This window comes from Falco peregrinus, chromosome Z (genome assembly GCF_023634155.1).
Source record: "Falco peregrinus isolate bFalPer1 chromosome Z, bFalPer1.pri, whole genome shotgun sequence".
Classification (NCBI taxonomy): Eukaryota; Metazoa; Chordata; class Aves; order Falconiformes; family Falconidae; genus Falco; species Falco peregrinus.
Genome location: NC_073739.1, coordinates 23,040,460 through 23,101,407, shown reverse-complemented (window position 1 = coordinate 23,101,407; position 60,948 = coordinate 23,040,460). Strand labels below are relative to the sequence as shown.

The following is a 60,948-nucleotide window of genomic DNA, read 5'->3' as shown; positions in this document are numbered from 1 at the left end:
GTACACAAGATTGAAAATTGAGATGATAATAGAGTCTGAGGAATGATTTTGTGGAATCACATGCTTTTTTGTAGGAAGGCAAGATGATGCTGTCACAGGAATTGGTAACATCTGGGTTCATTATTAAAGATTTCTGATCATTCTCAGATGAATTATGATCTCTCATTTGTTACTAAGGAAGATAAGATGAATTCTTATCTTGTTCAGTTAAAAGAGTTTAATTTTTCATCATAAATGTGATATGCTTTAACACAGCAGTGAATGTTATGGAAAAAGCATTAAGTACTTCAGTTGAAGATGTACAGGAAGGTACCTTGATTAAAACCTTGAGAAAATTTTAAAAGTAACCTTACAATAGTGAAAAACATCCCACAGAACAACGTTCTTCCATTTTATATTGCAATTTCATATCTAGCTGACATTGATTTTGAGCATACACCACTCCTCCGTTCATCATACTTCAGACACGAGCAGAGGGCGCTTTTGCCACCTCCCAGTCGAGCGAGGAAGGCCGGCTTCACCCTTCCCCTTCCACGTCCACTGAAGACTGTGACAACACGTCACACCTCCCACCCCACCGACTTGTGGCACGTGCCCCGAGGGCGTTCGTGACTGGGAACAGCCCTGCGGCGCCCCGGGCCGGGAGCTCGGCGCCTGCCCCACGGGGACCCGCACCTCTGAGTCCGAGGAGGGCCCACGCCGCAGCCCCCCCCGGGGCCTTGACAGCCACTGCTGCAGGCCGGCGCTGAGGAGCGGCAGCAGGCGGCAGGCGCCTACCAGCAGACGGCTAACGGCCGCGGGCGGCGCGGGGCGGCGCGGGGCGGGGCGGCGCGGGGCGGGGGCGCACTGCCCCCTCCCGCCGCCGAGCGGCCACTGGGGACGCGCCACCGCTGCCTCGCCCCGCCCCTGCCACCGCCACCGGTTCCCGCCGCGGCCCCAGCGCCCTGGGGGCGGAGCCTCCGCCGAGAGGGCGCCGGCGCAGCTCCTCTCGCCCCGCCCCGCCTACTGGCGTCACGACGCTGCGCTGGCCTGGCCCCGTAGTGCCGCTGTCCCGTCGAGCCAGCAGCGCTAGGTTTCCCCCCGGGTTCCCTCGCTACCGGCGCTCGCTGCGTCGCCGTTCCACCTGCAGTCCCTGGTCTGCCTCCGGGCGTCACCCTGGGCTGTCGGCTGAGGTCGTGGAGCCATGTCGCGGCCTAGTAGCGTCTCCCTGCGGCAGCCCGTAGGGCGCTCGGGGGGCTCTGGTACCCCCGCCGCGGCCGCCTTCGCCGGCCCTGTGGCGGGCCGCGGCCGCGGGAAGGGGCTAAAGGATATTTGCGTCGACGAGGAGGTGGAGATCGCAGTGAACCTTGCCCTGGACCGGTTCCGGTACGGGGAAGAGAAAGGTGTGTAGCGGCAGCCCGGCCGCGGGGGTGGCGGAGGGGCGCCCCGCCGGGCAGGTGCGCCTGGGCGGGCCGGCGGCGGGGCGGGCGCTGGGCCGCGGGGGGCCGGGGCGGCTGTGAGCGCCTGGCCTCGACAGGGGAGGGGAGGCGAGGAGTGGAGTGCGGGTGACAGACGTGTAGGCCCGGAGGCGCTTAATCGGTTCAGTGGTAGAAGCCATTCCTGAGCTCCTTTCGGCCTGAATGAGATGCTTGCTTGCCAGCTGCTGGAGAGGGCCCAGCGGAGGGCTACGAAGGTGATGAGGGGACTGGAGCATCTCCCTGATGAGGAGAGGCTGAGGGAGCTGGGGCTGTTTGGCCTGGAGCAGAGCAGACTGAGAGGGGATCTTACCAGTGCACACAAACACCTTAAGGGTGGGTGTCAGGAGGATGGGGCTGGGCTCTTCAGTAGTGCCAAGGAACAGAACAAGGGGCAACAGGCACAAACTGCAACACAAGAAGTTCCTTCTGAATGTGAAGAAAAACTTGTTTACTTTGAGGGTGACAGAGCCCTGGAACAGGCTGCCCAGAGAGGTTGTGAAATCCCCTTCCCTGGAGATTCTTGGAACCCACCTGGATGTGATTCTGTGCAACCTGCCTTAGGAGAACCTTCTTTAGCAGGGGGTTAGACTAGATGATCTCCAGAGGTCCCTTCCAACCCTGACCATTCTGTGATTCTGTGAACCCTGAATTGTTTACAGGTGTGAAAATACAGCACTGCCGTTAGTCCCCATTGTTCACAGGAAAGGGTATAAGTTTAAGGATTGAAAAACTTGTAACATTGAGATAATATGTCAAGAATACTGCGTGTTTTGCATTGTTATGTTTGGTTTTTTTCTATTATCTTTCTAGAAATGGAATTTCCTTCTTCTTTTACAAGTACTGAAAGAGCATTTGTTCACCGGCTCTGTCAGTCCCTCGGACTGATATCTAAAAGTAAAGGGTAAGACGGAGTCTGATTTTCATTTATTGTTTTCTAGTTTTGGTGCAAATGTATGAAACTTCATGACTAGCATTAAAACTATCTGTGTTTCTAGCATATCCTGCAGTGTTGCAGGGAATAGTACTAGAGAAAAAAATGTAAAAAGTAAGATTAAAAAGTATATTTGCGCTTTGCTTTATGTCTCCTTAAAAAAACTTGTGACATGCTTAGTGTGAGATAGCTTGCCCTTATACTGTTTTGTGGATTTCATGCGTGCATAAAAAAACCCTTTTCATCAAGATCTGTTCTGTTTTTCATACGCTGTTGTGTGCCCAAGGGTTTTGCACAGAAGCTTATACCTTGACAGATAAGGTATAACCTAGAGTAGCATGTCCAAAAGAGTGCTTCTGTTGAGAAGTGCAGAAGAGGGTTCATGTGCAGGTATGACGATGTTTTCTGTTACCCTGCTCTTATCTTTGGTAGAGAAAGTCTGTGTTCATTGACCTGCTGAGCTTTCATGAAAGCTGAGAATCTGGTTCCCTTGGGAATTGTCGTGGTTTAACCCGGGCTGGCAACCAGGCACCACACAGCCACTTGCCCACTGCCCCCACAGTGGGCTGGTGGAGGAGGTCATAAGAGTAGAAGTAAGAAAACTCGTGGGTTGATATGAAGACAGTTTATAGGTAAAGCAAAAGCTGTGCATGCAAGGAAAGCAGAGCAAGGAATTTATTCACCACTTCCCACGGGCAGGCAGGTGTCCAGCCATCCCCAGGAAAGCCGGGCTCCATCACGCGTAACGGTTACTTGGGAAGATAAACACCACAACACCGAACATCCCCCCCCTCTTCCATCTTCCCCCAATTTATATAGACTCACCATGGTGTCATATGTATGGAATATCCCTTTGGGTAGTTTGTGTCAGCTGTCCCGGCTCTGTACCCTCCCAGCTTATTGTGGGCCCCTCCCCCCCAACCCTCTCACTGGCAAGGCTTGAGAAACTGAAGAGTACTCAGCTTAGTATAAACATTACTTAGCAATAACCAAAACCATCAGTGTCTTATCAACATTGTTCTCACAGCAAATCCAAAACACAGCACTGCACCAGCTAGTAAGAAGAAAACTGACTCTATCCAGGCTGAAACTGGGACAGGGTGCAGGTGGCAAAGAAACAGGAGAGGGGAAATTCCAGGAAAAATCCAGAAAGATGGAGTGTAATGTATAACCTCTGTGTGGGTGGACAGTTGTAAAACCATAGCAGCATTTGCTGTACTTCATTTTTGGTGGGACTTCATGGTTCTTGCAAAACTATTGTAAAATGCTAGTTCCCTGATCTGTACTTAATTAGGCTGAAGAGATGACACAAAGCTGAACATGTCGCTTTGTGTTGTGGCTTAAACCCCCCTGAGAGGCAGCTGCTCACTCACGCCCTGCCTGCCCAGATGGATGGGGAGGCAAATCTGGAGGCAATGTAAAACTGAAGAGTTGAGATAAGAACAATTTAATAATTGAAATAAAATCAAACAAAACCAAAATAATAATAACAACAACAGTTATAACGAAAAGGAGGGAGAAGGGGAGATGAATGAAATCCTCTCACAGTGCGAGGAGAGGAAAGAAAAGAACGATGCACAGTACAATTGCTCCCCACCTGCTGACCGATGCTCAGACAGTCCCCAAGCAGCAGTTGGCAGGCCCCAGCCAACCTCTCCCAGTTTATATACCGGGCATGATGTTCCATGGTATGGAATACCTTTTTGGCTACTTCAGGTCAGCTGTCCTGGCTGTATTGCCTCCCAGTTTCTTGTGCCCCTCCAGCCTTCTTGCTGTTGAGGCCTGAGAAACTGAAAAGTCCATGACTTAGTATAAATATCACATAGGAACAACTGAAAACATCAGTGTGCTGTCAGCATTGCTCTCACACCAAATCCAAAGCATAGCACTGCAGCAGCTACTAAGAAGAAAATTAACTCTATCACAGATGAAACCAGGACAGTATTCACCCCTTACTTCATACTATTTACGTCATGATACATCTTCCAATATATCACCACCTTTCCTGTCTTTTAACAGAAATCTTTTAACACAGATTGAATTTCCTTTGTCTATGGACCATCTCTCTAAAGTCCATTGAATTAATTTAGTCCATGATGCTGGGCTCCATCTGTTGTAACAGTCTTTCAAGGCAGGGAAGATGGTATGAGGTGTTGGATTGTTTCAATTTGAAGCCAGTTCTGGTTCTATTATGGCTGCACTGATCTGGTTTCACCAAAGTCATTCTTTGTTGGTGTGGCTATTGAAAAGGAGTCAGGTTCAGCTCTTCAAATCCAAAGTGGTAAAGATGGGCACCACAAGGCAGCCAGTGTACTAGTCGGCATATAGAAGTGACAATATATAATATTAAGTAACAATTAACATCACACAATTCATTCATTGGCTGTTTTCACCTGAAATCAAGTCCCCTTGAGGCACATATTAAACTTCCTTAACCTTCCACATCACCCACCAGGTATTCCCAGGTCCTTGGGCAAAAGCAATCCCATAATGGGTTTGCCTTTGCCAGAGGCAGGAATGACCCAGACTGTTTTCCCAAGCATATTTTTTAAGGTGTACTACAGGCACTCTGTCCCCTTCTACAGTATGTACAGGCTCTGATTGAGCAGGGCCAGCTCCACTGGCAGATCATCTGGTGTTGACTAACCAGATGGCTTTTCTAAATGTGTTTTGCAGTGTCTGCTTCCAGTGTAGTCTTCAACAGTACGTTACATTGTTCAGTTTTCCCAGAGGCTGCTGTATGATAGGGAATGGGATACACCCACTCAGTGCCACGCTTTTGGGCCCAAGTGTCTATGGGATTGTTTTAGATATGAGTTCTGTTGTCTGTATCAATTCTTTCTGGGGTGCCATGTTGCCACAAGACTTCTCTTTCAAGGCCTAGGATAGTTTTTTGGACTGTGGCTTGAGGAACAGTTTCCAGCCATTCGGAGGTTGCTTCCACAATTGTAAGGACATGGTGCTTCCCTTGGCAGGTCTGAGGGAGCGTGATATAGCCAACCTGCCGGGGCTCCCCATAGTTACATTTTACACATCATCCTCCAAACCAAAGACGCTTTAACTGCTTCGCTTGCTTAATTGCAGCGCATGTTTCACATCCATGGATAACGTGTGCAATAATGTCCATGGTCAAGTCCACCCCTCAATCCCATGCCCATCTGTTGCATCTCTTCCTTGATGGCCTGAAGTGTCATGGGCCCACCGAGCTAGAAATAATTCACCTTTATGTTGCCAGTCCAAATCTACCTGAGCCACTTGAGTCGTGGATGCCTGATCTACCTGCTGGTCATTTAGATGTTCTTCAGTGGCCCAACTCTTTGGTATGTGAGCAGCTGCATGATTTACTTTTACAACCAAGTTCTCCACCCAGGCAGCGGTATCTTGCCACAATGTGGCAGCCCAGATGGGTTTACCTCTGCGCTGCCAACTGCTCTGCTTCCATTGCCGCCACCCCCCCCACAGGGCATTTGCCACCATCCATGAGTCAGTACAGAGGTAAAGCGTTGGCCACCTTTCTCATTCAGCGATGTCTAAAGCCAGCTGGATAGCTTTCACCTCTGCAAACTGATTTGACACACCTTCTCCTTCCGCAGGTTCTGTGACTTGTCATAGGGTCTCCATACGGCCACCTTCCACCTCTGATGATTTCCTACAATATGGCGGGTCCCATCAGCAGACAAGGCATACTGCTTCTCATGTTCCGGCAGTTTATTATACCGTGGGGCTTCTTCAGCACGTGTCGCCTCTTCTTCTGGTGACATCCTGAAATCTTTACCTTCTGGCAGGCATAATCACTTCCCAGATTCCTGGATGACTGGGATTTCCTGTTTGAGCTCGTTGTGTAATTGGCATGATCCACTTACTCCATGTAGCATCAGTTGTGTGATGTGTAGAGGAAACCCTCCCTTGAAACATCCAGCCCAGCACCAGCAAGCCGGGAGCCAGGAGGAGCTGTGCTTCAGTACCAGTCACTTCCAAAGCAGCTCAGAACCCCTTCATAAGCTTCCAGGAACTGTTTTTCAGTTGGAGCAGAGTGGGCCTCGGATCCCTGTATCCCTGACTCCGAAAGCCCCGGGGTCGACCTCGAGTCTGCCCTGGTGCTTTGTGCCAGAGGCTCCAGTAGGGCCGTTCTCCCGGGCTGCGGTGTAGAGCACATCCTTTACATCTTTCCCAATCCAAACTGGCCCAAGAGCTACTGCTTGAACTATCTCCCATTTAATTAGTTCAAAGGCTTGTTGTTGCTCAGGGCCCCATTTCAAATCATTCTTCTTCAGTGTCACATGATAAGGAGGGCTTACAATCAGACTGTGCGTTCTCCAAAAGTCCATAAACCTAAGAAAGTTTGTGTTTCTTTCTTGGTTGGTGGAGACACAGCTTCTATTTGTTTATCGCATCTACCGGGATCTGACACTATCCATCGTGTCTTTTTATTCCCAAAAACTGGATCTCCTGTGTGGGTGCCTTGACCTTGTTTTATGGCAAAACCAGCTTTCAGAAGGACTTGGATTATTTTCTCCCTTTTCTCAAAACTTCTGTTGCTGCATTGCCCCATACGATGATGTCATCAATGTACAGCAGGTGTTCTGGAGCCTCACCCTTCTTCAGTGCAGCCTGGATCAATCCATGGCGGATGATAGGGCTGTGTTTCCACCAGGAAACCAGAACACTCGATATCAGATCTTATTCGAGCGTAGTGCTATTTAAGTGCAGTTCTGCTTACAATGTGATGGCAGTCTCCAGAGTGGTATAGCTGATTTTTGCCATAGATGCCTGGGGCAATAAATTTGGCTGACCTTGAGTATTTTTGCATGCTATTTGGGGAACGTGAAGTGTTAGAAACCCATGCAGGAACATGCTTGGGTTGAATGGTACCCATGCTTAACAGTAACTGGTAAACCCTCCTTGAATCCTTGTTGATTCTTTGTAGAATTTTGTTAAGTGTCTCTGAGTGGCTTCCTAGTAAATTCTGTGGTATTTTTCTTGGTTGTTTTCATAGAATATCTCGAGTTGGAAGGGACCCATCAGGATCATCAAGTCTAACTCCCTGCTCCTTGCAGGATTGCAGGCAGGATTGCCTACAACTAAACCCTATGATTTAAAGCATCTTCCAGACACTCCTTGAACTCTGACTGGCTTGGTGCTGTGACCACTTCCCTCTCAGTGAAGAACCTTTTCCTAATGTCCAGTCTGAACTTCCGCTGACAGCTTCCTTCCACTTCCCCATGTCCCGTTGCTGGTCACCAGAGAGAGGAGATCAGCGCCTCCCCTCTGCTGTCCCCGTGAGGAGGATGGTAGGCTGCAATGAGGTTGCCCCTCAGCTTTCCCTTCTCCAAGCTGAACATCCAAGTGGCCTTTGTTGCTCCTTGTAAGTCGGGCCCTTGAGGCCTTTCACCACCTTGGTCGCCCTTCTCTGGACACAGTCCCATAGCTGATGTCCTTCTTATACTGAGGCACCCAGAACTGACACAGTACTTGAGGTGGGGCCCCACTAGTGCAGTGTAGAGCGGGACAACGGCTCCCTGTTTTTGTTTTGTGGGTTTGTTGTTTGTGGTTTTTTTTTTAATGTGTAGTATTCAGGGTGACTTGAAGGTTGAACAGTAGTTGAACTGAAATTTCAACAGCTGAGGAAAAGCAAATACTTACCTGGGAAGGCAGATACTGTATTTTTTTCTTTTGGACTATAGTAATACATTGCACACTTAGGAAACGTAGTTTTCCTTTTGAAAAAAACTTAAGTGTTCTACTCATGCTTAGTCTCCCCAGATTTCCTCAGTATTTATGCTTGCAATAACTTTTGAGTTGGTCAGACTCGAAAAGCTTGATCATGATTGGCTTTCATCGCTGAATTTCTACATAGAGTACAATTTGGTTGTTAATATTCATTACTGTATCTGTACTTGTTGCACAGAGGGGATAAAGAAGGGAAGCTGTTGCGTGGGAACCATAGGACAATATTTTGTTTCCTTATTTTTTTCCCTTGAGTTAAGCAAGCATATGTTAAATACTTACAGAAAACTGACTATAAACTCTTCATAGCTAGTATATTTTTCTGTAGACTGTTAGCAGTGTACTATGTTGCATCTGGCTGGGATGGAGTGTTCCCCATAGCAGCCTTTGTAGTGTGATGTTTTGTATTTGTAGTCAGAACAGTTTTGATGGCACACCAGTGTTTTTGACTACTGCTGAGCAGTGCTGGCAGAGCCTCAGGGCTCTCTCCAGCTACCCCCTATTCCTCCAGTGAGGAGGAGGGTTGCCAGCAGGTTGAGGGAGCTGATCCTTCCCTTACTCAGCACTGGTGAAGATACACCTGGAGTACTGTGTACAGTGCTGGGATCACCATTAGGAGAGAGATGCGGACATACTAGAGAGAGTTCAGTGGAGACCCAACAGGATCATGAAGGGACTGGAGCATCTGTACTAGGAGGAAAGGCTGAGAGAGCTGGGACTGTTCAGCCTGGAGAAGACTCAAGGGGATCTAATCAATGTACATACATATATATATATATATATATATATATATATATATATATATGAAAGGAGGGTGCAAGTTGATGTAGCCAGGCTCTTGTGAGTGGTGCCCAGTGACAGGACAAAAGGCAGTGGCACAAAATGAATCTGTTCTTTCTCAACATCAGGAAACACTTTTTCACTGTGAGGGTGACTGAGAACTGGCACAGGGAGATGGTAGAGTCTCCACCCTTAGAGATACTCAGAAGCCATCTAGACATGGTCTTGGGTACCTGGCTTTAGGTGGTCCTGCTTGAGGAGGGGGTTGGAGCGGATGACCTCCAGAGATCCCTGCCAACCGCAGTGATTCTGTGATTCTGTGCTTCTAAGATGCTGAGATACATACTGAAGACTGGGAGCATAGTCATGGGAAGCATTGCAGTTTGTTTTTCTAATTCTGCTAATCTTTCCCTGGACACGGACATTCAAGTACTGTTCCAGCTTCAGTATTTTTGCTACTCTGAAATGTCTTGCATTGACCAGGAGCTGAACCTGAACTGAGAACTCAGAAAGCAGTTGGCCAACTGCCAGATGCCCAGCCAGCTTGGTCTGTCAATCCCCCTCCTCAACAGGATGTGGGGAGAAAATAGCATGGTGTCTCTCCCACAGGCTGAAGTTCCTTCAGGATAAGCCTGCTCTACTGAGGCCTCTTCCATGGGCTTCAGGGGAATCTCTTCTCCAGCACCTGGAGCACCTCCCTGTCTCTGTCGTCATTGACCATAGTGTCTGCAGGGCAGTTTCTCCCAAATTTTGCTCACTGCTTTCTCTCACAGTTGCTGTGCAGCATTTTTTCCCTTTCTTAAATGTTACCACAGAGTTACCACCACTGTGCCTGAGGGGCTCAGCTGTGCCCTGTGGTGGGTCTGTTGGAGCCTCCTCACAGAGGCCACCCCTGCCAGGACCTGGGTACCTGCACCCCATACACACACATCACTAAACCATCCCAGCTAGGGATATGGAGCACCAGACTCTTGGTGTGACTTTCTGTTCTTCTCCTAGAAGCCATTTTCAGAGTGTTGGTAGATCATTGTAGCCCAGGCACCAGATAGTTCAGTTTCAAACATACCTACAACAGTTCGTTGCATTTCAGTGTCAGAGCAGTCTGAGAACAATTGCATTCTTATGATAAAGTGTTTTTTCGCTCTCATTCTACATTGTAAATATTTGGTAATGGACTTTGTGGGAATCTAATTTGTTTTACTGGATTTTGTTAAGGCTTAGAATATCACTAGAAGGCTGCTTGTTTGTCTGTCTATTTGTTGATTTTTAACCTCTAAATCTCTTAAATTGGTCTAGAAATGAGTTTTGTGTAATACCTCTCAGTATTAATAGAGGATTGATGGAGCTGTCTGTCTTTTGGGAAGCAAATGCAGTGATAGACGTTTAACAGAAAGGTAACAGAACAGTGTTATATTACAGAGCCCTAATTGTGAGGTTATGCTGGGCATAGTCATCTGCCAGTGCAAATGTCTGTGCTGCACTACCTTGTGTGAATTGAGGGTGGTTTTGATGGTGGATATTGTGAATGATTCTGTCATTTTGGTGTGCGTTATGCTACACAGGACATTATTTGGAAGTTTCTAGTTATTATATTTGAAAATAATCTTAACAGCCATCTTGAAAGAATTATGGCCAAAGATCATTATTTAAAGATAAGTAGATTACTTATTCCTAAAATAGTTTTTTTGTTCTCCCCTCCCAGAAAAGGAGCAAATCGATATCTGACTGTAAGGAAGAAGGATGGATCAGAACGAACACATGCAGTAATGACTTGTTTCTTGGCTCCCAAAACAAAACATAGCATTTGGAGTTTAATTCAGAGATTTCCAGTCACAAATAAAGAACGAACAGAACTTCTGCCAAAAACAGAGCGAGGAAATGCATTTGCTGTTGAATCTGGTATGTTCAGTGTGTCTTCTGATACGGACTTGTGAATCAACACTGTTTAAAAAAAAACAAAACTACCCACAACCCAATCACAAAAAAAACCCCTTTCTTTTCTGTCTCCTCTCCTGTCCCAAACTGACACCTCCCGCTCAAACCCATTAATTTTCTTGACTTTAAATTGTTAATATAGGTTCTTCTAAAACTGATGTCCTGAGGAACTTAGGCAGTCAGGTTACCCATGTTCCAGTGTCTCCCTTGTGCCAAATTACTTTTGAATCTTTGAGCCAAGTCCAAACAAATATATTTAGAAGTACGTTTCCGAAGTGTGAGTTCCTACAAGTTCCATGAGGTGAGGTTGAAGAGAGAAGTGTTACCGTGACTGCCATATAAGAACACCCTTATGAGAAAATGAGAGACTGGCTGTTCTCCTTATAGAATTCTTGATAAAATGAGAAGGGGTTTTTTTGTTTCATCATCTTCTAAAATAGATTTGGTTCATAAGAGACTGCTATCTAGACTTCTTGATTTCTGGAATATGAAAGAGTTCACTGGAAGACAAACTTCTGATATATTGTGAATTTTTGAAAGCAATGCTTTTAATAAGGTTATTGCTTTAACAGTTATGAGTGTAAGAGCTATGTTTCTGTGCACAAAGCTGGGTATAGTGCATAGAAAACATACCAGTATGCTGTGTTTCATTGGATATTTCTGATTTATGAGTTCATTCTTCAAGTGCTTCCTTTGCTAGTTTTCTTTTTCAGTTGTTTAATAGGATTGTTTAATGAACAGGGGGAAACTGTAATATAAATACTGAAAAGCAATTCCTTAGAAATCTAAAGCATAAACCAGGGGTCCTCACACTGTTTAAGCAGGGGCCGGCGCGGATGCAGTGGCAGGCAGTCATCTGCGGCTGCTTGGTTTCCCCCCCAACCCCCGGCGGGGGGGCGGGGGGGTCTGTAAATACCGGGGGCCAGATTGAGGACCCTGGGGGGCGTATCCAGCCTGCGGGCTCTAGTTTGAGGACCCCTGGCATAAACTAATGAATAGCGTAAAATTTGTCTTTACTTCCCCAGAATTGTTTTTGGCTTTATTAATCTGTTAGCCTGTGTCTGTCTTTGTAAGACAGTGCTTGTAATGTAATATATTAATCTGATAATCACATTAAACATGTATAATTAAGTTTACAACAAGCTTTTCATTCTTCTGGAAGATAATTATTAAGGAATTCTAGAACAGCAGTTACAATACTGAATTTGAAGTAGTTTCCTCTGAAGACATGCAGGTTCTTTGGCTGCTTGTGCATTACTTTCTAATACATCACACACTGCTGCCATGGGTCCAGGGGTCTAGATAGAGCATGGTTCAATTTGTATGATTTAAGACAAATCTTATGAACTGGAGCATTAGGTTATGTAAGACTGCTGAAAGGTGGTGGTAAAAGACCAGGGAGGATGTGAAAGAAGCCATTTGTATCACAGTAGTTAACTTTTTCTCAGAAGATAGGCTTGTCAGTCTGGAGTAACTTGAGGGTTTAACTGTATAGTGAGGCAAACCGTGGAGGTGTGAAAGTTTAAACATGATACTAAGGTCAAGAAAATACACGAGGCTGCTTTACTTGGTTTTAGTTTCTATTTCTCATCTTGCTCTTCATGACCTTTTTTTGACTTGAGCAATGCACTTAGGGTAGTCTGTTTTTGTTCAAAATACCTAAGAATGTAATAACGCCTTTGAACAAATACTTATTTCAAGCACTGTAACAGGATGGGGTAGGTACCATGAATATCTCTTTTAAATGTGTGATGGGTTTGTCACTTGATCTATAAGGATGCATATAAAGTCAGGAATGTTCACTTTTATGTACAATTTTTAGCAATGTTTTAGTGACCACCTTTTGTATCTGTCCAAGTAAATTGTTAACTTCTCTTCACAGAAAATAGAGAAGTGAGCAAGACAAGCGGGCGACTTAACAACGGTATCCCTCAGGTTCCAGTGAAAAGAGGGGAATCAGAGTTTGATTCCTTAAGGCAATCACTACCAGTTTTTGAAAAACAGGAAGAAATTGTCAAAATAATAAAGGAAAATAAAGTTGTTTTGGTTGTAGGAGAGACTGGATCAGGAAAAACTACTCAAGTATGTTTCTTTAATGAAATAAAAAAGATAATAGTATTTATACAAAACTGATGTCGATTTTGTAATATTTCCATAATAACACATTTCTTTATGCTAGTTTTAAGGCTTTTGTTTTCCTGTATAGTCAAAAGTCTTGTGTTCTAATTGACTTTCTTGCTTTTGAAATACTAAGCCAGCAGATACTTACTAAAAGCATAAAGTTCTGCACAATTTTCTGATAGCAGTTTTTCTTTAAAATAATATAAAATATTGAAGGGAAAGTAGTTACGATTTTGTATAGTCCTTTGCCTTCTAAAGCTAGTTCTGTTCTTAGTATCTAAAGTAGACTATTACTGAGTTAAAATGATAGATTACCTACAGGTATTTTTTTTATAGATTTTGCTCAAGCAGGGGAGAGAAGCTTCAACTTTCTTTTCCTTTTTTAAAAAAAACAGATTAAATTTTAAATCAGAAATTTATTTTTGCTGCATTTCTGCCTGTTCAAGTATGTTTGCAATGATAATCCTATTATGAATTGTTTTGCAACCTGTGTAATATTAAGACACACTTAAATTGTTTCACCGTGATAAAAAATCTATGACTTTATCAAAATAAAAATTAAATTTTAACTACTTCTTTACAGATCCCTCAGTTCATTCTGGATGATTGTTACAAAAATGGAACTCCCTGTCGTATATTTTGCACTCAGCCAAGACGTTTGGCAGCTATTGCTGTGGCTGAAAGAGTGGCAGCAGAAAGAAGAGAAAAGATTGGCCAGACAGTTGGTTATCAGATCCGATTAGAAAGCAGGTACTAACGATATTTCTTAAAGTCAATTGGTCTTGTGTTGGTATCTTCAGTCTTGTGTACTTTTAAACTACAGTGTGTTTGGGATACAGCACAGTAAAAGCTCAGTATGTGATGTATAGGTAGGATATGTTGTTTCAGGTAATGGAATATTTAAGAGTGAAAAGGACAGTTTCCCTCCTGTATTTTGCAGTTTCATGTAGTAAGTTGTCTTACATACGTGAATTGCAGGTACTGTCTCTTGATTTCTTCTTGAGGGTGTGTGTGTGTGGTGTGGAATTCGTTGTCTTATTTTCAGATCAAGTCTACACTTTCTTTTTTTCCCCTCCCTGTTTTAACATGTGTAAATCTAGAAGTTCTGCAAGTTTTGAGGATAGGTAGGAAGACCAGCATGCTGTAACAAATGCTATATCATGATTGTTGATAAGGGACAGAGAAGTTAAAAAAGCAAAACTTGAAAGTAAAGTATGTTGAATATTATACTCTGTTTCAACTTTTATGTTTAATAGTTGAAGTGGTACAGAAGTAGAGATTTTGGGGTCACCTGAGGTCTTTGTTCCTAAACCAGAACAGGAGTGAATTAAAGTCTGAAGATTGTGTGCAATTTCTAGATTCTTTGAACTTTGTAGACAGTGGTATTTCCAGGAATGGTCAACAGACGGGATATGGGTGAAGATGGCAAAGGGTATACCTGATTATGTTGCTTATGTGGATGAACATACCACATAGCTAATGAGAATGAATGCACTTGAACAACAAAGCCAAATGAAAGAATTTGAATATGTGTACAGAAGCTCACAAGACTATTAAGGTACTAAAAGAGCTAGTAAAGATGAATTACAAATAAGGTGGGTGATTAATGTGTGGAAGTATTAAGCTGGCTGAAGAAGAGCAAAATATAGGGCAGATCAAAATGGAGGGATTACTGGAAGCAGTGCAGAAAATCCTGCTTAAGAAGAATCAGTAGATTCACTCAAGAGAAAGACCAAAAGGCAGAGATGGCAGTATTTCCAACTCGGCAAAAAAGGTTGTGGGGTGAAGGTGTTTAAAGTAACACAGGAGTCTTAATTTTTTGTTTTATTAACTATTAGACAGCAATGATGATTTCTAAAAGGCTGCTGAAGAAGAGAGATGAGTAAAATAAAGCATTTCCATCTTGTATGTGTTCCTTGAATTTAATATGTAGGAGGATTTTTGGATGGAGGAATGAATTCCAAACTTGGAAGGAAATATGCGTATGTATGATAACTAGTGAGCTCATGTCTTCCAGAAAAGAACTGCAGAATATAGTACAAAGGAACTTTACCACGCTTAAGGTGGCAGTGCTGGAGATAGTAGTGGCAATTGCTGTTTTTCCTTGTGTAGCTAATTATGCCACAACTACTATAACAGTAACTTTTAAAGACTTTGTGGTTACTGAAAACTTAAAGCATTTGAAAAAGGTGAGCCAATTACTTTGGCTGTATACTGTGTTGGGTTTGTATGGTGAGGTTTTGGTAGCAGGGGGGCTACAGGGGTGGCTTCTGTGAGAAGCTTCTAAAATCTTCTGCTGTGTCTGATGGAGCCAATGCCAGCCAGCTCCAAGATGGACCCACCGCTGGCCAAGGTTGAGCCCATCCGTGATGGTGGTAGCACCTCTGGGATAGCATATTAAGAAGGGGCAAAAAACCCCTGCGCAACAATGACTGTAGCCAGAGAGAGGAGTGAGACTCTGTGGGCGGAACAGCCCTGCAGCCCCCCAGGCCAGCGCCGCAGGAGGGGCAGGGGGGCTCCAGGGGCTGCAGCAGAGATTCCCCCCAGCCCATGGCGAAGCCCACAGTGAGGCAGGCTGTGCCCCTCAGCCCATGGAGGCACACCGTGGGGCAGGTACCCACCTGCAGCACGTGGAGGCCCATGGTGGAGCAGATACCACCTGCAGCCTGTGGAGGATCCCACACCAGAGCAGGTGGATGCCCAAAGGAGGCTGTGAGCCCATGGGAAGCCCGTGCTGGAACAGGACTCCTGGCAGGAGTTGTGGCCCTGTGGAGAGAGGAGCCCAGGCTGGAGCAGGTTTGCTTGGCAGGACCCGTGACCCTGTGGGGGACCCACACTGGAGCTGCCTGTTCCTGAAGGGCCATGGAAGGGACCCACGCTGGAATAGTGAGTGAAGAACTGCAGGCTGTGGGAAGGACCTATGTTCATGGAAGCCTGTCTCCCTTGGTGGGGACCCCATGCTGGAGCCGGGGAAGAGCATGAGAAGTCCCGCTCCTGAGGAGGAAGGAGCGGCAGAAACAACATGTGATGGACTGTCTGCAATCTTCGTTCCCTGTCCCCCTGTACTGCTGCAGGGGAGGAGATAGACAATTCAAGAGTAAAATTAAGCCCAGATGGAAGAGAGGGATGGAGGTGTTTTGAGATTTGGTTTTATTTCTCATTATCCTACTCTGATTTGATTGGTAGTAAATTAAACTAAGTTCCCCAAGTCTGTTCTGTCCATGACAGTAATGGGTGAGTGAACTTTCCCTGTCCTTATCGTCACCCACAAGCCTTTTGTTATATTTTCTCTCCCCTGTCCAACTGAGGAGGGGGATGATAAAGCGACTCAGTGGGCACCTGACGTCCAGCCACCATCAACCTACCACATACAGGCAAATGCTAAGACTGTATTGAAGCATGTACTGAAGATTTGTTTTTCCAAAGGCACACACACTGAATTTTCCAGTAAATTAAACAATGTGGAGAGGTTCTCAAGGTTCTGTTTCACTTGCTTATTTATTTATAGAAATTTGAATCTCACTTTGTTAATTAATCCATTGTCTGAAATTTTGGACCATAAGCACTAAGATTGCTTAGAAACTCTCTGGGATTTGGCATAGTTTAAAAACAAGTAGTATGCATGAATTCTTTGGTGAGAGAACTGTAATTCCACTTCTGGTGAGTAGCTGTTTAGTCCTTAAATTTTCAGTTAACAGTGGAAAGTTAGCAGCATTTAAATGGTGCAAAAAACTGAATTACCTTGGTGAACTGTTTAATAGGGTTTCTCCAAAGACGCTGTTAACATTTTGCACGAATGGCATACTACTTCGCACGCTAATGGCAGGAGACAGCACTCTATCAACTGTGACACATGTTATTGTGGTAAGAATCCTGTTGTATTCCATGTGAGATGGAATAGCGTACATTACTTGTTAATTGGAAGATGAGATCTTAATTTTGTTTATTAATTTTCTGAGCATTTAAGGTCCTTCTGTTTGGCTAGCATTTGAATTAACATTAAAGACTTACTGAGTATTTATTGTAGTTTGTATGTTTTTGGTTTTGTTTTTTTTCTTGTAAAAGTATCTTATTTTAGGCTCATGCCAATAATTAATTTTGGAATCATGATGCATTTATGGAGGACAGAGCTGTAAATTTTCCCAGACCTCCTCTGTCAGAAAGCCTTAGGGAGGCTTATGTAGATAGGACTTAATGTGAGTGTCAGAATTCCTGGTATCATTACTTCTTTTAGCAATACCAGCTTTGCAGTCTGTTTGCCAAAATATTTTCAAGATAATGAGTGGTCTAATTTTCAGCAAATTATTTAAGTGTGTTCATTTATGATTATGTGAATATTCTTATGGTAGAGTTTGATAAGTCAGTAGAACTGGAATGTTTACCACAAGATAAATTTCTCCACTGCTGAAGACAGAGAGATTAATTATTATTTTAGGTGCCTACGTGTTTGTAAAAATGGAAAAAAGTGTGAGAATGATTTGCACATTCTTGACTTCAGCCTAAAAATGTATTTGGATCCCTGCTTTATAAGTTCGTAATATAAAACAAAACAGAAGAACACACTAACAAAGGTGATTAATTAATCATATGCCTTAATTGATTATAAGCTTTGTGCACAACTTAATGGATCTAAGCAATCTAACTTTTTTTCTGATTACATGGTATTGTACATATCTTTAAGTGTTGGTCAGTTGTGAAGTGAGAATTTATTAAAATAAGATTTGTAGGATTTGCGGTTTGTGTCATTATCTTGAAAATGAGATTCAAATATAAGAACTGGAGAAGTTTCAGAAGTTCACTTTTAACCTCTGAAATCAAGGTATATGTAGCTTGTGCATTACCAGTGCGGTCCACTTGGATAACTTGGTAAAACTTTTTGAAGTATTTTTTTACTTTTGGATAGTTTGTGGGGTTTTTTTTAAACCCTTACTTAAACTAGACTTACAATTATAATGTACCTGTAATATACTAGCAAATTATATATTTTAGTGTTTAAAAAAGTATATAATTGTGAAAAGTTACGAGCTTAGATCTGTGATATTTGTCTGTTGTTCTCCACCCCCCCCCCTTTTCTTTTTTTGCTATAGGATGAAGTGCATGAGAGGGATAGGTTCAGTGACTTCTTGTTAATAAAACTAAGAGATGTGTTGCAAAACCAGACTAATTTAAGACTAATTATTTCTAGTGCTGCTCTAGATGCAGATCTCTTTATTAGATATTTTGGAAGTTGCCCCGTAATACACAGTAAGTGTTTATGTAAACTCCTAAATCTGACTATACCTGCCCTAGGACTTACAGATCTTGTTAAACTGTAGGAAACCATTCTGAGTATGAAGAAACAGGATAAATACACTGAGAGTTACAACAGTGGTTGTTCTTTGTTAATTTTTGTCGTTTCCTAACTATTTGCACCTTGTTCAGAGTGAAGTGTTTTTGTCACAGGGAGTTCTGTAAGTGCAGGGATGTCCTGGCCCCTGCCATGTTCAATTCAAGAAGCAGGAAAAGGTTCGTAAAGTGCTGATCTCCATGGGGATACTGACCCTAGGATCTACAAGAGTGTGATATGTATTAATTCATTTCAGTAGATTCTAGTTCTTCAGGTGTCACAGAGGTTGCTGCTGGTTACTATATGAAACACAGATAATTGCACCTCATTATTTCAGGAATACAGTCTTAGGCAAATTGGGTTTTCGTGTTTAAATCACATGATTCTTTATTTTAAATGAAATTATTAGCTGGTCATCTCAGTAACCATTGAGAAAAGAAATGACAGTTTATGTTCAGACTCAGTAGTTGCAGTTAGATTACATTCAAATGGAAATAAAAGTTATGATTATTGCTGTTTTAATTTCATTTGACTGATCTTTAGTAGAGGTAAAACATAGGTGTGTGGGAGATGCTTTTTTTTTTTTCAGGTCACCCTCCTGGCTGCTTGCAAGTTTTCTGCATGGGTGACCTCCTCTGGTACCTTGTAGTCCTCTTCCTTTTTCAGCGATGATATCTAAGTATAAGGTGTTTTGAAACAAAGCTTTTAAGAGAAACGCTTTCTTTTCAAAATGATCAGGTAGACTGTCTGCATGTCAACATTTTTATTTTTTTTTTTTAATAAAACTGAGCAGTCCTGGGGCATGAGTAGATCACTTTCGCTATAGTCTTTCCTACAAATCATTGTTTTATTTCAGTGAATGTTCCTGAAAAAAGAGTTTTTTTGCAGATAGAAGTGTTGCAGTTTATTCTTTCTGAAGAAGAGAGAAGTCCTAGGTGATTTAAACTCGGCTATGGCAAATGTCAGCTAAGGGCCCAGAAATTAAAATCTAGAGATTTTAATCCCTCCTGTGGAAAAGGATCCTTTACTGTCCATAAATAAGGTCTAGAATAGTGTGATATTGAAAAGCAAACCAGGGTAAATTACTAAGAGATAAATTAGCCTTTAGAATGCTTCATTTATCAGGAAGCATTCAGTAAAGAAAGGCAAATTTGGCTGAAGTGGTTAAGGAATTTGAGAGAAGTCCATCTTCTCATACACTTCTCATGAGAACATGTAGTTGAGTACAAAGGTGGCAATCTTTTTGTGGGATCTACTACTAAAGCTATATTAGTTGCTGTTAGGTTTTGTAATTCAGGTGACAATCTTACACAGTGAATTCTTTTTTGTAACCCTAAACAAAAATGGCTATTTTCTGTTTCCCATTTTGATAAAATTGTAATCAATAAATGTCAATCTTACGAGCATCTCTTGCTATATCACTTAATACAATTGAAGAGGTTAATGAGAAGCAAGGTACCCAGCTGGCATTTCCCTTTTGGAATGTTGTGGCCCGGTAATTTTAAAGAAAATAAACTCCAGTGAAGATACTCTTCCAAGACTTTTCAAGGAAAGTAATAATTCCTTAAATCAGGCCCTAGTATGTTTTAATTAACTTTCTGTCTATAAAGGTGCTTTTTAAAAATTAAGATTATAAATGAAGCTAGGGAATAGCTAATATTTTATGAATTATTTATACTTTCAGTACAAGGAAGACCTTTTGAAGTTAAAGAGATGTTTTTGGAGGATATTTTAAGAAGCACTGGGTATACAAGCAAAGAGATGGTGAAGTACAAAAAACAGAAGCAGCAAGGTTAGTGGACTTCTTAGTTGTTAGGGTTGGCAATGACCGTCATTGATTGATTGAACAACTAAATAGGATGGTTCTCTGTTGAAATTCCCAAGTCAGAGTATTAACCAGACATGGTTAGATGACAGCAGCTATCTTTAAGCTCTCGATGCTTACATTCTTGAGGTAGATTATGTAACTTAAAAAAAATATTTTCACTTTCTTTCAATCATTGCATTCTTTTTGCTTTCAATTGATAAATGTTACGTTCCACAGAACTGGGGCCTTTGCCCACATAAAAACTGTAGAAGCAGAAGATATTAATTATATACTGACTTCTGGGTGGAAATTAAATTGCAGCCATTAAAGAAGGCAAAATTTTGTTCATCTTGCACAGAAGTGATTCCTATTAGTAACATTTTTTGCTGTGCTCTTCAAACAAGGATATATTTAATACATACAGCTCAAAAGCATAAACACACTTGAACTTAATGTAGTTGTTTTTCAATTGATTAAGTAGATATATTATTTGAGAAGGTTTCCTGACAACTGAAAGTAATGATCCTAGTGTGTACTTAAAAAAAAAAAAGGGTGTGGGAGGGGCAAAACCAAAGCTGTAACATACAATCCTAACTCTATCTTGGTGCTCAGTTCTGATCACTGTGGAAAGAAGAGTTCAGTTAAGCCTCTGGTGTCTTCTACTGTTTATTCTACCTGTACACATAAGTTAGTTGTTACATGCAGGAGCTATAGCACTTTTCTTCGGTATTTCACTTCTGGAGGAAGACCTAGACTGGGAAATGTACAGAAAACACTTACTTAGGAAGCTTATTTGAATGCGGTAGGTTGGAATACTGGAGACTTACGGGGTTAAGCACACAAATGGTGTTTTTTACCTTGTTCATAGAGCAGGCATTTGCTGTGTTGCACTCTGGGTGCCCTTAATCATGGAATTTATATTGGGTGGTAACAGCATTCCAGACTAAATAGAAGAGATTGAATAGGTAAAACTTTGGGACTTGATACAGCTATTTTTTGTAACTGAAAATGTTGAATAATTAAGACAACTGTAAAAATTTTTTTGGAAATACTTTATGCATTCTAGAAGAAAAACAGCAAAGTGCTCTTACTGAGTGGTGTTCTGCTCAAGAAAATAACAGCAAAATGGAATCTCAGAGACAAAGATCTGTCCCAAGTGCAACTAAAGACTGTAATCTGTTGGCTGATGGTAGTGACACAGTATTTAATCAACTGGTAAGTTTTTCCTTTTGTTGGAAGGGATGTTTAAATCTGTGTTACATTGTTACTACCCATTTAAAAACTGTTTCTGAAGATATTACCGCTATAGTTTCTAGAAGCATTTTAACGTATATTAAAACATGATTATTTTTTTTATTAGCATGAACTACCTTAGCTAAAGTGTGTTTTTCAGTTACGATGGTTGTACATAACTTGTTTAGCTGAAATGGCTAGACTTGTCATTTAAAGTAATTGCATATGACACAGTAAGTGCTTTAACTGGTACCTGAATGCTGTATTTCTGCTTGTTACTTGGAAAACTAACCGTTCAAATTCTTTGTGTCTAATATATGGGAATAAAGACAACCCTTGGAAGAGATTAATCTTTCAGTACTGTGTTTTCTCTTCAGACTGAAAAAGATGCGAATTGCCTTGACCCGTGGCTAATAAAAGAAATGGATTCTTGTCTCTCTGACATCTGGTTGCATAAAGATATTGATTCCTTTGCTCAGGTGTTCCATCTCATTTTAGCTGAAAATGTCAGCGGTAAGCTTTTATCTTACTGCCTCAGAAAAAAACAACCACAAAATGACTTGAATTTCTGTGGCTACTTTATCTCCAGTTTTAGATATTATCTTTGAATTCTGATGCCTATTGAAAAAATGAATAGGGTTAGCAGAATTAATGGGTTTTGTAGTTACTGCTTGCTCTACTTGTTCTGAAGTATTGACAGTTAATTGTGTTTCAATAATAGTATTAAATTCACATGAACTGAGTGGTGGGATGACGTGAAGAAACAAATTCACTCAGGGCTGGATTTTGGAAGTCATATACTACATTTATATGAAAAAAATAATTATTTTTGTAGTGGGTTTGCTGATGTTTTTGTACTTCTTAGTTGATTATAGGCACAGTGAAACAAGTGCTACTCCACTGATGATTGCTTCAGGGAGAGGCTTTCTGAGTCAAGTGGAACAACTGATCAGCATGGGAGCAAGTATCCACTGCAAATCATCCAATGGCTGGTAAAACCAAACAGATAAGCTGAAGGATGGATTTATTTGCCAATACACAAATGAGAAATTTCTGTAACATGTAAACCGATTTGCTAACCTACCAGACTGCCGTAAAGCACTAATAGGTTTTGACAGTCCAAGCAATTTATAACTTCCGTTTCTTACATTGTTTTCTCTAAATTCTAAATCGAATTCTTAAACAGTGTTGAATATAGGACATACACTCTTAGTTTCAATAAGTCTGATTTAACACAATGATTAGAAGAAGAATTGGAATCTTTCATGCTGCGTTGATTGAATTAGACCCAAAATGTTTGGTGATTCTTATTTTGAGTAACCTATATATATATTGGATTTAAAAATGGTGTATTAGACATGCAAATATCTTTGCTGTGTTAATACCTGTAAATATGTTGTGTCGTGAAAAAATATTCGTGAATCTGTAAAAACTCAGATTTTTGTGGCCATGAATTGTGTATTCATGTGGACAGGACTATTATAAATAATTGTAATATGGAAAAAAAAAATAGTATTCCAGGGGTCTGATATTTGGCACTACCACTTGAAAAACTTTGGAAGGAATGCAGTTTAAAAGGAGAACAGTGTGAACTGCATTGTGAGGAGGGCAACTTCTGTAAGATATCAAAACCCCCAACATTTTCACAGATTTTGGAGAAAAATGTCTGGGGTGTGATTTCTGATTTAAAGGAGCTAGTAAATCATGCTTATCTTTGCACGTCGGTGTGCGGTTTGTGGAGGAATGGCACATTCTTCCTCCTCATTTCCTTCTGCATGTTACTTCTGTGTAAAACTGGGATTCTTTCTTGGTAAAGAATTGCAGTTACCTAAAAATCATATAGCTGTTACACCTGTTTAAGCACTTTAAAAAGGGAAGTTACAATTTCAGCCATAACAGCACTGATTAAACAGTGCCAAAATCGATAGAAATGTGCAGTCAGCTGTCTCCTCTTATAATGTATTATTCATATGTATCTTTTGAAGTGAGAAATTAATAAGGATTTTTATGCAACTGTTTCAGGATGGCTTTGGACTGGGCTAAGCGCTTTGGACAGACAGAGGTTATTGACCTGTTGGAGTCCTACAGGTAGGCTATAACAACACTGCAGAAACAGTTGTTTAACATGGTGAAGGGAAAACTATGTTTTGTCATTTTTTAATCAGAACAGTTTTTAGCTTTTTATGCTTTAAAATCTGGCCTAAATAGCAAGTTTTATTTGAGAATAAGAATATTTTGAAAACCTAGTCATTTTAAAAAAAGTTGGTATTCAGTATCATAGTGATTACACAACTCCTAGCATAAATATAGTTCTGGTCATGCAGGACTTCTTTTATATTATTAGTATTTCTCCTCTTGATATGGGCATTTCTATCATGATTATAAATCTAGGCAGGATGTGATTATAGTAACTTAAATAGATATGCAGAGGAGACGATGATTTTATACCATGTACCATTTTAATTTCAGATGCTTATTTTAGAAATAAATCTGTTTTGTATTTTTATCTGTATATTGTTGATACATGGTAGCCATATTAAAGAAACTTTATATGAGCAACTGTTGTGGTTTAACCCCAGCTGGCAACTAAATACCGCGCAGCTGCTTGCTCACCCACCCACATACCCACTCCAACCCCTGCCTGCCCCTGGTGGGAAGGGGAGGAGAATCAGAAAAAGGTAAAACTCATGGGTTGAGATAAGAACAGTTTAATAATCGAAATAAAGTAAAACATAATAATGACAATAACAATAGTAGTGAAAAGGGGAGAAGGGGAGAGAGAGAGGAATAAAACCCAAGAAAAAAGCCCAAGTGATGCACAATACAATTGCTCACCACTTCTTGACGGATGCCCAGCCAGTCCCCTAACAGTGATACCCTCTTCCATGCCAGAGAAGAAAATTAACTCTATCCTGGGCAAAACCAGGACAGTAACATGTATACTATGCCATTCAACTTGTTTTTTGACTAACTTAAATTATCATAGTTTACTTACAGTTTTGTAGAGATATACATTATTGTAATTTCTCTTAGAGTAGTTTCTGTTAGTGTAGTACCTGCTTAACTCTTATGGTAGGGAAGTTTTTGGAAATTATTTCTTAAATATTTTTCCTTTAATGGATAAACAAACCGTGTCTTTATACTTCCAGTTCTGCAACATTTGCTTATGGTTGTGTTTCAATAAAGTATAATCAAAGTAGAGTTAATGCTAATATTTGAAGTTGCATACGTTGCTGGACGAACACTTAAATCAGTGGACAGTAGTAGTATTGTGGAGGTGCTGTTGTGCTACACTTTAAAATTCGAGACAAGTAGTCTCATTAGTCTTGGTCTGAATTTGAACTGATGGCTGAATGCAGACCTGAAGCAAACAGCACTGACTCTGGCCTGTGTATTTGTATATTTTAGTGCTTCAGTGGAATTTGGAAATATGGATGAAAGTTCCCTGGTCCAAACAAGTGGTAATGACCTTAGTGCAGAGGACAGAGAACTGTTGAAAGCTTATCATCACAGTTTTGACAATGAAAGAGTGGATCTGGACCTGATTATGCACTTACTTTATAACATCTGTCATAGTTGTGATGTGGGTAGGTATATACACACACTCCCAATAAATTGCTGTGGATCAAGCTTCTGATGGATTGTGCTCTTTTTGCAGTAATACTAAATAGGTAAAATCTTCCAAGCGGTAGCATACACAGTACTGACATGTATTTGAAGTGATTTTTCTGTTTAAATCTGCAAACCAACTTCTTTTTTAGGAGCTATTTTAATATTCCTTCCTGGATATGATGAGATAGTTAGCCTGAAGGACCGTATTCTTTTTGACGACAAGAGATTTGCTGATAATGCTCACAGGTAAAACCTATAATTTTTATGGTTGTCTTGAGTTTTTATTGTTTCTTTTAAAGATCCTTAAAATGTGCTCTTTGTCTTGCATTAGATACCAAGTTTTCATGCTTCATTCAAATATGCAGACTTTGGATCAGAAGAAGGTGCTTAAAAGTCCACCTGCTGGCGTCCGCAAAATAGCAAGTATCAGAGGACTTCATCAGATGTTATATTGATCTATTTTGTCTTTGCTTTTACAGTTACTATAGTTTGGTTTTGTGGTTTTGTTTCTGTTTTTTGTTTGTTTGTTTTTTCAAATTGCAGATTCTTTCTACTAATATTGCAGAAACCAGCATAACAGTCAATGATGTTGTATACGTTATTGACTCAGGCAAGATGAAAGAGGTATGATTGGCTTAAACTTTCTTTGGGAAGTAAACTTCCTAGTGTTGTTTTAAAATACATAATACAAACATTTTTAAGAACAATTTTTTTGTAGTGGGCTGAGAGCTAGTGCATGACAAATAACAAAACTCACTGAGAAGTTTTGACATCCGTTTGTTTTATGACAAATACTGTAAATAGCTAGCTGTTTAAAAACCCTGTAAAGTTATTGCAGGCTGATATATTGATATATCTGTTTTTTAAAAATGAAGTTATTATTTCTGTTGATTTTTAAAACAAGCTCATCAGTTTAGACCACCATGTTCCTGAGAGAGCACTGGGAGTTTCCTTTATCCTACTATTGTATCTATCCCAAGTCTAATCTATTAAGTTTTTAAGCATTATTTTTGATGTGTTGAATGCCCGTTCCCTAATTACTTTTCAAGGAAAGTGCGATAACATAATGAGGCAGTTTAAGACCTACTGTATGGCTTGGAAAACAAAATTGGATTTCATAGGAGATAATTTCTGAATTTCTCATGGTAATACAATTTTTTTGTCATTTTATATCAAATGTAGGAAAATAAGGACATAATTTCCAAGTGAGACAAAGAGGAAAACTTTATTAAATATAATAGCATATTTTTGCTTGGTTTGTGATACTACAAAACACACTCCATAACTTTTATTGACTTACAATTACTTCTTGACTAGAAAACTTTAATTAAGAAAACGCACAAAGATACGGCAAAGAAGGTAGCATAAATTCACTTGAAACTAAGTACTTCAGAAGATAACTTTGTGCCAGAAGCTGCTGTTGCTTAGTTATTTTTTTTTTAGAGAACTTCTGTTGATGATCTAAATCATCAGTAGCTTTTATTTCATGTACCCTATTCAATCTTTTTATGTTCCTTGCTTTGCTTTTGTAGAAGTCTTTTGATGCACTGAGTTCTGTTACAATGCTAAAAATGGTGTGGATTTCAAAAGCCAGTGCTATCCAGAGAAGGGGCAGGTAATGAATGCTTCATACTGAATTTTATTTCGCAAATATCCACTATCCTGTACGTTAAGGATTAAGTACACAATGTAATAGCAGCCACACTGAGTAATGTTACTAGTCTAGTCCAGTGTTGTGTTGGACAGTGGCCAATACTAATTCTTTGCAGAAGAATAAGGGTCAGCATGTATTTCCTTGGAGTCATTTCCCTACTTGTAGTAAAGTGACACTCAGGATTTTCCCAAAGCTTACATTAGGTCTAGGTTGTTTTCTCCCCATGAACTTGTTCTCCTTCTTCTTTCTCCCATGTAGCATCAGCAGCCACAGTGTCCAATAAAGTGTTTCACAACTTAATCTGTGGGCAAAGGGCTGCCTATTGCTAGTTTTTAATTGATGCCCCTTCATAGCTATCATAGAAGAGACATTGAGCAGTGATTCCTTATTCACCTTCTCCAAATTATTCATGACTTAGCAGGCCTTTATCATATTATTCCCAACACTGGGTGAGGGCTAAAAGGTTATGTAGCCGCAAATGCCTGTGTTTGGTGATATGATACTGGCTTTAACCTGCCAGTTTGAGTGTTGGTGTGAGCATTTGCTGTCTCTGTCCCCTCACTCACAGGCTGTTTGGTCTTCATTCTGCCTTTTACTTATAGAGCAGCTTTCAACTGTTTGGGGGATGTGAAGAGGAAGAGAAACAAAGTTTATGACTTATGTTCCTTATGGCAAAGGCCAGTTGAGATTTGGATTGATCTTAGGTTAGCAAAACCCACACATCACTTTATTTTTAGACAGGCCTTATTTCTGTTTCTCCAGACCTTTCAGTATTGGGATAAAATTATAATAACAAATTTCTGTACTATCAAAAGCAATCCATGTACTGGAAAACTCTGACCTTATGTATGAGACCTACACTTAATGACAAAATTATCTTTTTCTTAGACATGCTTTGTATTTCTGTTGTAAGTTTGTGTGTGTGTGTTGGTTTGTTTATTTAGTTATTTTTAGAAAGGTATTCTGATTTTCAACAACTTACCATATTTTGTGTTCAAGGGCTGGACGCTGTAAGCCTGGAGTCTGTTTTCGTCTCTTCAGCAGGCTTCGATTTCAGAATATGTTGGAATATCAGACTCCAGAACTTCTAAGAATGCCACTTCAGGTGCATGTTCAGTTAGAAATTATAACTTTAAAAAAAAAGTATTATCATCAAAACATAGTATTTACTCAAAAAAAAGCTTTTGTTTTTGTTTTTTATTTTTTCCTCCTGTCTTAATCTTTTTTTGCTTTTAAAATTGCAGGAGCTTTGTTTACACACAAAACTTCTGGCTCCAGTTAATTGTCCAATTGTTGACTTTCTTATGAAAGCTCCTGATCCTCCACCAGCTTTAATTGTGAGAAACGCTGTGCAAATGCTTAAGGTCAGCAGAGGAATAGAATTAGATGGGAATTGTATTTGTTTTTACATTTGTGGTGTGGCAACATATGGAGTTTTATTTGTACTGAGACTGTTTATTTACTTAAGGATGCTTTGACTTTTTGTGTCTTGTCTATTTTCATTTTGTGTGTGTGTATGTATTTTTCCATGTTAAGGGAAGAAAGTGCTTAAAAATCTCGTCTCAAACTGTTAAGAGTTCAACTTGCTTTTTGAGTGTTTAGGACCAAGTGTAGTTAATGTCCAATATTCACATCCTTTTTGCTTTTATTGTTAATTATTTCTGTCCACTTCCCTGCCCTCCTGCCTCTTTTTTTTTTTTTTTTTTTTAAATAGACAATAGATGCCATGGACCCTTGGGAAGATCTTACTGAACTTGGTTATCATCTCACTGATCTACCAGTGGAGCCACACCTTGGTAAAATGGTGTTGTGTGCTGTTGTTTTGAAGTGCCTGGATCCTATTCTTACTATTGCTTGCAGTCTTGCATATCGAGACCCTTTTGTCCTACCTACACTGGCCTCTCAAAAGCGTGCAGCCATGCTGTGTAGAAAACGTTTTGCTGCAGGAACATTTAGTGACCATATGGCGCTTCTCAGGGCTTTCCAGGTACTATTTTATCTTCAAAAAGAGTACTAATCACAATAGATCACATGCCAAACTAAATGATGGACCAATCAAGTTAGTTGTAGAATGATAGATAAAGTTTCTCCTTTAAGGACATAATTTTTGTCTAGTAGTTTCCTGTATATTGGACTCATAAATCTGTGAGGGAACACTTTTGGTCGTATTTTTTGTTCATATTTGCAAACCTGGTTAAATTCTGAATGTTCTTTATAAAGGTGCCACTTTATATCTTGCTACACCGATAACTTAAAATCATGATCTTTGTAATAACTTAATATAATGATCTTATAATAACATAGTGATCACTGTGCTGATTTAGGGAATGGGTAAAGAGAATCTAGTACGTAACCAGGAAAAAAATAATCTAGTTTGATACATTTCTTTCAGAATGGTTTCTGCTTTTGTTCTGTTGATGTAAATGCCATTTTTAAAAAAAATGCATTTCTTTATATTAGCTAATCAAATTAATAGGCAAATGTAAACCAATGTTCTTTACAGGCGTGGCAGAAGGCGCGCAGTGGTGGCTGGGAGAAAGCCTTCTGTGAAAAGAACTTTCTGTCTGAAGCCACGATGGAAATCATCATAGGAATGAGAACACAGTTGCTTGGCCAGCTTAGAGCCTCAGGTAGATTTCTTGGAAAAGATTTTACATAGTTTTGGAATCAAGTGTATACCTAGTATAAGTGTATACAAATTGTAACAAGAATAGTGTTCACTGGTGTCATTTTCATGCCTTGATTTGACATCGACCGGTACACATTTATGCTGGGCATGGTGCAGATGCTGGAGTGAGGAAGGTTGGCTGGGCAACAGCCGATCTAACTGAAAGTGCCCTGATTGTTCCTGGTGCCACACTGGCTTTCCGTGTGAGATATGTTTCCTTGGGTTTTTGCATTCTAATAAATTATTTCCTTAGGAAACGTCTTTGTGTTGTAATTCTATTCTATGTTAGCATAAACCCCCTTATGAGGAAGGATTTCAGTGTAATGGTTTCTTCTTTGTGCTGTTAAGGTTGGCAGTGGTGAAAAGTGAAAGAAATTTGTACTTTATTTCACTTTTTTTTTTTCTCCCAAATTCTTTTTGATAAGCAAAAAAGTAGATCTTAAATACAAGCAAGTATTTTGTCCTCTTCTTTCTTCAGGTTTTGTTAGAACCAGAGGAGGAGCCGATATTAGAGATGTTAATACTAACTCTGAAAACTGGGCTGTAATTAAAGCTGCCTTAGTGGCTGGGATGTATCCCAATCTAGTGCATGTAGACAGAGAAAGCCTGGTTTTGACTGGACCAAAGGAGAAGAAAGTGCGATTTCATCCTACCTCTGTTCTTAGTCAACCTCAGTATAAAAAGGTAAAATCACTTTGACTTTATAGTTCACAAAAAAGAGCACTGTACTCTTATCACATGTTTAGAAATGTCTCTTCATAGTAGCCAGTACTTTGAAAGCAGCATGTGCGTTAAACACTACATTTTTAGAAATTCTTTTTCCTAGCAGTTGATAAAATAAAGAACTGGAGTTATTTATTTTTCCAATATTTTTTCATCAAAACTTACTTCAGTTAGGCCTTCTAGATGGAATAAGACACAATGGTAAAAAAAAAACCTAGTTAGGAAACTCTTTTAAAGATGTAACTATCCCTGCTTATAATAGCAGGAGGAAGTTCTGCTCTGAAACTGTTTTTTTTTTTTTTGATCATTTTTTAAAGCAAAGTATTTTTGTTTCAAGATGGTAGGATAATTTGTGAGTCTGGTTGAATTCTCTCTTGCTTTTTTTTTTATTTGGTATCTTAAATTTATGTGTGTATAAAAATTTATTTATTTCTACATATATAAAATAGGAAATACATTAAAATTTATTTTAATTACAAATAGAGGGTAAAATATCCTAGTCTTATTTGCTCCTACGCAGATTCCTCCAGAAAACGGGCAAGCTGCAGCCATTCGGGCACTCCCTACAGACTGGCTTATATATGATGAAATGACGAGAGCTCACAGGATAGCAAATATCAGATGCTGTTCAGTTGTAACACCTGTCACTGTGTCACTCTTCTGTGGACCAGCTAGATTACCAAGTAATGCTTTGCAGGAACTTTCATCCTTTCGAGGTATAAAGGGGTTTGGATTTGTAATGTTTCCATTGGTATATACTAGTATGGCATATGGAAGTCTTATTTGTCAAGAATATATGTAATAATTATATTGCCTAATTCTTAAAATGACAAAGCTACAGTTCATGTGGTTATTTAAGAATAGTTTATAAGCTCTGTAATAAATGTCTCAGTTCTGCAAATCCTTTTAGATTTCGTATCCATAAATTACAGTTGCACAGTTCTGGAGTCTCACAAATTACAGTACAGTTTGTTACGAAATAAAAAATGCAAACAAAATGCCCGATGACAGTATTAATGCTGAAAAGTGTAGTATATATGTTTTATTCTACAGACTAGTTCAAGTGATACTTTGAACCAGATTTTTCAAATTGAATAATAATTTAGAAACTGTCAGTATGGCAAATAGTCATTTCCAGCTGAAACATGTGTTTTAAGGATTATTTTCTCCTGATAACTTTTAATAACAATTATTTGTAATATTTACTATAAGTAAATGGGAATATATAGAAATGTCCATATTTATTTTTTTTTAATTTAAATGGAGTGCTGTAGGAAGAGAAGCAAAAATATTCTGTCCTGCTGCCAGTTCTCTAGAGGTATTAGATGGAATCAAAGTAAGAGTCCAAGTTATTTTTGAAGTTTTTCTGTCTTGCTCTTAAACTGTTGCCCTTAGAATAGTGTTTATGCAGATTGAATTGCACCTGAAAAAAAAAAGGATCCTACAAAATAGCCATATGTATTTATAATTAATTTCTTTCTTAATATGTCTTTAAATCTGCTGGTTTACTAGGAAATAAAGCATAGAGCAATGTATAGTTTTGCAAACAGCTCCAGGCAAAAGTTTGAACATGGCTTGTTGATATTGATGAAGGTACATGAGTGAGTCAGATCACATCAATACAGGTGCTTACATAGCAGAGACCTCAGCAGATCTGGATTTTGGAGTTTTGCTCAGTGAAGCAAAGACTTATCAGGGAGGTGTATTTACAGAAAATAGTGGTTTTACAAACATTTACATTTTAAAATAAAATCTAGAAGGAAAATGGTTTTATTGCTGGTAGTACAGTAGTGTTCAGGTTTTTGGATGTAGGTGGAAATAATACAGAAATGTTAATACACCTTTTATATTTAATTCAGGGGATAGTGTATCTAATGATAACAGTGATAGTGAGATAGAGGACAAAACTGCTGATTTGGCACTACTGAAGCTAGATGAATGGCTGCATCTCAAACTGGACCCTGAAGTAAGTAATGTATCACTTCAATGTTTCTTTCTTGTAGAAGCATGTTTATGTCATATTTTATTAAGAAGAGTTCTGAAACGTTTGGGTAACCAAGACTTTTCTGTAAAAATGGCTGTCACAGTCTGATTGAGTCTCTCAAATTTACAGGACAATGTACTCTGTCATTTAATCTTTATTTCATGAGCTGATCAGAAATACAGCAAAAATCCAGGGGCTCAATCCCTTTTGCCCAGACTAAGTCTGTCGCATGAATTCACTTATTCACCATTCAAGTTGTAAGCTTTCATAACTTAAAACCTGTAACTCTCAATTCATACACCTATGAGCAAAAAGAAAAAAAACCCCTGGCTGCATAATGGCCCCTCTTTCTGGCCACGTGTCCTGCCTATGTGGTGCTCTTGCTTTGACCTACTGGCACTCCTCCCAGTACACATTGAGCCTTAGCATGGACTGAGTTAACCAAAACCTGAGCAGCAGCTGACTGAACAGTCACAATGGCATATTGTGTATTTCCTTCTATGAGAGGGTGACTAAATTTGGATCAAAATGGAACACTTGGAGTTGTTGAAAGAAAGTTCTATCAGATTTTAGAGAACAACAAAAAAACACTTTTTGAAGGCAGAAGTATTCAGGTCATTGAGAAGCTCTGGCTGTGGTAAGAGGTAGTGTACTTTATGAATTAGGGAACACTTGGACTTACCAGATCTAATAATAATACTGTCTTTTCTAGAGCTGTTCAAAAGTATGATTATTTTAGAAATGGAAGCATTTCTGATAACATGGGGATTAACTATAGTCTTATAAATTCAGTCCTCTCATTGAGCAGAAGTCTGTGTAAGGAAAATACGTTACTTACAGCTCTTTTCCCTCTGGTATGAATTAAGAGTGCATGAATACAGACAGTATTGATTGAGATGAGGGCACATGAATTGACAGGAATGGCATAGAGCATTAAAATATTTTTGTTTTCTCTTTTAAAGGTAACATTTTAAAGTGAAAAATAAAAAGTTTTTTGTGGGTTTACAATCTGATTTTAAGTTCGGTGCAAAGCTAAATGAAATAAAACATTCTAAAAGTGATCTTGCACCTGAGGGAAGAAAAGATTAACTTAACAGCTTTAGTTTAGATGTGGGATTTTCTTCCTTTCCCCAGCACTTTAATCTTGCCTTTCAGTTTGGACCATGTTCATTTTAGAATGCCAAAGGCTGCCTGATAGGAAAGATGTAGAGTACCCTTACCTGTCTGATCTAATTTTTGTTAGTCTTTAACAGAATTGAAATTTGTTACAGGCTGCTTGTTTGCTGTTCCAACTCAGACAGAAGTGGCATAACTTATTTCTGCGTCGTATGCGAGCTCCTTCTAAACCGTGGTCTCAAGTTGATGAAACAACTGTAAGAGCAATTATAGCTGTTTTAAGTACTGAAGAACAGTCTGCAGGTTTGCAGCAGCCTTCAGGTATTGGTCAGAGACCAAGGCCTATGACTTCTGAAGAACTTCCTTTAGCATCTACGAGGGGGTCAACCAACAGTAGAAAAAGCTCAGCAGACACTGAATTCTCTGATGACTCCTCTAACCCTGAAAAGTAAGCTTTTGAGATCTTCTAGAGACTGTAGGTTGTAACTTACTTAGCTATAAAAAGCATTGCTTGGATTTCTGCTAGTAATAACAAGGAAGAAACAACAGAAATACAGTTGAAGGAATTGATACCGTCCTGTGCTGTGTTATAGTTCTGATTTCATTGAGAAGTATTTTATATGTGTGCCTGTTGTTTGAGAGAGCAGTCAGGAATACTGTCCATGAATTGTCACCTCTGGGAAGAAGTAGCAGAAAAGGTTTAACTGCAGCATTCAAAACCAATGCATAATCGGTACCTTTTTAGTTAATATTGAATATGTTTTGGAATCAGTGTAATATATATAGTCATGCTATAGGCTGATATGTAGATACAAATTATTCTATGACCACTTACGAAAATCCTGGTGTGTCCTGTATCTACCTTTACTTTTTAGAGTTTTAATGAAATCTATGCCTCCTGCACCTCACCAGCTAAAGAAGTACAAAGAAAAAACCTCTTTGCGCTCCAAACGAACTTCAGATGACAGATCAGATCAATCATCAGCAAAGTCTACAGATAGCAGTAGCTATCCTAGCCCCTCTGCTAGTCCTTCTCCAGTATCTGTAAAGGTAGAGTCCTCCTGAACAAGTTACCCCATTCTTCAAAATTAATAGAATTTCAGAAATAAATTTGCTGATACCTTTCAGCAGCTATCAGGTATTATACTGATACATTAGGAAGCTAACTTAGAATTTCATTTTTAACAGCTGCATAATACTTTTTCTTTCTGGAACTTAAAAGCTAGACTAAATATCCTTGTTACACTAGTAATACAGTAAAAATACTATTCTTTGCAGACTGCTGAGCTAAAGATATCCAAAGTTGAAAAAAATCAGATTAAATTGATATAATAACCACTGAAGGGGATTTAATTTCTTTTCCTAAATCAGTGTACAGTACATGTACTTCTGAATTCTTTGAAGTCTGCCTTCCTCTGCTTCTGTAAATGGCATACATTGGTATTGATTCTTTGTAAGTTTTGTGCTATCTGCCTTATGACTGCTTGCTTTCTTTACGACAGTTATTTTAACAAAGCATGCATTTTTAATGAGGTTATTGGCAGAGTTTTTCCTGTGTACTTGAAACAGTAAACTGCAGTACTTTTAAACAGATCATTGAGAGGAAACCCCACTGTTCCTGTAGCCACAGACGTGTTGGAGGATTTAGTAATTCCTCTTAGTCTTTCAGTTTTTAAATTCAGCCAATGTAAAAGGAAGAAAAATTGTTTCCTGAAGGTGGAAATGTGGGTAGTATGCTTCAGGCTACAGTCTGATGTATATTATAGTATTTTTTATTATTATAATATATTAATATATATAATAATTCTAATGATTAATTTTGTGTCATTTGAAGGTGTGTCAGACTTCAAAGAATTGTAATTAATCACTAGACTGTTTAGGTCTGTTCTGCTACACTTGTTTGCTGCCCCTTGTGAATTAATTATTATTCTGGAAAGTGCTTAAATATAATAGATGTGAAATAATTTTTAAGACCAGTTCAGGCAGTACTGGCTGATAGATTCTGTGTTTCTTGTAGAGTCTGGGGGAGGAGGGTGGGAGCACAGTCAAGGGATTTCTGTCTTAACAAGGGATTTCTAAAACTTCAGAACTAAAGTATGGTTTATTTTATTGTAGCTTAATTTAATTTAATTTTTCCAGGGTTCCAAACCTCCTTCACCAAGACCAAATATGTCAGTTCGGTACTTTATCATGAAAAGTAGCAACTTGCAAAATATTGATATTTCTCAACAGAAGGGTATATGGTCTACTATGCCAAATAATGAACATAAACTAAATAGAGCCTTTTGGGAGAGCAGCATGGTTTACTTAATATTTTCTGTTCAAGGGTCTGGACACTTTCAGGTGAGCACTTAATACTAAATATTAGCTTTGGCTGATGATTTAGGACTATGTGTAGTATGAATATTTTTGCTTATGACTTCTGATCTTCTAATAAGTAAAGTAGTAAGCAAGTGTCTCTGGTTGCTGAGGAAAGAGTACTTCATTCTCTGAAATATGCCCTTTTAGCTAACTGAATTTGTCACTCAAAGGCCAAGGCTGAATTGCCTCCAAACGTCTTGAGTCAGAATAATGTTTTTCCCCTTCATTAATCCTTTAAAACAACAACAAAACAAACAAACAAATCCCAACAAAGCAGAACGTTGCTACTCTTTTCTCTGCATGCCAAAATAAATATTGTAATTGAACTAACAGTTACTATCAAGTTGCAGCTTTCTAAAGCCAGGAAACCCACAGTTGTCTTTATTACAAATTTTAGTAAAATCTGTTTTGACTGAGATGTAGTTTCTAAAACTTAGGAAGCTGGAAGGTCATGGCTATGATTCTTCTGGAGCTCTGCCTGAACTTCAAGTTTCACACGGTGTTTGTCAACGTGTTGACAAATGTGTAGCCAATTTGAAGTTAAAGACTTGACCTGGTAGTGCGAAGTTGCAGGTTAGCTGTGTTGTAGAGCAGGCTAAACTCAGTTGTTCCAGGTAATGAATGTTCACCTTACTTTTTTATATATGAACTATTAATAAAAGTCACCTAAACTTGAAATCTAATGAACTAGCCAAAATACAGCTGTCTTGGTGATACCACTGAAGGAGATATATGAAGGTGAGATATACATACAATGATTTGACAAATGCAAATGTAGTGTTGGAAAGTAACTTTGAGCATGCCAGTTTGTACTGAAAATGGGCTGTTGTATTGGCGATCTTAGATGAGGAAGCTGGGAGGGGAAGAAGTGCTGAAGTCAGGAGTGTAGGTGGTTGTGGTTGCCTTCCCCTTCCGGTTTTCACAATGCACTGGACGTTCATGGAAGTGTGAGATTAACATTCCTATTAATATCCTCTTGTACCAAGTGTCTCTTTACTTTCCACTTCTATTTCTTTTCTGTTCCTTTTAGTAATCTCCATTTCAGTCTGGGCTGAGCTATCTAGGACTGCATGTCTTACAACAGTAGTGTGTGCTGGTAACTTTCATAGTGCGCTGCTTCTCTTGGACTCCTGAGTCATAACTGGCATAAATTTGGGTGTGTGGTTGGTTTGTTGTTTGTTGTTTTGTTTTGTTTGGTAGTGTGGGCAAGTAGGGGTGTCCTTTAAGTTAGAAGCAATCTTAGATTTGGTTCTTTCTGAATACTTTTGGAAACTCCTTCCTGTGGCATTGAAGAAGGAAATAAAAGCAACTTTGACTTATTTCTTTGAAGAACAGCTATACTCTTAATTCTATGTGAAAATTTGTTAACATACAGGGACATGGGAAGGAGGGATTGGATTTCTGCAAAAAATACTGACAACTAACAAGGAGTAGCTAATGGATTGTTATGTAGTAGAACATTGATCTTGAGGCCTTACACCTCAAATGTTTTTACCACACCTTTTCAACCTCTGTTATAAAGCTTAAAAAGACATTAATGGTAATTGGACAGATTGAGAGACGTTCTCTGTGGTCAAACACTAGAAGATATATTTGAAGTGGAAAACCAGATTACATTTGTTTTAACTTTCTAGATATAAACATTTTAAAAGATCCAGCTTTATAGGGGAGTATGTGGGGATCACTTTGAAACTAATATGAAAGTTTCATATGAAGTCCAGTGATTTATTTAATTCCAGCATAAGCAGATATACTCTAATTACGTCTTTCCTTTCATATTGTGGTTTTTGTTCCAGGGCTTTGCTAGAATGGCTTCAGAGATAGGGTGTGAGAAAAGTCAAGACTGGGGATCTGCTGGTTTTGGAGGTGTATTTAAGGTGGAGTGGATCCGAAAAGAAAGCATTGCTTTTCAGTTTGCACACCATTTGCTCAACCCTTGGAATGACAATAAGAAAGTGCAAGTAAGCAGGGATGGCCAGGTAATGTTATTATCTGCTAAAGTCTTCTTTACTTGGTAGAACTGTGTATTGTTTCTTAGCTTTCTTAGTCTTGATATTTATCTCAACTGCCCTCATGTATCTGTTACTCCGAATCACAGTTCATTGATGCATTGTACATTCTGCTAATGCATTACTGTTGAAGTAATGGAAACTGTAAGAGAGTGGTTTCTTTCTTAAGTATCATTTTAAAAAACATATTAAAGCTGCATGCTTCCAAAAACAAAAGCTTTTTGGAATTTATAATTTTGGTTCTGGAGATTTGAACCCTGTTTGGTTCCTGTTTGTTCCCTGAGATAGTCTGTCACACCCAAGTAACTGTTCATAATTATAGCTTTGAGTTTCCTGTAAAGCATGAAGAGAATCTTGAGATTTGACATAAAGCTTTAGGACAGTTCTCAAATCCATTAAAGCCAAATATAGCTACAAAAAGCTGAAAGAGAATTGGCACAAGAGTTTTCTGTGGCAGTTTCTGTGTTCTCCCCAGTCCCCTCCCAAAATATTGCCTTGATAACAAGATTCTAGAACTAAACTTCATATCACCTTCTCACTACTTTCCCCAAACCTCTCCAGTTTTAACAGTGAGGAAAGGAACATAGTATAAGAACAGGGAAAGGAAAGTAGCACATGATGGAGCTAACAGTGCTTCTGTTATAAGTGGCTCTTAAGACCTAAACAGTCTTAATGATCTGAAAACCAACTGATTTATAAACATTAATATCTGTGATTCCACAAAGAGCCGCTGTATTACTTGTGACCCGCCTTTCCACATTCTCCACCACACTTGATGAAATTAAACTTAAAAAGATGTGGAGAATAATGATCTTTTGTTAATAAGTGACCTGTGGAAGGTACAAAGTATATGGTGCATGTGTTCTTATATATGGTGATGGTGTGTTCACTGGGAACTCTTAAGTACTGACATCTTACTGTAAATGAAAAAAACCCAACAAACAACCTGTAGACCAGGGTTGCTTATAAAAGCTTTTATCTCCTCTTGAGCCCTAGTAAAAAAACCTTCTGAAGTGTTACTGTATGTGTCAACAGCAAAAGGAATGAGCTCTTTTGGAAAGACTAAAAGCAATCACCAGTAACTTCATCTAACACTTCTGTTATACACAGTTTCTGTATGTTCTGTAGCATACAGTATAGTAGCAGTGCAAATAACTTCTTTTATTTGCTGCTTATTTCTAGGAGCTGGAGCCACAAGTTGGAGAGCAGTTGCTACAGCTTTGGGACCGTACTCCTTTGGCAGGAAAAAGCTCAACTGATTGAGCATGTCCAGTAATGTGGTAGAGGTAGTTATTTCATGCATTACTTGCTGATTTCATGATAAAGGAAAAATTATCTATATACAATGTATCATTACAGTACTGTTTTTCCTTTGTAGTTTGTGGAAGAACAGGTACACTTAATACTAAATGCTCTCTTCCTTTTGATTTTTTCTTTTTTTTTAGCTGTGGTTGTTGAAATATCGGCTATAACCACTAGAACCAGCAGCATGCCTACAATACAAAGATGAAGAAGAAGGCGGCGCAGCAAGCTCCTGCAGTTGTTAGTCATGCTGTGCAGCTAGCAGTGGAAAAATAAGGGGGGATATGTTAGTTTCAGTATTCCCTTGTCTTAACAAATATCATAATGTTATTCACTAGCTTTTTTTTGACTGAATTATTTTTTTACAGTAGTTGCAGTTGATATTTGAAAACACAGTCAAGTTCCAAACTGAAACAACGGACCACATAATTTAGTTTTGGGTTTAAAATAGCACAGCAGACAGTTTAAATATACAGTTTACACTGAAAGCTTTCTCAACACTGTAAAATGTATGAGTGAAACCAGTGTAATATTAATTAATCATTCTTGCAGTTTGTGTAAAATAAATAAATTGAGAATAGATGTCTCCAAAGATATTGGAAGGTTCCATAAGTATCCATGTTGAACTTCTGTATGCATGGTGCGAGAGAGAAGGACATATTCATACAAACAACTGGGCAGCTGGAGAATGTTAAGTTTTAATTTAAATAGGTAAGTGAAAGGAGCATGAGAATTTTGAGAATGGGTTGGTCCAGCAGCGTTTCCAGTTTCAGTTTTCACCTTTAGAAGGTACACACTTCGTCAAGCTGTAACAGTCTTTCAGAGGCCTACTGCCAAATGGTACTTTTAATAGCTCACTAATTTGGTTTTATTTCTTTCAAAAAAAAAAAGAAAAAAAGGAAAAATTGCCAGTATGAATTTCATCTTCGGTGTAGTCTTCATGCTTGCTTTCTGTACCTCTTTCAATTTCTTCTTCTGTGCTACTGTTGGTTTGTTTTATTGGACTTTTCCTTAGTTGTCAGCATACTGTACTATGAGGCTGGTATAAATTCAGTCTGCTCACTGTAAGCACTATGGTTTTGGTCATTCTTTGATTAAACAGAGGTTTTTCTGCTTCTGAGCCTGTACTTAGATTTTTCATGTCTGCTAAGAATATTCACACAGTTCAGAGTGCCCTGTGTATTCCTTCTTGCATTCTGTGTAGCGACTTCCATGCACAAACAGTCAGTTTTGCCTTTGCAAGACTAAATGGGTCCTTGTAAGACTGGTATTGACTAATAAGGTATTTCTGGACACAGTGCATACCACAGAGCTGTGAGGCTCATATTGCCTTATGTGATACTCCCAGGCCTGTGGCCACAAAGGAGTGGGGGGTGGTATTGCCTCGTGCAGGGCTCCTGGGCCCCGCGCACACCGAGGGCAGAGCTGGCACAGAGCGGGAGCAGTGGTGGGGTGTAATGTTTGGTGAACAAGCCCACACAGTGCTTCTGCAGCTTGCTGATAAAAAGAGCGGTCCAGCCAAGGAATTCACATTCCCCAAGGTCATGGTCTGGTCTGGGTCACTTGCCTGGAGAAGAGCCAGCCCTGCTGCCTGCCTGACAGCCATGGTCATGTAGGTCTTCACATGCCTGAATGTTAGGTCTCACCCAGTCTTGGTGAATTACTTGACTTGCTTTTGTTATGAACTAGATAGTTGTACCAGATAATTGTACTGCTGATATATATATTTTCCTGTACTGTTACTTAAACTGTTTTTTATCCCTGAAGTTGTTGGTCTGGAGTCTGTTACCATCTCATGAACCTGTAACATGGCAGAGCTGCCTTAAGTCCTTACACTGTTGTCAGAAGTTGGATATGGTACACTGCATCATCTCTGACCTGCAGTGGCTGCCTTAGTTGATTATTTTGGGATCTTGCCCCTGCACATGGATGTCAGATTCTGCTTTGACTGCAGAAAGTCAGAAAGACAGAAACATGAAGAGAGATTTACCCTGCTTACATCTCTTCGCTCTTTGCTTAGAGATACTGAGCAGTGTTTGTAAGCAGCCCAAGCCCAAGTTGACTACCTACAAAAAGAACCAGCCCACACCCAGCAGGACACTGGGGCAGCAATAGAGGAGAATGCTAGCTCCTGCCTATGTTAGAAGCCATCAGGCTAGTGTGGAGAAACGACAGCAACGCACGGTCCCCCTGTAGCAGTATTGAAAAACTTGACCATCATCTGGAAGCTGCGGAAGAGGGAATGTATAGAGACCCAGAAGACAGGGAGCATACTTGAACTGATTCAGATTCAGACAATGTTGTGCCCAATTCCTGCCTCCCTGAAGACTTAGTAATCCAACCTGTTGTTAAAACAGAGTATGATGCTACTGGAGGTATGACAAGTGCCTCCACATGCTCTTTCATGAGCACAGACCTAGCCAAACTAAGCACATGCTATCAGAAGTCTGGGGATTATTTAACTTGGCTTGCAGATACGTTATGTGACTATCTGAGTTTTGGACTAGAAAGCCTGGAGGCTCACTTTGGGGTCTGGGGTCCAACTACAGGTTCCAGCAGGAAGTGTAGATGTAGCCGTGTCTTTGGGTTAATACCTAGGTTGTAGTGATCGACAGCTTCACTGTGCTAGCAGGCTACTTTGTATAAACAGTGCATGCCACAGTAACGGCTATGCCTGCCCTTGAAGAGGAACTAAAAGACTGGTAAGAGGGGAACATCCTGCTCCAGAAGGCCCCAGAGGCTAGATGATTGCCAAAGAAACATGAAGTCAGCAAAACTGCAGTAACCAGGGGAAAGGTAAAGGTCGCAGGGGGAGACTGCAACCACCAACTCAATTTTAGAGCAGGAACTGTCACCGTCTTGACACCTGCAAGGAGCATGTGTGCTAATCTGCATGGCAAGGGAGGGTGATTTGAATATAAGTAACCAGTCAGCATGGGCTTAGGTGGGTTTTGCTAATCACGTAACAAGATGAATACACTGTAGTTCTTCAGTGTGGTGTGCTAGTTTCATGGAATCGCCAACTACCGCCGGTCTCTCTGCAGACACAAAATCCCTATCTTGGCTCAGTGTGTAAAACTGACTTACTGTGCACCAGGTGTGGGACCCTGCTTGGGAGGAAACATAGTCGCTGTCTTCCAAGCAGCACTAGCATATATTGTGAAGTACCTGAGATGACTTGAGGTCCCCTGGCTATTCCCTGGGCCAGTCCCACAGATTTGGAATTGGGCATCACTAGGCTGTTTATCAATCATGCTCTAGAAGTAGCCCCTGTGGCAGAGGAAGACCTATGTGGACATTGTGACATGTGGCCCACTGGTGGCCACTAACCAAAAACGGTCCTGGTTCGCTCAGAGCCCATTTAAAGTCAATAGGCACGGGCCTTACAGGCACATCACCCAGATCCACGTGGCCCAGCTCTTACAAAAGGTATTCTCTGCTGTGCCCATCCATACTTTGTGTCCAGGTAGTTAAAAAAGCCCCTAAGCACATGCAAAAGAAGAGGTGTGTGCAGGAACTAATTATGCATTGAGATGCTTTTAAGTACACTTGAAACTACTTTCCTCTTCCATGATTTGTCAGTTTTCATGGTGACCAGATTTCATACAATTGGTTTCATTTTAGTAGATACTTTAGCAAGTATTTTAAAACAAGGTTCACATGATTTTGCTTGTTGCGCATGTCTTTGTTTTAATGATTTTAGTACTGACAAAACTAGGATAAATCCGTGTGGCCCATGTGGACAGTTAGTTAATGTGATATTTTTAGTTCTTTTAGATCTTTGAAGTTCTAATAAGCTGAAAATTTGTTGTTCAGTTGTACTCTGTCTTCTTCTTTTGTTCGTATCTTCTGCTTTTTCTCCTTTTGCATATAACTTCATGGACATGCATTCCAATCACTGAATTCAGAAAAGACAGTATCAGAGATAAGTAGTGTCTAGTGCACAGATCTAGGGGACTTCTCTTGAAGCTGCTGAAGCATTGAAAGTTCATCTGTAAGGACATAACGGTGCTGGGTTTTATATGATTATTCTTCAAAAAAAGAATCTTATCTCTGATCTCTTTAATTGTGCACTGAGTGCCACAGTGTATAAGTGCTTCCTAGTGACTTCTGAGGCCACCTTTACAAGACAGTCAACCAGTAATTGCTTCTGTCCACGCTTTGAACTTCTGTCATTCAGCAACAATAACAGATAGTCTGTAAAACTGAAGGCTTTTTCCGCAAACAGCAATAGTGCAGCTTGTCTATGCCACAGTCTGCAAGGAGCATCATATCGTGTAGTTTGTATCTATAGTAGATTTAAGCATTGTCATAATTGAGCTACATTACTAGAAGAGGTTATTGTGAATGAACACTGAAAATGTGATGCATAGTAATCTTGTTTTGTTCTGCAAAATCATTTGCAGAAATATTTTCTTTCTAAATAAAAATATACGTGCTGTCATCCCTTTTTCAGTGTGCTGTCATTCCCTTTTTCATTTGATATGAACAACTGTTTCTTGGTAATACCATAGTAATACACATTTCTGACTTGTAACTTTCAATAAATCAGTATAAATTATTTTTGAGTGAGTCTGTCTGAATGTCTACAATAAAATACTCCACTCTTGAAAGTCAGAGGAAAGTGACCTCATTTTCTTAGGTAAACTACTTTTATTTTCTGCATTGCAATCCATACAAATTTTGCTAGGTTTCGTCTGTGGAAATAATGGTATTTTTATGGCCAGGCATTAATTTAGTTAAATCCATGTAAAATGTCTATCCAGTTACTTCACTGTGCAGCGGTGAATTTTCTGATGCTTCTATCCGCAGAATCCTCTGCTCTGGTTTCATGTTAGGTCTGTAAAACCACCACTTTGAATGTTTTGAAAAGCAGTCTTTTGAGCCAGTGAGCACGTTCCGGTTTCCTGACCCTCTGTATTGACATTCAGTTTTTTCACTCTGTTCTTTGTATCACCCTGGTCACCAAAGAGAGCGTTGTCTTGGCAGCCGTGCATGTGATGATACCAGCAATATCATCAGTCTGTGGGAGAGCTCCAGCACTGAGGCTCCGTACTGGGATTCTTAGACACCCAGCCTGCCTGGTAATAACTGAACGTGACTATACCTGAAGTGAAAACTAAAGCATCATGAAGGGCAAGGATGTGAATCTATGTGAAAAATACCAGGGTAGCAACAGCATGGCATTTGTGGGATCCTTGTATTTGTGATGGGAAATAGGACAAATGGCCCATCACCATCTTCTGTGGAACAGTAGAAATCACAGCTTGGAGGCTGTCAGGCGGGAGTTGATTTGCTCTGCTTTAGAGTAAATGAAGGTCTTGCAATCTAGCCAGTTGTCAGTGAACACCAAGGTGAAGAGGAAGGGAACAGAAATAGAATTAAGGACTGTTGTGGTTTAACCCCAGCCTGCAGGCCCCACACAGCTGCTTGGATTGTGGGCTGAATTAAAGACAGTTTATAGGTAAAGCAAAAGCTGCACACACAAGCAAAGCAGAGCAAGGAATTCATTCACCACTTCCCACGGGCAGGCAGGTGCTCAGCCATCCCCAGGGAAGCCGGGCTCCGTCACGCGTAACGGTTACTTGGGAAGACAAACTCCACCACCCTTAACGTGTCCCACCCCTTCCCTCCTTCTTCCCCCAGTTTATATACTCACCGTGACGCCCCCATGGTGTGGAATATCCCTTTGGGCAGCCCAGGCCAGCTGTCCCGGCTGTGTCCCCTCCCAGCTCCCCGTGCCCCCCCAGCCCTCTCGCTGGCCGGCCCGAGACTCTGAGAAGTCCCTGACTCAATAATCACTACTTAGCAACAAGTAACACATCAGTGTCTTAACATTGTTCTCGCAGAAAATCCAAAACACAGCACTGTAACAGCTACTGAGAAGGAAATAAACTACCCCAGCCAAACCCAGGACACAGCCACATGTTTGCAAAGGTTGTTCACCTGTGAGCAAAGCGTACGGGAGCAGTGCTGACTCAGGGCAGCTCCAGCCACGTTCCTCAAGACAGCAGGTGACAGCTATGCTAGTGGCTCGTGTGAGAAAATGCTGAGGTGTGCTGCCTCCTCCGGAACCTACTTCTGAAAATAAGTTAAAGGTGGCAAGCTGATTTGCCACAATGAGAATTTACTTCCTTTCTCTAGAAACTAAAGGAAGTTTGTTATTTTGCAGCCTAAAATAGCTTATTTGTTGCAACTATCACTTTCAACATTTGCTTCCCCCACACCCTCCTCCCCTCCCTGAACTGATATAATTTCTGCTCCATCATCACAACATCTACAAAGACATCTCCTCCAGTGCTTGCAGGTAAAATTTCTACAGTGGAATTATTTGCAGCTTTCATTTTAAATGCTTGGCTGTTGTCAAAATGAAATCGTATCTCACACCTGACAGGCCATTTTCTCTGGGTTGTGGTTGCATCCATTCACAGTTACCCCTAGGTGCTTTGTCTTTAAAGTGTATTAGAGTGGTTTCTACAACTACTCAATTATTATTTTTTTCTTTTTTTCTTTTTTTTTTTTTTCTTTTTCCGAGGAGCTAAAGGGATTTCTCCAGAGCAGCCACTTTCTGAATGTATTCAGTCACAACTTTTACTGTCTGAAGAATATTAGCGGTTGCTCTGCGTCTTTCTACTCACACTTAGCTGCACTGTTACCACGGATTATGCTATGTTGCTTTCAGCCGTCATTGCTGCTATCTTTGTTGCACCTTCTAACAGGTACCACAGTGCAGAAAGTAGGTGATGCTGCTCTGGATTAAAAGCTTTATTTGTTGTTATGATTCTTTTGGCAGATGTTGAAAGGAAGTTGCCTAAAATAAAAGTATAAACCTGGGTTTAAGACAAATAAGTTCTCAGGAAAGCAGACTGAGGGAATAACTTGCATCACTTTAAAGAATATAAAGTTAGAGTCCTGAAAAAACTAAAAAGCATGGCACATAATTGAATATGGCAATTCATAAAGGAGGCTGTATTTTATTTGTGTCAACCCCAGAAGGAGTTTTAAAGTTAATTCCATACCATGTGGGTGTGAAATTACTATTTTTTGCCTTGTGTTGTATAATGCACAGCTCTGAGATTCACAGCCTGATCTTGTAACTTTGCCTATGTGAATGGGTGTTTTACATTTGGTACTGTTGATGTATGAGCAAAGGTTGTAGCCTGAGGCTCTTAAATAATGCACCACTTTGTACCTCCCTCTAGGGAATATCTGGTGAAGCCCAGCAGCAGTCAAACAAGATTAAGGAACAAAACACAATTGTCAAAATTGCTTTTAAGTGAGGATGTTCTGGACACTGACAGAAACTGAAAGTGAAATTGTGTGACCATGTGAAATAGATTTAATATCTTCTGCTCTTGTAAAACATCTGAAGAATCTTTTTAAAACGAAGCTGTGCAGAAAAGGGTACCGACTCCCTGTGGGCTGACAAGCTTGCTGTGACTTTCAGCTTATAGTGTGTCCTATCAAAATGAGAGCACAAACCTTCCTTTTTTGATTGCTTTCATGCCTCTGTTCAGATTAAGGAACTTTTTCTGTACTCATGCTTTATAATACTAATACTCTGTATTAGTTTTAGTGCAGTTAGTAATGAAGAAATCTGTCTTGCAACTTGACAAGGGTAGCATTTCACAGGCTGCTGCTTTCAGCAGCTTAGCCACTGCTAGGTTTTAACATGCCCTAAAACCATATTAAATGAGGCGTCACCACTGTAAGACAATTGCAGTGCTCTATTCACAGCTTTTATATGAAAGAGGCATCTAGCTTTTATTCTAAGATAGGCTTAGGGACTAGATAAGTACTAATCTAGGAGGGAGAGAAAAGAGAAAAGAAGGGCCACAGGGCACCTTAAAACAGGCTGTGAAGCTTCCAAGAGACTCATGAACTGAAGCTATGCCTTATTTTCCTGGTTACCTACACAGACTGAATTGAACAGATTAAAATAAAGTACATGTGGCATGCATTCCACGTGTGAATTTCTCTGGCGCTTCTGTCTTCAGAGTCACAGTGCAAATAAATTACAAAGGATGGTAGCCCAGCTTGACGTTAGAGGACTGCAGTAGCCGTATTTGTCTTGCTCTTTAGTCTGACATTGAGGTATAGCTGAGCTACTTTGTTCTGCTTTCATTCCTCTTCAGAGCATTGAAGCTGGATGAGGTCAGAAAGTAATTACAAAGCATGCCATGGTGCATTTACCCAAGGGAGGGTAACTTCCCCAGATGCAGTCTGCTGTTTTGTTTCCCACTACTCAAGTTCAAAACTAGCAGAAAACATGCTTTTCTCAGAACTGAGACTTACAATTTTCATTTAAAAGTCAGTAGTATTTTGATTGAAACCAAAGATCACAGGCACCCTGTTTTAACACTCCTAGAAAAGAAAATGTTGCTGGAAATGGGACCAAGGGAGCTTTTAAATTGCCAGCCACAGAATCAGTCAGTAGTGGAGCTGATACACACTGAATTTTGTTTTAATCAATGGCACTCCACTCAGTAATGAACGAAACCAACAACAGATGCTGTCAGGCTTTGGTAAATGGGGACAAAAGGGTTATAGGCAGTATCTGTGGGCTGAAAGGTCACACCAGTCTATGTAATATAGAAGAATGGAAGGGTAAACAAAGTAGCTCTGTTACACTCATGTGAACATCAATACCACTTTTTTTTTAATGTGAGAAGTTTCTTGAACTCTGAACATGTCAAAGCTGTTGAATTGTTTGTAATACCAGTGATAAGACACCAGATGAGTAGGGGTGACACTGGAAGAAGCATTCATTCACCCTGTAGGAACAGAAGCACTGGTGTCACAAAAAATAGGACTCTGAAGATCCTTCAGAGCGAAGCTAGGTGGTGCAGTTGGCTAGCATATAAGCTCTTATTTGCTAGGGACTGTTTAAAACAAAACCTAGGTTTATTATCAGGTGCAAATGAAATGGCCTCTCCCCAGGAACAAGGACAAGCAGTGAATTATGGTAAGGAATTTGTATATTAGTCTTTTGCTTTATATCTGACATGCTTATCCATGAGTTTTCACTTCTCTGAAAAGGAAAAGAGGTACTAGGCTGCACAGAGATATTAGAAGATATGCCTTAAAAATTGTTTTTAAGTACTTTTCATGTTTTCCTCCTGTGCAAAGCAGACAGTATGAAGCCAGGGAAATAAGGCTATGTTAGTTATTAAAGGCTTTAAATCATAGTATTCTTGTGTAAACATTACTTCTCTGCAACACTACTTACCTGCAAGAAATGGTAGTGTTGAGGGTGTTTATCCAAAGTAAAACCATCAGGTCAGGGTTCAGGATCAAGCTCCTAGGCCTGGTGTGGCTTCTTTCCATGATCTTGTATAACTTGTCAAAGTGCTTAACTTGCTTATAACTCCTCAGCCTTTTAGTGTTTACCTGCATTGCTTGTCAGGAGTTTTCTAGAGAACGGTTGTGGAGTGCCTCTTACTGAAATGCTGTGTATAAAAATAGTTTAAGTTTTGTTCTTTAGCTCTTAATCCCTCAGCACGCGGAAAATGCAACTCCTTGCCCAGCAGAAGTACAGACATCAGTAGGCCACTCTGTAACACCGAGCTCTGCCCCTTGCTCTTTCTGATGTCGTAGGTTGCCAGCCACAGATTTTTTCTATGGTTATTTTGTTTTACTCTGCTGGAGCCGTAAACTGAAGAGCCATTTCTTAAGAGAGCAGGAGCAGGTGATTCCAAAGTGTCAGAAGTCAAGCAAAGGGGCAGAGGGATGGCTGAGCTGAGCCGGGATCATCTCCTAGGTCTCAGGCAGAAAAGGAAAGTGTATGGATGTTGGAAGCAAGGCCAAGCAACGTGGAAGGACTACCGCGATGCTGTTTGCTGCTGCAGGGGGAAAATTCATTTTGCCAAAGCTTGTTTAGAGTTGAGGCTGGCCAGCACTGTGAAGGACAGCAAAAAGGGCTTTTTAAGATATGTTAACAGCAAAAGGAGGATCAAAGATAACCTTGGTCTGTTGCTTGATGATGTTGGTCACCTCACAAATAGGGTCATAGACAAAGTGGAGGTGTTTAATGCCTTCTTCGCCTCTGCCTTTAACACCGATGATGTGCCCTGGGACCCCCGGAGCCCCGTGCTGGAAGACCATGACTGAGGGAATGACAGACTCCCAGCCAACCCTGAACGTGGTTGGGGCTTGCTGCTGCAGCTGTGTGTGTGTAAATCTATGTGCCCCAATAGGATCCATGCCAGGGTCCTGGAAGAGCTGGCCAATGCTATTGTGGGACCTCTCTCCTTTATTTTTCAATGGCCTTGAGAGTCTGGAGAGGTCTCAGTTGCCTGGAAGCTGGCAAGTGTTGTCCCAGTTTTACAGAAGGGTAAGAAGGATGACCCTGGCAATTACAAGCCCGTCAGTCTCACTGTGGTGCCTGGTGAATTATTCTGGGAGACACTGAAAGTCACTTGAGAGACAATGTGATCACTGGTCATAGCCAGCATGCATACATGCGCAAAAAGTCATGCTTAACTAACCTAATTCCCTTTGATGACAAGATCATCCACATAGTTGACCAAGGAAAGAGAGAAGATATGGAGCTTTTTTTTTTATTTTAGCAAAGCTTTTGATACTGTCTCTTGCAGTATCCTTTCCGACAAAATATCCAGCTTACAGTTGGACAAGTCTGTATGATGGGTGAGCAGTGGGCTGGTGGGTTGGGTTCAAAGGGATATAAGTGGGGTGACATCAGGCTGGTGGTCAGTCACTAGTGGGGTTCTCCAGGGCTCCATTTCAGGGCCAGCGCTCTAATGTTTTTATAAACGAACTGGATGTAGGAATCAAATGTACATTAAGTAAGTTTGCCAATGATAATGAACTAATAGGAGCTGAGGACTCTTTTGAGGGTAAAGAAGCCTTCCAGTGAGATCTGGGTAGACTAGAGAGCTGGGCAATCACCAACTGTATGAAGTTTAAGATGAGCAAGTGCCAGATTCTCCACCAGCGATGGGGTAATCCTGGTTATACATACGAAGTGGTGAATGGGAGGCTGGAGAGCAGCCCCATGGAAAAAGACCTGGGGGTCTGGGTTGACGGCAAGTTGAATATGAGTCTACAGCGAGCCCTGGCAGCCAACAAGGGCCAACTGTGTCTTGGGGTGCATCAAGCACAGCATAGCCAGGTGGTCAAAAGAGGTGGTTGTCCACACTGCAGTGCACTGGTGTGCCCCACCTTGAGCACTGTGTGCAGTTTTGGGTGTCTCAATGTATTAGAAGGACATAAAATTATTAGAGCGTGTCCAGAGGAGGGCAGCTAAAATGGTGAAAGGTCTCAGGGGCAAGACTTAGGAGGAGCAACAAAGGCCACTTGGATGTTCAGCTTGGAGAAGGGAAAGCTGAGGGGCAACCTCATTGCAGCCTACCATCCTCCTCACGGGGACAGCAGAGGGGAGGCACTGATCTCCTCTCTCTGGTGACCAGCAACGGGACATGGGGAAGTGGAAGGAAGCTGTCAGGGGAAGTTCAGACTGGACATTAGGAAAAGGTTCTTCACTGAGAGGGCGGTTCGTCGCTGGAACAGGCTGCCCAGGGAAGTGGTCTGGACAATGCTCCTAGTCATATGGTTTAGTTTTCGGCAATCCTGAAAGGAGCAGGGAGCTGGACTATGATGATCTTATGGGTGCCTTCCAACTTGAGATATTCCATGGCTCTATGATTTTCTTTCTTCTCTTTTTTTCTGCTACTCCTGTAAAGGAGCTTGTAACAGATTTTCAAGAGGAGGTAAGATAAGTTCTGTGTGCATTGGGAAGGTATCTGCATTTCTGCTCTCAGTGACAGCTATAAACAAGCAGAGGAGAGACAAGAAAGTTTAACAATCTTGTACTTGCTTGAGATTTGCAATAGTATGCACTACTACTATTTGCATTAATGTTGAAACAAGAACAACAAAAAAGTGAAGTGCACAACTCTAAAGGCTCCAGACCAGTGCCGCTGAATGTTTCTTTTTGGGCCTAAACTCTGACACAGCATCATTAGAAAATTATGTTAGACCTGAAACAGGCTACTGCGGGACCTGGTGCAGTTACTACAAAGGGTACCCAAGATATGAATGGCTCACTGGATCAGAAGGAAGGAGAGGAAAAAGATATCTAAAGATTTAAAAGAAAAGGAAACTTTGAGGATTGAGGGAAAAAAAAAAAGTTTTAAAAACATGTATTTGTGTTTTAATCTTGAGTCCAGAACTGAATTCTGATTTGCACCAAGTAGTGCTGTTTAAAATCCATCCTTGCCTCCTTTATTTTTTTTCCTTGGGATAGATTTATTACTACTTTAACACTCAATTTGTATAAAAATGATGAAGGTGGCCTACAAGAACCCTATACCTGGACAACAATAAAATTCTTGGCATGTTACCACTTCTCTCTGGCAATCAAAGTGCAATCCTTTCAGAAACAGGCCTTCCTGAGGATGAGCTGTGCCCTGCAGGTTCTGCTGGAATCCACTGTCTGGTTGAGGCAGCAGACAGTTTCTAGCTGTACTGCAACCATTCTTTCTCAAAATCAGCCACAGGAAAACTGTCTCTCTCTGTGGGAATATCTCCTGTCAGTTTTCTTTAACAGTTTTACGTGACTGAGTTGTTGACAACGCTGGAAGTAAAAACTGGAGAGTGTCTAACCGGCATAAGAAATGAAATGAAGACACACTCACACACAGATCAAGAAGGGGAAAAGAATCCATTTACTTAGTAGAAAACTCCAACATAGCAGGCTAAAAAAAAATATGTAGGTTTAATTGGTTGTTTACAAAATCTCTGTAGGAAAAATAAAAATGAATTAGCCAAGTTAGGTACCTGACCTGCTATTCTGGCCCCAAATTTTGCAGGAAGTACTAAGTATATATTATATTTATGTTTATTTATATATAAATAAATATATATATAAAGTATATATTATTAGTTTCTAGCATAAGCGAGAGTGCAAAAAGACTTTGTGATTTTCAAAAATATAGAGGAAACCAACTTAACCCATTTTGTGATGCTTACCATATGAAATATTTCTGAACTTTGTGCACAAGTGAAGATATATGGGTTTTCCACTGCCAAAGTCTTGCAAGGACTGCTCATGACCTCTTCATTATTTTGACTCACACTTGAACTATGTTTAATGCGAGCCACAGAGGACACCTGAAGGTGTGCATTTTATGGAATTATTGGAAGCTTTGTTTTCCAGTTCTAGAATGTTCCTATGAATTCTGAAAGCTAGAAGTGTTCAGCCTTTCTCTATTTCCAGTCTTTGGGTGTGGAAGTGTTTGCAAAGTAGACAGTTTCTAGTGTTCAAGCCTTTCTCTTCAGGTGAAGAAAACAGCTACTACACAATGAAGGGAAATGACAAGCAAACATCTCCATTGAGGACTCCTGATTTGACCTCTTCTCCTGCTGCTTCTGAAGACTCAGAAGCCTTGACCTCCATCACCCATTTTGCCACTTCACTGGAAATGCAATCACTTTTGGCTTTTGATGAATATTCAAAATGATACCATCTGTCACCCTGTCATCTCTGAGGGTAGAAGCGGTTTGACTCTCCAAAGATTTCCTCTTCTTTTTTTTTCAAAGAAAAGTTGAATAATGATCCCTATCATCAGGGAAAACCACAAAGTGACATATGCAGAACAGTAATTAAGAAAAACCATACCAGGTATTGAACTGGGGAGGCACTGGAGCTGTTTCTGTCTGGCATTTCAGAAGACTTCCTATTCCCTGAAGTTGGATGGGAAAGAAACGGAAGCCCATGATATGGAGAGTGGGTTTTGGCATTTATTTTGAAAAGGGCTGTGCTGTTACTATTGTTTCTGCTAATATGTGATTTGCCTCCATCACTTCTTTACCTTGGGTAACTTGCGATTTTATCTGGATCTGACTGCAGGAATATGGTGAGGAGGATCTTCCCCCTGAAGTGGGGAAGGAGGGTTGTAACTCTTCCCTATGATTTTCTGAAGTGCAACAGGCCTAATATCGAATTCAGAGGAAGGAATTGGTAACCTTCTTAAAAACATTCACTTTATATACCGTAAGCCAGAAGACTAAGCTTATGTTGGACAGGTAGTTTGGTTGTGAAAAATTAAGGTGCTCGTTGTGTTCCCTCTGACTGCAACCCTTTCCCTCCGTGTGATCAAAGTGGTCATTCCTGTTCATTAACATGGCATTTTGAGGGAGCCTGCTTACCAGGACTCTATGCCCTAAGAAATAAATGTCTTTCTTTGTAAGAGCGGAAGGTGGAATCTGTCTTTTTCTTCCCAGGTCTGAAACTAGCTGATGTATTGAAAGGAGAAATAAAATTTGTACTAAGCTTTCAGCCTCTGAGTGTTCCCATTGCACCATGTACTCTGTGCCTGGCATAAAGTGCAGGTTTTGTGAACTGGTGTCTTTCTCTAACCTCCAGCCTTTTTTTTTTTTCTTTTTTTTTTTTTTTTTTCTTTTTGGTCTTTTGTGCTGTCAAAGTGGAAGCATTGTGTAATGAAACAATAGAGAAAAGCTTTTGTATTGATCTGGCCTGAGATGGCTCTGCAGTGAATTGTTCTGTAGTGTCCTGGAGTGTTCTCTCAGTGGTCTGTGGGGCAACTAGGATGTACCTATTTACTGTTTAAGGGAATCACAAAAGTTTGGATTTGGTTTGCATTTACCAATGGAGAAAAGATGCTGAGTAGCAGAGGTAGAACAAAATAGAATCTCTGAATTCAGAGGCACTACCAGTAGGTTCCCCATCACCTCATCACCTGCACCTGTTTTAAGGTCAGGTGAAGACAAGTATGGATGGCACGGAGCTAAGCTCCAACTCTGTGCTGAAGAGGTAGCAAGTTTCATAGTGCTTTCTGCTTTGCTATGTTCATTAAAATAGATGCCTCTGTCTTTTCTTCACTTACACATAGTCCGTGAATCCTGCTGCAGCTGGGCCTCTTACATGCTCTGCAGGGGAATGCTGTTTGGATCGCATTTGGATAGCAAATACAGGCAGGGGTGGATCTGGCTGAGGCACTGCTTCTGGAGGAGCCTAAATCAGGGGGATAAATGAGCTGTTTAACCTGGCTCCTTTGGTAGTGATCCTAGACCTAACTGAAGTGTAACATGGGAAGAAGCCTATTGTGGCAGGAAAAACAAACAGACCTTCCTAGAGAAGTGTGATGACAGTGTAGTGAGTATCTGGTTGAAGTTCCTCAGACTTGTGCCAGGAGAAGAAAAGGTTGCATGTACCAAGATACAGCTGGGGAGTGATGTCTAGGAGTTAATCCAGTTAGGTCCTGGTTGTTGTTTGCCAGGATTAATTTGTGTTTTCCACATATTTTGTAATATAATATATAAATTATATAGTTATAAATCTTGTGCATTGCTTTTTCCATTTGCAAAGAAGTAATTTTTTTTCCTCATTGACAGAAGCTTCTAGCTTCTGTTTTGTTTGTTCTGCTGTGACAGGTTATCACATACTCTTAACCATAATCCAAAGACTTCAAAAGCCAATTTACAATATCTGATTGTGTACGTATTAAGCAAGGTGAGTTGGCGGAAATTTTGAGGCTAGTGAAAAAAATGTTAAGGTAGGGAAAGCAGAGGAAGTCGTACATCACTACCTCTACCTGACCTTCTTCCTTTCTCTGGATCTGAGCCGAGGCTCAAACTCCTGGTTCTTCACAGAGCTGCTTTCTCTCTGCTGTTTCCTGTAGGAGGCTGCCAGTTTCATTTGCTTAGGATGCTTCCAGACTTCACACAATCTTTAAAGACAGAAACAGCCATTAAATTATGCAGTTTGATCTCCTGTACAACATAGACCATTAAATCTGACCTAGCACAGAATATGTGTATAAACCGACCTTGTACCTGAAGGCTTAGCATGCTGTTAGAGATAGTTGTTGGGTTTCCTCTAGACTCCAATACAAGGCGTTTTTCCATAAAGACTGTGTTTTGGAAGCTGGAGTCAATTTGCAGATTTTTTTGGTTCAAGGCAAAAGAAGACACAGAAAAAGAAGCCCCTTCCCGCTGCCCCTTCAGCCGGTGGTGTGCAGCTGGCAGCACTGTGGGAGGCAGGTCTACATCTGTAAAAGTTGGTCCAAAGAGAACGATATTGTCTCAGCATTGCCAAGAGAGACCTGGAGGTGGAATGTGGTCCTCATGGACACCAAGACACAAAGACCCTGGGAAAGAGAACTGCCTGGTACGAGGAGTACTATGCCGTTCCCTGCTACCTGGGGAAAGGAACAACTATGATAAGGCTGCATAACTGCTGTCCAGAAGATGGATCACAACCACAGATGCAGCAAGGAACCAGAAAACTTGAACTTCAGGTGAACTTTCTTCATAATAATATCATTGTAACACAAAACCACACCTCCTGGTCTGAAGCCACCCGCCTCTAAGGCAAACCACGCCTCGGGCACTCACTCCTCTTTGGATGTGCTGGTAACCTTGCTGGAGAAGGTGGAGACTGGCAACAATCTATGGGCCAGAGGAGGAGTGAGGTGTGTTGCTTAGCATGAAAGATGGCTCCTTAGCAACTGAACTTTGGAGATCTTCCCCACCAAGGATCACGAGGATTGGAAGGACTGGCGGGATGCTGCCTGGACCTGGGACCATAGGGACGCCTTGGACCCATGGTGGTAGCTGTAATCCTCTTTCCTTTTCTTTTTACTTTACCTTTCCTTCCCTTCCTGTCACTCTATCACATGCCACTTTAAGGGCAAACAATAAAGTTGTGCTGTTTGATCAAAGCATAACCCCTTGGCGTGGTCGCCTTGATTTTTTGTGCTTCAAGATCATAGTAAACGAAACATCATGAGTGCACTGAGTGGACTGTGACAGCATCTCCGCAGGCACACTGATGGCTCAGACAGCTCTGAACCAGGCATGCGGGGGAAAAAGGGGACCAGGTTACTACAGGGTGTTTCTCGTGGCAGACAGTCAATTCCTTGCCTCCAGTCACTTCACTCTTCTCCTGACTGATTGTTCACACATATTTAAGGACGCTCATAAAGGGCTTGCTACTGAACTTTCTAACTATGTATGAAACGCCCGTATCATTATTGAGAAGAAAATAGCTACATTTATGTTAAGGGTTTATTCTGAAAGCAAAATGCTAATGTCTAAGAATAATTTTAGCAGTTTAAATATGCGCCTCTTAAATATACAAAATTGAGTTACTGGTCTGAGTTAAATTCATGGTGAAAAGTTTGTACGCTTGCAAACAGCAAGAAAAAAGAGATTAATTTGAATTAATTCCATCTTTAAAAGTTAAGAGAGAGATAAGGATAAAGCTAGATATTGTAACATAGATTTGACCTCATTTTAACTGACATCTATAGCTAAAGAAGTGTTGGTTCAATGGGCCTGTACTCAGGTCTTTGTTTGTAACTTTCTTCATAAAGCATCTAAGTGGCATTTTTATTTCTTACCCTGCTTCGTTTCTTGTTAACTTCTGCTGACATTATTTTTAATCAGAGTGATACATGTGCAATTACCCCAAAAGGATTCCCCCTGGCAGCTGTACGAAAAATCATTGACAAAGCTTTGGAACAGGGCCAGGAACTGAACTTTATTAGCAGGAAATGCATACATTTGATCCTTTCAATGTACTTCTAAGCAATGAAATGATCGGGGAGAAAATGCATTAGCAAGCATTTTAAAAGGCAAAGCACTCCACCAATATGCTGGAGTGAACCCCCTTAAAGAAGCCATTTCTGTCGAGGTCGTTATTCCCAGGTTAAACTGATTGTGAGGTAATTTAATTGTCTGGCTACTCTTTTGCTTTTGGCAGAGACTTCTGAGGCTGCTCAGCCAAAGTTACAACTGTTTCAGCATCTGATCAAGCTGAAAACTCCAGGTACGTCCACCTTGATGAAACACTGTTTGGAACAACATTGTTTGACTGGTTTTAAATGGGTCTTTCTTCTGCTTACATTCAGCACAAGGTAATAATGATATTTAATTTTATGGGTCTATGTTCACATCTTCAAAAACCTGGTTTGGTTTGTTGTTTTTTTTTTTTCCCTCAATACTTGGAAAAGGTAAAATATGTATTGAGTTAGTTTTTATTTTCTATTTCTGTCTTGTAAAATTACTCTGAATGTGAACACAATGTAACTGTTGTGGTCTCACAGTGACACTTCAATAATAGTTGCAATAATATGTGATTTATCTGGGAGAACCTTACCTACAAGTAAGATCTCTACTTTGATTCTTAGGTATCTCAGAGCCAAACAAAATCTGAGAAAGAAAATATTGGACTACATGCAGTGGTGGTAAACATGGGCTTGAATTCCATGGTATGTACAGCTTAGTTTTAAAAAATGACAAGGAATCAAGGCACTGTTGTCTCCAGTGAACAGGTGTCACTGCTGGGAAGGTTTTCCTGAAATTGTTTGCATTTCCTGCTTCTTAACATTTTACATTTTAATTTACTTCTAATTATATCTGATATTGCTGAACTAAACTGATCTAAGATAGTGTGAGCTAAAAGCCTGGCTTTTCTTATCTAAAATGACAAATATTGTTATTTAATTGTTAACCATTTAACCAACCGGTATAAATCTTCTTGCATTTCTTAGAATTCCTGTCTTCTTTTCAGCTTGCTTAGGAAATTTGTCCAATGTAAATAACAAAAAGGATTATTCTCCACTCTGTTTTTTTTCTTCCTATCAGCCTTCTCTTTTCAATGTCTGCTAATCAGGTTTCTGGTAGCTCCCTTAAGCATTCCGTCACTAGGTGGTGATGTTCTGTCAAGGAAAGCTTAAAAAGTAGGAAATACAGATTCATGAATAAAGGATGAAAAAGGACACAGAACACAGAGATTACAATTCTTTAATTATTGTAGCACTTTCTGGACATTGTCAAAAGAAACTGCAAGTCTGGAAAAAAACCCTTGCTGGTCAATTTAATTCAATCTGATGAATGATTTGTTATGGACCTTAATTTAACGGGGGGGTGAGGAGAAAGTGTATGTGACTAATTTACCTCTTCCATCATCAGGCAGTTAGCACTATTGCTGTGAAGACCTTGGGAAGGTTGGTGGCATCTGACATGGCATTTTCAAAGCTAGTGTTTAAAAATGTGCTTGGAGCCAGTTTACAGAAGGGGGTAAAGAAACTGCTGAGCTTGATGTGTGGTTATGCTAAGTTTCTGTTTTGATAAATACATTTACTCTCTTATGCTTCTGTGATCCATAAGGAGGTACTGAAGTGTTCTTCAAAACTAGGTCCTCTCCCTTAAATAACAGGATAGTTGTTGTTTATATCACAGGGAATAGTGTGCAGGGGACTTGGACTTCCAGAAGAACCAGCTCTTCATAATTTTCAATCAGTTGTTAAAACCCCTTCAATTTTATCACAATTACTGCATTTCCAGTTGTCTCCCAAAATTTTGATCAGAAACCCCAGCCTTAACAAGTATTACAAAAGACTTGGTCTTTGCTTATTTATTAAAAAGAAGCTGAAAACACATGCTCAATTCTTTTTTTCTTTGGCAGTTGCTGCTTGCAGCTTGTTACGAAACTTTCAAGGGAATGCAGAGCACCTGTGTGCTAAAATAACCAAATTTAGTCCTGTCTGCCCCTTGACATGGGCTTCTCCATAGCCTGCTTCTCCTTTTTCAGCAAACAAAATTCTCCGTAGGCTACTTACCATTTCTACCTACATCTGCAAAGTCATTTTTCTTTCAATCTTCTTATTACAGATTAAGAGGGAGCAGAAGAACATTGGAAGCAATGAAATAATGTAAGAAGCTTCTGGATAGTCATCCTTGATCTTGTGGGTTATCAGAATTTTAATCTATGAGCACCAGGTTTTGGCCTAGACAGACTGGGGGAAAGAAACATTATCCCAAGTCCACAGCAACCTGTCCAGAACTTCCTACATAGAATCACAGGATCATAGAATGGTTTAGGTTTGGAAGAGACCTCAAAGATCATCGAGCTCAAATCCCCTGCCATGGGCAGGGACAACTTCCACTAGATCAGGTAGCTGAAAGCCCCATCCAATCTGGCCTTCAACACTTCCAGGGATGGGGCACCCACAGCTTCTCTGGGCAACCTGTTCCAGTGTTTCGCCACCATCGTAGTAAAGAATTTTTTCCTAATAACTAATCTAAATCTACTCTCTTTTTAGTTTAAAACCATTCCCTCTTGTCCTATTGCTACAGGCCCTTGTAAAAACTCTTCCCATCTTCCTTATAAACCCCTTTAGGTACTGAAAGCTGCTATAAGGTCTCCCCAGAGCCATCTCTTCCCCAGAGCTATCTCTTCTCCAGGCTGAACAACCACGACTCTCTCAAGCCTGTCTTCACAGCAGAGGTACTGCAGCTCTCTGGTCATCTTTGTGGTCCTCCTCTGAACTTTCTCCACCAGGTCCAAGTCCTTCTTATGTTGGGGGCCTCAGAGCTGAACACAGTAGTCCAGGTGGGGTCTCATGAGAGTGTAGTACAAGGGGGAGAATCATCTCCCTTGACCTGCTGGCCATGCTTCTTCTGATGCAGCCCAGGATCTGGTTGGCTTTCTGGGCTGCAAGTATACATTCCTGGGTCACGCTGAGCTTCTTGTCACCCACACACCCCAAATCTTTGTCCTCAGGGCTCCTCGCAATCCACTATCCACCCAGCCTGTATTTGTGCTTGGGATTGCCCTGGCCCAGGTGCAGGACCTTGCACCTGGCCTTGCTGAACTTCATGAGGTTCACACGTGCCCATGTCTCAAGCCTGTCAGGGTCCCTCTGGACAGCATCCCTTCCTTCCAGTGTGTTGACCACACCACACGGCTTGGTGTCATTGGCAAACTTGCTGAGGTTGCACTCAATCCCACTGTCCATGTCGCCGACAAAGATGTTAAACAGCGCCAGTTCCAGCAGTGATCCCAGAGGAACGTCACTTGTCACTGGCCTCCACTTGGACATTGAACCGTTCGCCACAACTCTTTGACTGCAACCATCCAGCCAATTCCTTACCCACTGAGTGGTCCATCCATCACATCCATGTGTCTCCAGTTTAGACACGAGGATGCTGTGCAGGACAGTGTCAAAAGCTTTGCACAAGTCCAGGTAGATGACATCGGTCCCTCTTCCCTCATCTGTCAACCCTCATTGGAACCTCATTGTAGAAGGCCACCAGATTTGTCAGGCACAATTTGCCCTCAGTTAAGCCATGTTGGCTGTCACCTATCACCTCCTTATTTTCCATGTGCCTTAGCACAGTTTCCAGGAGGATCTGCTGCATGATCCTACCGGGCACAGAGGGGAGACTGACCATCCTGTAATTCCCCAGATCTTTCTTTTTCCCTTTATAAAAATGGGTGTTATTTGTCCCCTTTTCCAGTCCATGGAAACTTCACCGGACTGCTACAACTTCTCAAATATGATGGATAATGGCTTAGCCACTTCATCCACCAGTACCATCAGCACTCGTGGATGCTTCACACCAGGTCGCATGGACTTGTGCACCTTCAGGTTCCTTCGATATTCTCAAACCTGAGAACATGTCTTAAACATATCTTTTGGGAATTGTGCATGTGCCAAATTGTACCACCAAAATTTTCCACCCAGAACATGTTCCTGAGAATTGTACTCTAAAATTAATTTCTGGGGTCTCATTAAATAACTCTCTACACCCTCACTTCTGCCCCAAAAAAATGCTTCCTAAGAAAGCATTATTAAGGGCAGGAAACAACAAATGCTTAAGGATTTACACAGACAGGTGACTACCCACCAGCCTTACAAATAGTAGAATCAATTTCTTAAATGTAAACAATAGAGAAAGGAGAGGGAAAGGCATTGGAACAAGTTGGTGCAAAGAGCTTTTTCAAATCTAATGATGTCTGTCAGTGCTGTGGGGTAAAAAATAAAACAATCAGCGTTTTTATACCAGCAGAGCAAATACCCAGTGCAAATGCAACTCATTTCGACAAACAAGTCAATATAGGTTATTTCATTTGTGGCAGTAGTAATAAGCTGTGTCAGCACAAGCAGTCTTGCTGCGTAAGCTGCATCTGTCCTGTAAGGGTTTGTTAACCTTCTCTGCTGTAGACCAGGCCTTTTAAGTAGCTTCTTGCTTACTTACCAGCAACAGTCAAGAAATTAAGAGCGATAATGACTTAAAATCTTAATCTGATGAACTTTTAAATTCTGCTTTTCTCCCTTTTTGCATGACATGGCTACTTCAGCATCACCATGCCAGCATTGCTGTAGGTACTGATGATGCCCCCTGATATGGAGATGGTTTCTAGGTAAAAA

General features: G+C 40.5%; 1 protein-coding gene across 1 annotated transcript; it reads left to right on the top strand.

The window, feature by feature from the left end:
- The first annotated feature begins 1,006 nt into the window (after window positions 1-1,006).
- Window positions 1,007-40,512, top strand: YTHDC2 (YTH N6-methyladenosine RNA binding protein C2). Its single transcript, XM_055790771.1, has 30 exons — window positions 1,007-1,382; window positions 2,268-2,358; window positions 10,598-10,794; window positions 12,713-12,912; window positions 13,535-13,701; window positions 16,713-16,815; window positions 18,039-18,195; window positions 19,962-20,069; window positions 21,151-21,299; window positions 21,695-21,830; window positions 22,183-22,309; window positions 23,340-23,405; window positions 24,726-24,904; window positions 25,079-25,175; window positions 25,261-25,348; window positions 25,473-25,553; window positions 26,462-26,544; window positions 27,583-27,688; window positions 27,828-27,947; window positions 28,298-28,570; window positions 29,087-29,213; window positions 29,730-29,935; window positions 30,495-30,690; window positions 31,834-31,940; window positions 33,230-33,522; window positions 33,950-34,124; window positions 35,214-35,417; window positions 37,232-37,414; window positions 38,627-38,730; window positions 38,890-40,512. Exons 1-29 carry the CDS (start codon window positions 1,184-1,186, stop codon window positions 38,705-38,707), a joined length of 4,299 nt encoding a protein of 1,432 aa, XP_055646746.1. The 5' UTR covers window positions 1,007-1,183; the 3' UTR covers window positions 38,708-38,730; window positions 38,890-40,512.
- Window positions 40,513-60,948: the final 20,436 nt, after the last annotated feature.

What these genes read in the sequence shown, in the direction of transcription:
- YTHDC2 (XM_055790771.1), top strand. Translation starts at nt 1,184, where the DNA reads ATGTCGCGGCCTAGTAGCGTCTCCCTGCGGCAGCCCGTAGGGCGCTCG. An exon ending in CTGTGACACATGTTATTGTG is followed by an intron (nt 16,816 to 18,038) that starts GTAAGAATCCTG and finishes TTTTTGCTATAG; the next exon opens with GATGAAGTGCATGAGAGGGA. An exon ending in CTGTCATAGTTGTGATGTGG is followed by an intron (nt 24,905 to 25,078) that starts GTAGGTATATAC and finishes CTTCTTTTTTAG; the next exon opens with GAGCTATTTTAATATTCCTT.